Source organism: Phacochoerus africanus, chromosome 6 (genome assembly GCF_016906955.1).
Source record: "Phacochoerus africanus isolate WHEZ1 chromosome 6, ROS_Pafr_v1, whole genome shotgun sequence".
NCBI lineage: Eukaryota > Metazoa > Chordata > Mammalia > Artiodactyla > Suidae > Phacochoerus > Phacochoerus africanus.
This window is the reverse complement of record NC_062549.1, coordinates 74,645,571-74,717,659: the sequence shown is the minus strand read 5'-3', so window position 1 is coordinate 74,717,659 and position 72,089 is coordinate 74,645,571. Positions and strand designations below refer to the sequence as shown.

Sequence of the window (72,089 nt, the reverse complement as noted above, 5' to 3'; positions counted from 1 at the left end):
CAAGGACCACTTCGGGCCCAGGAGGTCAGTCCATATTCCCAGGAAGAGGGAGCCACAAGTCACCCTGAGCCTGGTCATCAGAAGCTAAGCCTTTGCATTCCAGTATTTACCCTGGGCTAAATTCCTTCATCATGAATATGATTCTTTTAAATCTCAACTAATAGGCTACTAATTCAATTCTTCCTCTTTTTGCAAGCGCCAGGTGCAAATCTCATTCAATAACACACAGCATTGGGAGTTCCCGTCGTGGCTCAGTGGAAGCGAATCTGACTAGTACCCATGAGGTCTCAGGTTCGATCCCTGGCCTTGCTCAGTGGGTTAAGGATCCGGTGTTGCTGTGAGATGTGGTATAGTTCGAAGACAAAGCTCGGTCCTGCACTGCTGTGGCTGTGGTGTAGGCCAGCAGCTACAGCTCCAACTCGACCTCCAACCAGGGAACTTCCATATGTCATGGGTGTGGCCCTAAAAAGACCAAAAAAAAAAAAAGTTGTGTGAATGTGGTCTCTCCTCCGTTCCTCAAAAACATCTTATCACACTCATTTCATGCTTCTTCCATCTTCACTAAGCACATATCCTGCACTGTGGTCATAACTTTTGCAGTTTGAGGAGTGACAGCAAAACTAGCACACATTTCTTTCTCCTTCTTCACAGTTTCATGGGTAGAAGAGTCATTCTTGTCATTGATCTTTGCAATCTCAATACAGGATATTTTTTCTTTCCTACTGAAGTCAAGGGCTTTCACTTTTTCACTTCAAGGAAGCACCCTAGGGCTTCTTGTTGCTGCCTTCGAACTGCAGTGCCCGTACTCTTGCCCTTTGGGGCCATTATTAAGCAAAATCAGGGTCGCTTGGACACAAGCACTGAGATACCGAGACAGTCAATCTGATAACCAAACAGACAGTCTCTAGGTCTCTAGGTGACTTGCAGGAGGGGTACACGGGACAAAGAGATGATGCACGTCCCCAAGGGCCCGAGATTTCATCAGGCTGCTCGGAACGGCGTGCAATTTCAAACTTAAGGATTGTTTACATCTGGAGTTTTCCATTTCATATCTTTGGATCATGGCTGACCGTGTGTCAACTAAAACTACGGAAAATGAAACTGTGAATAAGGGGGACACCTGTTAAGATAAAGATACACCAGCGCAGAACCAGGACAACTGCCAGCGGAATCACAAGGAGATGAGGCAGAGGGAGGAAAGTGGGGTAACACAATCGCCCCGTAACAGAGACTAGGGGAACAGAGCCAGCAGGACTGAAACAACACTCAAGGGAACCAAGTTCATCTGCATAGAAAGAGAGTCCCAGGACGGACCCTACTGAGCAACCAAGAGAGAACAACGCAGGCTTTCAAAATACAAAAGACGTGAACAATTAGCCACACATAATTCCAAGCAGAAGCAAATAAAGCAAGGCCAGTGGGGAGAAAATTACTGGCAATGAGATGTCTGGAGTCCTAGATGTCGGTATGGAGAAGAAATAAGTGGGAGCCAAATGTCACATCACACACCGCCAAAAATTCTGAATGAGTTCAAATGTAAAACGCACACCGGAAACTATATGTGTCAGAAAAAAATAGGAAAACACATTTGTTTTTGTGTTATTACATAGATGAATGTTTTATTGTTTTTCGTCTTTTTTTTCTTTTCAGGGCCGCACCCCGAGCAAATGGAAGTTCCCAGGACTGAGTCAGAGCTGTAGCCACCAGCCTACACTCCAGCCATAGCAATGCCAGATCTGAGCCGAATATGCAACCTACACCACGACTCACAGCAACACTGGATCCTAAACTCACTGAGTGGGGCCAGGGATCAAACCCGCATCCTCATGGATACTAGTCAGGTTTGTTACCACTGAGCCACAACGGGAACTCCAGATAAATGTTTTTAAAAAGAAAACAATCAAATTCCAAAACTGACAACATAAAAGTATCATACTCCAAATCAACTGCATGTTTTTTTTTCATTTTTTATTTTTTTATTACTCAATGAGTTTATTACATTTATAGTTGTACAATGATAACCACAATTATTTTTTAAAGTTTTATGGAAGTATAGTTGATTTACAAGGTTGTTATAATTTCTGCTGTACAACAGAGTACTTCAGTTATACATGTACACACATCCATTCGCTTTCAGATTCTTTCCCACCTAGATGATCACAGAATACTGGGGAGAGTTCTCTGTGCAATACAGCAGGTCCCCATTGGCCAGTCATTCCATATACTTCAGTGTGCATATGCCATGAATCAACTATACTTTTAAAATATTTTTTAATTTAAAAAAAATTAAGGAGTTCCCTTCATGGCTCGACAGTTGACAAACTTGACTAGGATTCATTAGGATGTGGGTTCGATCCCTGGCCTCACTCAGTGGGTTAAGGATCCCACGCTGCTGAGAGTTGTGGTGTAGGTTGCAAACGCCGCTCTGATCCCAAGTTGCTGTGGCTGTGGTGTAGGCCAGCAGCTGTAGCTCCAATTCGACCCCTAGCCTGGTAACCTCCATGTGCTATGGGTGCGACCCTAAAAAGACAAAAAAGACAAAAAAAAATTAAGTTTCATACTCTGACTATATAAAGAACTAATAAAAATAAGGTCAGTGCTAAAATTTCACTAGAAGCAGGAATGATATATGCATCAAACAAATTTCAGCTACCACAACACAGCTGTGAAACCAACCATAACAAATACAAAAATAAGAGTCCATGTTAAAGACAAAAACCCTGCTGGAAAGGAAAGATATTCGCACTACACTACTTAATACCAAACAATATTCACAAAGTCATGGCAACGGCAGTGTCTGCACACACAACCACGGGGAGGGGGGAGGGCAGCTGTGAGCAATGTTCCAAAGCTAAACGCATGCAGTAGTTAACTTCTAAAATTTACAACTAAAGAAACAGCAACGTAAGCAGTTTGTTAAAATAATGTGGACCCAATTACCCGAAGGAACAGACAAAAAGTGTGCAAAGTCACAGCTCTGGACAGAGTCATGGAGTAGAAATGGTAGAAGCAAACACCTGCTGTTTTCTATAAGCCTCCTAATACTATAGCCAGTTTCGTGATAATGTTTGCCTTGAAAGTCAAAGCTTTTCTAGCACAATTAAGTAGTTATTTGAGAAGAATTTGGGCATAATGCAACTGTCCCATTTCCTTATGGGTGATTTTTGTCTGCAAGAAGCACCAGGAATACTACAACACCCCCCTACACTGGGTAAGAAAAACCAAAACACCACACCCGCACCATCAATTCTCTACAGGCTCTCTCCATGTACCAAGTGTATGGTCCATGCCCGTCCATACCCCCAATTCTGTATACACATTATTCACAAAGGCATGCAGTATCAATAGGTCCAACTGTTTCTTCTTTGTCACATCAACATTGACAATTGTACTGGGGTTTTTTTTAGTTTTGCTCTTAAAGTATTTTAAAAATATTATTTATAAATTATTATCTGGAGTTCCCTGGTGGCCTAGGGTTAAGGATTCAGCATTGTCACTGCGTGGTGTGGGTTTGATCCCTGGTCCAGAAACTTCTGCATGACATGGGCTCGGCCAAAAAATAGTAATAAAAAAATAAATAATTATCTGTCAAATCCATTTATGCCACTGATAAAGCATTTGAGTACCATGCCCCCAATCCCCCTTCTCTAAATTTATTTTTCTTTTGGCCATGCCTGCAGTTTCTGGGCCAGGAATCAAACCCATTCCACAGAAGTACCCACAGCCATAGCAGTGATGACACCAGATTTTTAACCCACTGAGCCACTAGGGAACTCCCCAAATCCAATTTTTGCTCTGTGGTATTTATTTGCTGTTTGCAATAGACCTTATTTTTTTTGTCTTTTTTTGTTGTTGTTGTTGTTATTGTTGTTGTTGTTGCTGCTATTTCTTGGGCCGCTCCCGCGGCATATGGAGGTTCCCAGGCTAGGGGTCGAATCGGAGCTGTAGCCACCGGCCTACGCCAGAGCCACAGCAATGCGGGATCCGAGCCGCGTCTGCAACCTACACCACAGCTCACGGCAACGCCGGATCGTTAACCCACTGAGCAAGGCCAGGGACCGAACCCGCAACCTCATGGTTCCTAGTCGGATTCGTTAACCACTGCGCCACGACGGGAACTCCTGCAATAGACCTTATTTTTTTATATTCACAGAAAATTTGAGCAAAAAGCAAAGAGTTTCCAAACCCACTGTTTTCCTATTACTGACATCTTGCATAAGTAGGGTACACGTTACATGGGATAAGCCAGTATCCATACGTTATTATTAACCTAAGTCCATAGTTCACTTTTTGTGTTGTACATTCTATGGGTTTTGACAGATGTATAATGACATGTCTCCACCATTACAGAGCCATGCAGAATAATTTCATTGCCCTAAAATCCCCTGTGCTCTGCCTGTTCATTTCTGCCTCCCCTGAGCCCTTAACAACCACTAATCTTTTCACTGTCTCCATAGTTTTGCCGTTTACAGAATTATAGTTGGAATCCTACAGTGTGTAGCTTTTTTCAGGCCATCTTCTTTCACTTAGCATTTAAGACTTTGCTGTGTATTTCTATGACTTGATAGCTCATTTCATTTCATTGCTGGATAATATTCCGTGGCATGAGTGTACCACGGGTTGTTTATCCATTCACCTGCTGAAGGACACCGTGATTGCTTCCAAGTTTGGGCAACTATAAATAAAGATGCTCTCAACATTTGTAGACAGGTTTTTGCGTAGACATCAGTTTTCAACTCATTTGAGTGCAATTAAGTTTTCAACTCAAGGAGCGAGGTGGCAGGATCACCTGGTAAGAGTATGTTTAATTTTGTAAGAAACATCCCCACTGTCTCACAGTGTGGCTGCACCATTTCGCATTACCATTAGCAGTAAATGAGAGTTCCTGGTGCTCCAGGCTCTCCAAAGCAGTGGGTGCTGTCAATGTTTTGGATTCTAAGCATTCTCTTAGGTACTTAGTTGTAGCTGATCGTTTTAATTCCAGTTCCCTGATAACATATGACGTTGAGCATCTTTTCTTATGCTTCTTTGCCACCTACATGTCTTCTTTGGTGAGGGGGTCTGTTAAGATCTTTTGTCCATTTTTTAATTGGATTGTTTCTTTTTGTATTGTTGAATTTTAAGAATTCTTTGTGTATTTCCATAAAATCTGGCTTATCTTTCATTGTCTAAAAAGTATCTTTCACAGAGCAGTTTTTAGTCTCAATAAAGCCCAATGACCATTTTTTTTCTTCAGTGGGTCATGTTTTTTATCACACAGTTTTGCATAACACAGCGATTTTTAGGAATTCATCTGATTGCCTTTGACCACATTTATCCTTTTCAACCCATTCATTTATTTGACCAGATAATTCATTTTGGTAAAATCCCCAAAATGATTGGTACAGAGGTACTGAGAAGCGTAACTTACAGTGACAAATTGGAAACTTAGTGTCAAACAGTTGAGATTGGATAAGAAATACAACAGCATATTAAAAATAGAAATAGAAATATGGTGTTAAAAATGGTGAGCATGTCAACATTCTTTACATATGAAAATAAGTTCATAGAAATGGTAAGTGAAGAGAGTGGCATATGAGATACCCTTCATACATTCATTTCAACTAAAAATTTCATCTGACAAATAGAGAAATTCAGCAACATGTATTAGTTAGAATAAGTAGCACTCATTGCTGTAAAACAACAAATCTCATAGTAAAAGTTTATTTTTCATTCACACAAAGCTGTGCCTCAGCAAAGGCACCAGGCTCCTTGCACCTGCAGCTCTACCCTTCCTCCGGCCTTGGAGTCCTTGGGCAATTCCTTCCTCTGCATTTGGCCTGGAGATGAAGGAAGAGTGTGGGGATCACACAGGAGGTTTGGAGGGGCTGGTCTGAAGAGGTGAACTCACCTGTGCCCAAGCGGCCAGACCTACCTACAAGGCAGCCTGGGAGAGGCGGTCCAGCTGGGTGCCCAGGACACAGGGGAGGGCTTTTATGCCCACACAGACCTGACTGCACTTTACAAAATTTAAACTTCAGTTTTCTTGTGCTCCTTTCTCCTTTCAATTTTGCTCGGATCCGTAATAGTAAGAATATAGAAGCATCCCTTATTATCTTTATCTATTTAGTCCCTGAGTCCAGATTATAAGTGTTTAGATAACACTTATCCAAGTCTGCTAGGTTCCTGTATTCAGATAGGAAGAGTTTTGATAGCAAGGATTTATGCATTCCTTCTCTAAAAAAGAAAATGGACATTTGCAGCCTCTCTATCTCATCTCTATCCTTCATTTCAGATAATACCTCCTAAATCAATGCAGGACATTGCCTGTCCTACCTAATATTTTTACAGTAAGAGTATGTGTCTTCCCTAAGAAACAAAGTGTAACAATTCTTTCTGATTCCTCGTTGCTAATCTAAACCTTCTCTTTTTAAGATACAGCAAAATTTCAAAGGTTTTTTTTTTTTTTTCTAAGTAGCACAAATAACTCTAGGTCTTCTAACCTCCATATTAAGAACAAGTGTTGGTTCTGTATTGGTGGCATTTGTCAGGGTCAAGGCTTATAGAAGCATTTTGTATTAACACAGATACTTTTAAATGATATAAAGATCTGCAAGCATGCTACATTTGGGGAATAAAACATCTTTATCATAATCATTTCTAACTTTTTTTTTATTTCCAAGATCGCATTTAACGTTATTCTCCAGTTACTATTTAATTTTGACAAAAGACTCATAACGTGTTTAGTAACTTTTATGGAGTAAGTCTATTATTATGATCTTTAAAAAGTTATTTAATGTACTTGCTTGCTGATGTTTTCCAAAAGATTTTTTACTATTAACTTGTCAAGTTATATAAAATGTTCCCTCAGGCTCTTAATAAATATTTACATTTAATCTATGTTTAACTTAAATGGCATTTCCATTTACTGTATTTAATCCCAATGATTATGAGTGTCTTCCTTTATTTTTCCTAAGATTTTATTATATTCCTTGAATATATATTTTATGTTAAAAGAGAAATCACTATCCATTATACAAAGTTTTTGTTGCTATGTTATTCCATTTATTTCTTTATTTTCTAACTTTGTATTATTAACATATGTTTAAAATTGATGTTTTGAAAATTACACTAAAATCTTACAACTTTGGTGAACTTTCACCGTTTTGGTTGGTGTCCTTGGCTGTAAATTGACTTTCTAAAAAGTTATCTACAGACCTTAGTTGAGGCTCTCCTTCAGAAATTTTCTCACACGGTAATTTTAAAATTTCAATAAGATAGAGTTCCCTCGGTATCCACTCTTCGTCTTCACATAAAGTAAATTAATTAATTAAAATGGAAACTATTTACAAAATTAACCGAATTAAAGAAACTGCGACAGATTGGAAAACATGTCATCTGAGGTCACTGGATTTGGAGCTTGATTTGTACAGACATGAAAAGAACAAATTAACAATCATTACCCTGAGTGCATATATTAATGTAAATAATAAATTTTATAAATGCATTCTTTGTATTTATAACATTAAAATTTTACTATAATGGCAAAGAATATTTCTATAAAATGAATCCTAAGGGGTGAATGAGTTACTAGATCAGTAACTATTTTGAGTGTTAGAATGTCACCACCTGCTGGAGAATTAGAAGAGGAAAAATTTTCGTTTTGGAAATCCTCAGGAGCAACAGTTATTTATTGAAGTTAGACATTCCAGAATTCACATTTTTTTAAGGTATTGAGGTCCTAACCCTGTACTTTACACACATGAGAAAAAAGACATATAAGGACTAAACAGTTCAATGATTTGCCCCAAATCACATTGCTAATTATATATAAGATGATTACACAAGACCAATTCTATAAATAACTAAACTCCGTCTGTTCTGAGGCCCATGGTCTGTGTTCTGTAACTTGTCTTCCAATGAGACACCAGGTTCGTTGTCAGTGCCCACTACAATAATGGTTAGAACACTCATGAAGGGAAAGCAAAGTTGGTTTTCTTATCAAAATCATTTATTATAATCTCCCTTTTTTTTTTCTGACTCCTAGAACAATTAAGAGCTAAATCTCTATGAAGTTCTTATGGTGTCTCCTACAGGTGACTGTTGACCGAATTATTTAGTAAGAGCAATCTTAATTCTCATATCTCTGTTTTATATTCTCACCTATAATTAAAGAAAGAAAGGAGACAGCACTTTCCAACTCTCGGATCGACAATTTAAAAGAGTATGGAAAACTGGGTGGGAAGACAGGCTCCCTCTTAAACTGTGAGAGAGCAAACGGGTGCCAAAGTTTGCTGGTAATTTCACGGTGCAGCCCTTCCCTTCCCCCGTGCCTTCGCTTTCCAGGTCAACCGCAGTTCAAACATATTAAATGGAAAATTCCAGAACTAGACAATTCATAGACTTTAAACTACAAGCCATGTTGGAATCTGCTCCGTCCCACCCTGGAGCCCCAACAACCGAAATGATCTACACCTGACACTCAACCTCCACCATTACCAGAGTTCAATGATCCAGGACCCCAAAGCAGAGGATCCTCTTCTGATGTATAGGCAGAGGGTCAGTAGTAGCCCAACACTAGGTCACAATGCCTATGTCATCACCTCACTTCATCTCATCATGCAGGCATTTCATCATCCCCCATCAGCACAGAAGGGTGAGTACAGAAAGATGTTTTAAGAGCAAGAAAGTGAGACCATATTCACGAAGTTTGTACTGCAGCGTGTTATAATGGTTTATTTTAGTGTTACTTAGTGTTAATCCCCTACTGTGCCTAATTTATGAACTAAACTTTATCATCAGTATGTATGGGAAGGAAAAAACCTAGTGTACACTATCTGTGGCTTCAGGCTTCCTCTAGGAAAGTATCCCTGTGGATAAGGGCGGATGACTGTATCCATCGAAAATGTGAATCACACAGCCTTTGATGCTGGAATTCCACATCTAGGAATTTATTCTACTTCTATTTCTACACAAATCATCATTGCAGCATTATTGGTGATAGAAAAAAAATGAAATAACGTTGGAAACAACCTAAACATAATTAATAAGTGATAAGTTACAGATACAGCCACGTCATGTGGACCACTGTGCAGGGACAGGACCGATGCACATACAAGCCAAGGACTGAGGGCCAATGCTGGAAGCTGGGACAGAGGCAGGGGTTAGGTTCTCCCTTAGGGCCACCTGAAGGAATACCCCTGGGGACCTCAGATTTCTGGCTTCCAGAATTATGAGAACCAATTTCTGTTATCTTAAGCCACTCAGTGGGTGGTAATTTGTCACGGCAGCCCTGTGACACCGAAGTACCTGGATGCCTACCGAGCCCCCTCCCCCACCATGGGACCAGCTCTTGCCCAGACTGCTGCCCCGCTTTCTGTAACCAGGATGGCAGGGAGAGGCAGCTGGATGCCTGAGAGCTGGACCCACCCCCCAATCCCCCGGGCTGGGGCTGCAGCGTAGGAAGCACCCTCTCCTCCAGGTAAACCAAGGTTGCAGTTTTGAGACAGAAAGCCCATCAGAATCAGCACCATGCAGGCCTACACCCACCCACCATCCCCCACACCAGCAGCTCAGGAAGACATCCGTGAGCCAACACCCAGAGGACCAGTTAGGAAAAGTCTTCCTCTAACGGCCATCACGGGGTGGTGAAACGGTTCACAGTCAAGGATGAGGAAAACAGCCCTTTTCAGAGAAACCAGCATCTCGGACAGAGAAAACCTTCTGAGTTTCAAGAAAATGTCCAACACACAGACAGGGAATTCAAAGAAAGGACATATTTGAAAAATACCTTCAAGAAGATCAATGCAGGTGCATCCCTTGATCGTGGGCCAGGCTGAGGTTTTGCCAAGACAATTTTGTGTGAGAATCTGCCCAAACCAGGAGTGGTTAATGAAGTAGAGAAGCCACAGGCCACTGATGGAGGAAACAAGAAACTCAGCTTTACTCACTTGACAGACCTCTGTGGGTTAGAGGATAAGTTGCTACACTATAACCAAAATGGAGATGAAGTTATAGGTGTTTAATGCATACTTTTTTCCCAGATCTTTGAGAATGACAATTTCATTAAAAGATACACATTTTACAGGGGTCAGATATAAACCCAAGGCTTAGAAAAAGGTTTCAGTTTAGGGCACCCTGTTCCAGAAGTATAAACTAAGGACTAAAATAAAAATTGGGGCATTTGGGGTAACCCCCCCCACACACACACACATACAAATTGACAATTCAAGAAATGTGGGGGGAAATTATGTGTTAAAAATAACTTGGACAATTCTGGAAGTGTTTAAATACATTGTTTTATTCTTGTGGTAAGAAGTTTTTTGATAAATGTTTAAAAAAAAAAACAAAAACAGTCCGGTCTGGTAAATGTATAAACCTCAACTGGTATACAAATGCCTGTCTCACACCTAAGTCTCTGACCTGCTTCCATCCTTTCCCTGTGTACTTCCATCTGGATGGTCTAGCAGGTAATTAAACTCCTATGTCCAAAACCATACTAGTAGTAGTTTAATAATAATAATAATAACATGGAGACAAAATTGGGGGCCACTGGATGAGCCAAAAGCCTTGGCCCACCCACCTCCACACTGCTGCATGTCTCCTGGATCAGGCCCTTTGGAAAAAACCACTGCAAATTTCACATCAGCAGTCAGCAATTCCACCTCTCTCTCATTCTCGCTCGCTCTCTCGCTCTTTCTTTTACTAAATTCAACTTTACATATCTACATAGCAAATCATCACAGTACTGTCTTTAACCCTCTCTTAATGTATATTATATGAGAATTTCATATAATTCCTGAGAACTTCACAGTCTTAGGTTTCACAATAATTAAGAGGAAGCTGGAGCTGGAATCTCAAGTCACAGCTGACGCCTGAGGGCTGGTCCTCCCTCTGGTGGACATTTTTTACATTACACATGGGTTTGTTTGGGGATTTTGCGGAGGGTTGTTTTTCTTTAAATCCAGGACACTTCATTCACAAGCCAAGCTAACCTCATAAAGCCAAGAACAATCATGTAGTCCTCTCAAATGATCCCTGAATGTTCAAAAACACATGAATCTTATTTAGTTGATAAAACTGCAGAGAACTGCTCAGTAATAATTGCTCTTTTCTTTTTTTTTTTTTTTTTTTTTTGCTTTTTAGGGCCACACCTGAGGCATGTGGAGGTTCCCAGGCTAGGGGTCAAATCAGAACTACAGCTGCCAGCCTATGCCCACAGCCACATCGACGTGGGATCTGAGCCACATCTTCGACCTATACCACGGGTCACAGCAGACAGATCCTTAACCCACTGAGGGAGGCCAGGGATTGAACCCACATCCTCATGGATCTTAGTTGGGTTTGTAACCTGCTAAGCCACGATGGGAACTCCCAATAATTGCTTTTTTTTTTTTAATGTTTGTTCTGATTGATAGAGGATGGGGAGTTTGGATTTGGGAAACGGAGAGAGAGAAATCCCACCCTCACCCTGGGGACGGTGCAAGATGACAAAGGTGACAGAAAATTCACACTAAGTAGTGTTTGTTTGGAACAAGATCGAAGATGCTAACCATTCCCAGACTCTTCAAACCTACAGCAGAGAAGATATGTAGATCTACTGTGGAAAACAGTAAAGAAGCTGAATTCCATGTCCTGGGGGACTGGCGGGGGATGGGGGGTGCTGGGAGACCCAGACCCAGAGTCTGAAGGGACAGCTGAACACAGGAGCCCAGGGTCACCAGGCGAAGCACAGTGGTCCTTCCCTGGAGGGGAGTGTGAACTCGGAAAGCTCAGACCCCTCTGATCAACACTGCAGGAAGTGGTGAGAAGAGGCAAAGCCAGGGCTGTGGTCAGCATTTCCCAGCAGGGGAAGCACAGGCAGGGGTGATGTGCATTGCTCACTGACAGAGGTTCAGGGCCTCGGGCCGCCCCAGACCCCGTGCTGCTTCCCAAGAGCTCAGAGGTGTCAGTCTCTCAGTGCCCTGTGTGGCCTCCTGCAGGCACCCGGGACGGTTCTGCAGTAGGTAGATGGCATATGGGCTGATGAAGTGACAGCCACTCCTAGAGAGGGCCAAGGTCTCAGCCTGCATCTGGTCTTCCACGATGCCGAAAATCGATCCTGCTGGTGCTCCTGTGCTGTGTCATAAGATCATATTGAGATCCAGTCCTTTATTGAACATTCGTGGCCAGTCTCAGCAAAGCACTGAAATTCTGTGCATTTATTCAACTGCTCTATTTTTAGACGCAGGTGAATAGAGATGCAATTTTGATGGCTGTTACTCTCTATTTTATCCTTGCTCCACCTGGTGATTGTGTCCTGTTGAAATACTTCACTAACAGACACACAGCAACGCATCACACAGCTGAGGACCAGGAAGAGTGTGAACAGCCAAAACAGACACCACAAAGGCCAATTGTGAGCATGATGCAATGTCTGCCTCATTCTGAAGCCCCGTCTGAGAGCAATTCTAACTTCTCCTATTGCAATGACAGAGGGAAGATGTCGGTGGTTTCAGAGGGTTTTTTCTTAAAAAAAAAAAAAAAAAGTAGCTCTCTGGGAATCGTGTAGTGCTTATTACCTCACCACATTTTCTTAGCTACATTTCCTCATCCACTGGATGGTACGTCTATCACACCTCTATAGACACTGAGAGATCTGGAGAGAAAAATCAAGGAGCTCATGATGAGTGTCTACACAGCAAGGGAACAGGAGGCCCAGGACTGGGGACAGAGCTCTGTGCTCTGTAATTTGAAAACTTTCCATAAATAAAAGTCTAACTCCAAATGCCTTGACTAACCAATTCTATCCAAACTTAAAGAAGAAACCAACTGGTCAACATAGTAGGTGCTCTTCCATGGAATTAGAAAAAAAAAGTGAGACCAGTTCCCCAGACATTCAGTAAGACCAGAATAAACTGGACATTCTAAGAAAGAAAAGTGAATGGCCAGAATCATTCATGAACATAAATGCAAAATTCCAAACAATGTTAGTAACTAGAGGTTCCATTTTCAGCAGTGATACAAAAGGTTGTATCAAATGATCTCCTAATAACAGTTGTAAATTCTGGACACAAGCATGACCAAAGGCAGGCAGACGTCACAGGTGATCTGAAAGAAAGCAGGCTGGGTTGCTATGGATCTACTGACTCCCCTAACCATGCCCTGAACACTGGAGATGGAGCCCAAGTAGAAAGAGGAGGCTCATTGGACCCAGGATTCAGAGGTCAAGGTTCAGCGCTAGGGATCAAGAGGAAGAATCTGGGAGTTCCTGTCGTGGTTCAGTGGTTAACGAATGCAGCTAGCATCCATGGGGACACAGGTTCAATCCCTGGTCGCGCTCAGTGGGTTAAGGATCCGACATTGTTGTGAGCTGTGGTGTAAGTTGCAGATGCAGCTCAGATCCCATGTTGCTGTAGGTGTGGCGTAGGCCAGCAGCTACAGCTCCCATTCTACCCCTAGCCTGGGACTTCCATGTGCTGCAGGTAAGACCCTAAAAACAAAAAAGATTAAAAAAAAAAAAAAGAGGAGGAATCCTAGCAAAGAGGTAGACAAAGGAAGAGTCCCCAAGCTGTGCAAAACTCCTCTAAAGTCCTTGCCTACCTCCTTACTGAGCATACATAAGGTGACTGTCCAGGAAACCAAACAGAAAGCAGCAGAAGGAGCCTAAGTGAGCTTCACAGAGGTTTCAGCATCTCTCTCCCCCTTTTTTTTTCTTTTTTCTTTCTTTCCACTCCTTTTCTCTCTCTTTCTCTCTCTCTTTTTTTTTTTTTTGGCTGCATCTGCAGCACACAGAAGTTCCCAGACCAGGGGTCCAACTATCACCACAGCAGCAACCTGAGCCACAGCAGGGACAATGCCAGATCCTTAATCCACCAGAAACTCCACATCTTTCTCTTCGTAAGAGGCAGCGCTTGGAGTTCAAGTCATGCCAAATGAGAGGGACTCGATAACCACTTTGAATTTTCCATTGACCCCCCCCCCACCCCAGAGGAGCCTCTGTAAAATAAAGGGTCACATTTAAGACCAAAGGCTATGTCTTAGGAATTACTGCCTCCAAAACAAAACAACAAAACAAAACAAAAAACAACACTTTTTAATAATTAAAAAAAAAAAAAACACTTCAAAATGATGGCATTCAAAGAAATTGCTGATTTAGCTGGTGGAGGAAAGAAGTGGTCAGCTTGGGGTGGGGTGATGGCAGGAAGGACCTAATTCAGTGAGGACACTTCCCTCATCCAAGCATCTGTTTGACTAATTGGACTTAGGTCACAACAGTCAATACAAAAGCACACGCGGGGATTCCACCACTAGTTTTTTATAAGGATGCTGAAACAACTGGTTGACTCAATTAAACGAAACAAAAAAATTATAAAAACCACTTATCTCATTTGAATAGAAAAAGCAGTCCATTAACTGTGTGTAGTTTCAAACAGCAGTGAGGAATTACCTATTATTGAATGTATTTGATGCCTATCTAATCAATTATAGTCAGAATGAACATTTCTTGTTGAATAAATAAGCCTACATTAAAAAAAAAAAAACCACTTTTGGAGCTTCCATTGCAGTTTAGAGGGTTAAGGACCCAACGTTATCTCCATGAGGTTGCAGGTTCTATCCCAGGCCTCATTCATTGGGTTAAAGGACCCAGCATTTGCCACAGCTGTACCTACAAGTTGACCCCTGGCCCAGGAACTTCCATGTGCCACAGGTACAGCTATAAAAAGAAAAAAAAAAAGAAAAGGACACTTTTCAGAGAGAGAGAGATGACTGAATTCAGAGCTCCTGCAATGCATCCTTTACAATATTTGATATACAAATAACAACTACTAGATAGACAAAGAAGCAAGAAAATGTGTTCTGAAATTTTAAAAGCTAGAAAGCAGTTGTTATAAAGAGGCCCTGGAGTTCCCGTCGTGGCGCAGTGGTTAACGAATTCGACTAGGAACCACGAGGTTGCGGGTTCGATCCCTGGCCTTGCTCTGTGGGTTAAGGATCTGGCGTTGCCAGGAGCTGTGGTGTAGGTTGCAGATGTGGCTCAGATCCCGTGTTGCTGTGGCTGTGATGTTGGGCAGCAGCTACAGTTCTGACTCGACCCCAGCCTGGGAACCTCCATATGCCACGGGAGCGGCCCTAGAAAAGGCGAAAAGACAGGAAAAAAAAAAAAAAAAAAAAAAGAGGCCCTGAGAGAACCAGATGTGAAGAATTATCAGTCGAGGATGCTTAAATAAATCTGAGAACTACACTAAAGAAGCTTTAGGAAAAGTGAGATCTGATGGGTGGAGAAGTTCTAGAAGTAAAGCAACAGAAGGCAGCAGCAGGGCAGGGCCCGGACTGGCCTCCTCCCTGCACAGGTGGAATCCGCAGCTCCACACAGTGCAGCTCCCCGTGAAAGAGATGCAAAAACTAGCTGGACGACTCATACAGGGCAGGCACCTCGGGCAAATGAGAAAAAAAATCCACATCAAAACAGGTGGGAAAGTGGCAACTCTCCTCTTGGAAGCCCCACCCAGAGCAGCGACAACAATCAGGAGGGACTCCAGGCAACAGCCGGCTTCCCCCAAGAAGCCGGGGTGGACCCAACATCTAAAGCCCCAGCTTTTCAAACTTCCATCTAAGGGACCCCGGGCTCTGAAAGCCAGCAAGGCTGGGGTCCACAAAACCCACAAGACTACAGCAAACAAAGAAGGCGTTGTTCGCGGGCTTGCAAGGATTCACTGTGGCCACACACACACACACACACAGCACAAATGCAGAAGCCACAGAAGGAAATGCTCATCTCCTGGTCTTTCCCCAAGAGGTCTGTGTGCAGTCCTTAAAATCTACAGCCCGAGGGTCAGCCCTAAGGTAGCACATACCTAGGGGCCCACTGCTTCCTCCATGGAGACTGGGGGAGGCCAGCAGGAGCCATCTCCTCCCCCTCCCTCTGCCACCCTCCAAGTGACACCTTCTCCCTAGAAGGAGCTCGTCCACATGTCTGATGCCTTGGTCTTTGCAGCTCTCACCCAAGAGACACACCCCTTGATGGCCTGGCTCTGGTGGCCAGTGGGACTGCATCTGTAGGACCTATTGGGTTGTAGCTTAGAAAGAAACAGTTCTTAAGTGGCTATCACCCCAGGGCTCAGTGCCGAGGGAGCAGACAGAAATGGCCATCTCCAGCCTTTTCCTTGAAAGAGGTCTACGTGCCTACTTCCATCGTAAGACAAGGGATCGCATGTAAAATACGGCGTTTATAGGTAACTGCGTTGCATAACTGAAATTTGAGATTTGAAGTTCTATTCCAGTAAAGCTTAAACGTTCCCACACACCCACAAAAGGTAAATACATATGCAAGGTGATGGGTATGTTAATTAACCAGATGGGGAGACTCCTTCCAAGAAATAAACATCTATCAAATCGTTACACTGTACACTTTAAATCTATTATTATTTTATTTCAGTTACAAGAAAAAGAATGTTACCATGCCAGTGCAGGGGGGGTGAAGAGGAGAGGAGACCGATATTTTGGAGAAGAAATCAAAAGATTTGGTAAACAAACTGTGAGGTTACAGGGAAAAGAATTAAAAATGACTCTGCCTTGTAGCTTATGGTGAATGGTAGGAAATAGTAGGATAAATAAGTTCCATCACTCCTGAACCCCGTTTACCACTTTGAGAATAAAACAGAAAAATGGAGGGGGAGTGAGGTACCTGTGGTTATATTTCTTTGGAGAAGAATGGGAAGAGACACTGTGGCGGTCCTGACAGGCTAAAAAGAGGGGCAGGTGACTGCCGTGAATGTCAGTTGACATTTTCATTTACTTTCATAAGATCCGAGAGACATAAAAACCTCCTCTTACTTTCAATGACATGACGTGAGCGACTTCTTTCTTGTCTAATCACGTTCGATTACTGAAACAATATGCCCCTTTTTCTTCTCCATTGCTCTTCACAATATAGCAGCTACGGACATAGCACACGTTTAAGTCTCAACTGCCTTGTAAACATTTTCGTCACCACATTCTTAAATTTTGAGCAGACCATGAACAAAAGATAAAACAAGGTCTTATTTGTGAGAATTGCCAAGTTCTGAGGTGTAAATGCTTCCACCATGATGAATTTCAAGTTAACAACCTGTCACTGAATGCAGGGCTGGGAAGAGGTGTACACAGCACTGCTATTACACAGCATCCCCACTGCGAGATACAATAATATATAGACAATAATTTCATGTATGTAGCGTAGAAATTGACAATAAAACCTAGGGCACAGATAATAATAAAGTGTATTTAAATCATTTGGAAATGACTTTTGAGGGCTTCTTTTTGGCTTTTTTGTCTTTCTAGGGCTATACCCGTGGCATACGGAGGTCCCCAGGCTAGAGGTCAAATAGGAGCTGCAGCTGCCGGCCTACACCACAGTCACGGCCAGGCCAGATCCGAGCCGCATCTGCACAGTTCATGGCAACGCCACATCCTTAACCCACTGCACAAGGCTAAGGATCAAACCCACATTCTCACAGACGCTTAGTCGGGTTCATTAACCACTGAGCCACGATGGGTACTCCGATTTTTTGAGTATTTATTACATTGGTTTTTAATATGATTTCATTGTAAGTGTATGTAATTTAATTTTTTCTCTTTTTTAACTATTGAAATATAGTTGATTTACAATATTGTGTTAGTTTCAAGTGTACAGCAAAGTGATTCGGTTATACATACATGTGTATATATCTATATTCTTTTTTTCAATTCTTTTCCATTAGGTTATTATGAGATACTGAATATAGTTCCCTGTTCTATACATTAGTCCTTGTTGTTTATCTGTTTTAGGCATGGTAGTGTGTATCTGTTAATCCCATAATCCTAAATTACCCCTCCTCTTCTTCCCCTTAATTTTTTTTTTCTTTTTTGTCTTTTTGTCTTTTCTAGGGCAGCTCCCACGACATATGGAGGTTCCCAGGCTAGGGGTCCAATTGGAGCTGTAGCTGTCGGCCTACGCCACAGCCACAGCAACGCGGGATCTGAACTGCCTCTGCAACCTACACCACAGCTCATGGCAATGCCGGATCCTTAACCCACAGAGCAAGGCCAGGGATCAAATCCAAAACCTCGTGGTTCCTAGTCGGATTCGTTAACCACTGAACCACGACGATGGGAACTCCAATTTTTAATAATGACTGTGTTTAACTGACTGTAAAATTTCTGAAAACTTAACCAAAGGCTCTCCTTAGCCAGTATAAGCCACCTCCTGCACACCACTGACTTGAAGTCTGTTGAAAACATAGCTTCACTGTCCTAGCTATCACTCCCAAACTCCTAAAATATGGATTTTCCTGTCTAGGAAATTCATGGTGACCTTGGTAGAGCAATCCCTTCTCTTAATCCAGTGGACAGGTTCCAGTCCTAATCTTGATTATCTGCAGGAAACAACACTGTTGGTCTCCTCTTTGAAGCCATCTTGTCACTAGTCTGTCCCTCTCTCATCTTCCCCTCCCTCTGACTTCTCCCTACAGTCTACTTTGAATGTTCTCCTTTCTCTGCTGCGTCCTTCCACATTGGCTTTTCTGAGTATCCTCGGTCCCTGAGTCTTATCACATCTCACACAGCCCCAGGAAGCCTCACCTTCTCTGCTATCGCTCACGTACAGTCAACACCAAATCCGTATCTCCAAAACAGAATTCTCTTCTCACCTCCTAATAGCTACATTCACATTTGCAATTGCTCCATGAGGCACTTCCCCCATAGAGTCCCGCATAAACTTCCAATTCAAAATGTCCAGAAGGCTCTCTTCCCTTGTGAGTCCCCTGTGATGACGATGTTTAGTGCTATATTTAGGGTCCTTTCTCCTGTGTGTGTGTGTGTCTATTATAGATTTTTGGTTACCATGAGGTTTACCAGAAATATACGTGCTTACTTTAAATCAATGATCTCTTAAATGATCTCGTTTACTTTATTTTGTATCTATGCAATTTGATGAATGGCCACTAAGCCTCCTTTGGTAAGCATTTCATGATGCATGTAAGTCAAATCATTGTGCTGTACCCCTTAGATGTATACAATTCTCTATGTCAGTTATAGCTCAGTAAAACTGGAGGAAAACAAAAGAAAAAACAAAGCCACAAAATATTTGAAACAAACTCATGTCTTTCTTTTCAAGTCTGCCTCTCCCTTGCAACTCAATAATTTACAGGTAGCACCATTTGCCGAATCCCGTGACCGAAACCTGAAATGTCCTTCCTTATTCCTCCTTCTTTCATATGTCTCCCATGTGAGACTCCAGCACCAATTAAGTGGCTCTGGTTCTAATATCTTTACCAATTATTGCTTCTCTCTTTACTCACTGCCACAGAGCATATTTGAGTCCTAATCACGCCTCAATGTTGCAATAATGTTCGAATTTCATAACTCTGATTCAACTTATACACTGAGGCCTCTTTGTCTTTCTAAATCACTCATCATTAAATGGCTCCCAATTGCTTCAGTCCAGTGGTTCTCACCCATGGCTGGACAACAGAATTATCTGAGGTTTTTTTCAACCAATTTCATAAATATATAATTTACACATAATAAAGTACCTTCGATTTAAGTATATATTGCTCAATGTATTTTCAACAAGTGTATATTTATATATCTGTGTAACTATCACCACCAAAAAAAGATATGACATTTTCATCACCTCAAAAAGTTCCCATGTATCCTTTTTCAAATTCCTCAAGTTTATCCTTCCCCAAAGAGATAACCCTAAATTACTGCCAGCAGTTTTGCCTATTCCAGAATTTCATATAAATTGAATCAGACAGGAGTTCCCGTCATGGCTCAGTAGTTAACAAATCCAACTAGGAACCATGAGGTTTCGGGTTCAATCCTTGGCCTTGCTCAGTGGGTTAAGGATCCGGCATTGCCGTGAGCTGTGGTGTAGATTACAGATGCGGCTCGGATCCCACGTTGCTGTGGCTCTGGCGTAGGCCAGTGGCTACAGCTCCGATTAGACCCCTAGCCTGGGAACCTTCATATGCCTTGGGAGCGGCTCAAGAAAATGGCAAAAAGACAAAACAAAACAAAAATTGAATCAGACAATATTTACTCTTTCACATCTGGCTTCTTTTACTCAAGATAATATCTTTGAGCTTCATCCATGGCGTTTGAATCAGTAATTTCTTCCTTTTTACTGTAGAGTAGTATTCTATTGTACTAATTTCTCAAAACATTATCCATTCATTGTGCATGGACATTTGGATTGTTTCCAGTTTGGGGCTATTATGAATAAAGCTTCTATGAACATCATGGTACAAATATCTTTGTAAACATGTTTTCATTCCTCTTGGGTCAATATTTAGGAGAGTCAATGCTAGGTCTTATGATAAATGAATATTTAACTTTAGAAGAAACTTTATTTTCCAAAGAAGCTGCAGCATTCTACATTCCCACCCGCAATGTAGGAGAGTTCCAGGCAGAAAGCCAGGGCAAACATAGCTCATCTTGCTGGTTTCCCTTCTCTGGCATAGCACAGATCTGTGCTGTGCTGCCTTTGATTCAATGTCTGAAAATAATCATTTCAGATATCTTGTCTAGCTTTTTTCATTGCTGGGATTGGAAGGGCGAGTCCAGTACCAGGTACACTATCATGGTCAGAAGCATAGTCCACCTGGGGAGCAGCTTAAAAAATATGATTCTTGGAGTTCCCGTTGTGGCTCAGTAGTTAACAAATCTGACTAAGAACCATGAGGTTTTGGGTTCCATCCCTGGCCTCGCTCAGTGGGTTAGGATCTGGCATTGCTGTGAGCTGTGGTGTAGGTCACAGACACAGCTTGGATCCCTCGCTGCTGTGGCTGTGGCATAAGCCGGCAGCTACAGCTCCAATTACAGCCCTAGCCTGGGAACCTCCATATGCCGTGGGAGCAGCCCTAGAAAATGCAAAAAGACAAAAAAAAAAAGATGCTTGAGTGGTCACCCCATATTAATTAAATCTGAGTTCCTAAGATGGGGAGAGGGTGGAGGAAGGGGTTTTCTAGTGTGCATCAGCCTTGACAATCACTGCCCCAGGGCGTAGTCCTCAATCTCTTCACTAAAGCAAGACCCTTTAGCACCACTTCTAGGCCTGCATCTTGAGTCTGGATCTGCACCCACATTCCCCAGTCCCCAACCCTCTTTTGTCACTTCTCCTAAGGTTCAGCCATGCAGGACTTTATCAGCACGAACATGGTATTTCAAACATGCTCTCCCTGTGGTCCCTTCTGGTCCAAAGTCTACCACGAGTACTTATCCTTCAAGAGTCAGCCAAATACCATTGGCTCCGTGGGACGTAAAAGAAGAGCCAGAGATTTCTAGGGCAGAATGTGGTACGAAAAAGAATACTGGGACAACCAACAAATGCAAGGTTTAGTATCTGGTACCGACACTTACAACAGAGTAAACTGTTATTTGAAAACTGGTTTCCTCAGGTATAATACGGTTACCTGGCAGAGGGATAGAGGAGATTACACATAAAATGCACCCAGCATGGGGCTCATAGCAGAATACTCCCCTCCCCACTCCACTCATAACATTCCCTGCAAAGCGCTACTGCAAATGGCATTTTATTATCTGTTTATATTTCTCTTTCCCCCACTAGACTGTGAGTTTTATAAATATCGGAACTACTTCTTTTTACCTTTGCATCCGGGAGCATAAAAGTGCCTGGGATAAGACAGGAGTTTGAATGAAACTCAGATGAATAAAGAAAATTTTGTAGTCTCCTGACCTCAAAGAGCGGTTACGGTGTTCTTCCTCCTCAACCCCAATTCACGCTTCGGGGGCCCGTGTCACCCAGTCTTTGGTAGTGAAAGGAGAGAATGTGACCAAGACTGGAAAAGTAAGGATGCGCCTTTCATCAGATGAAACATCCAGAGGACGTTTTCACCGTGGGTTTAAAAGAACCCGCCAGTCCGTGCTGCCCTCCGGCGCGGCTCCGAGCACCCTCAGGCGTGGGGCCTGGGGAACCTGGGTTTACGGAGAGGTTACTCCGCGAGAAAATTCTGAGGCCACTTCCTTTTGGGAAAAAAGCGGGTCAGGACAGGTGGGCGGGCGCCGGAAGCGGGGGCGCGCGGGCCTTGGGGGAGGCGGGGGCGCGCAGGGACCGCCCCGCCCGCCCCGCCCCGCGGTTGCCAGGCAACGGCCCCGGAAGTCGCGGGAGGCGCGTCGGCGGCGGCGTCGGGAGCCGGTGAAAGATGGCGGAGGGCGGTGGCGGCGAGGCGGGCGAGGACGAGCCGAGGGCGCCGGGGCCGCGGCCCCCGAGCGCGCGGGACTTGCAGGTGCGGCGAGCGGCCGGGGTGGGGGCGCGGCGGCGGGGACGGCGCGGGCGGGGGCGTGTCGGGGCCGCTGTGGCCGAGGCGGAGCCTTCCCCAGACCCGCCCCGGGACAGAGTTGGGACTCGGGAGCCGCGGGTCTCTCCGGGCGGCGCGCGGGACCGCGGTGCTGGTAGAAACAGGTGTCTGAGCGCTGCTTCCTCGGGTGCCCCTGCCTCGCTTCCCCCACCCCACTTGCAGTTTAAGAAGCAGCTGTTGCTTTAGAATGGCATTTCATGGGGTCGGTTGAGTGCTTCACAGGTTGGTGCTTCGGGCAGGAGACTCTTCGGAAGAAAGCCCTCTCTCCTGTGGCCATAGGGGAATCAGCATCACTTCAAAAGTCACAGCCTCTGCGGGCCTGATCTTGCTTATCCTGGAGGCTGTTTCTGGCTTGATCACTTAAATGTAAAGAGGGTTCCTTTTTATCAGATAGCTTTTTCCTTGTAGAGGGGTAACCTAAAAAGTATTTCACCCTATGGCTGCACAGCCTGGTTGTAAAAGCTACAGTACAGAAAAGACTGCACAGAAGAAACGGGAAGATAAAACTTGCTAATATTGACTTGCTAATATTGAAGGACGTTGACATTAGCCAGATATGAGCGCACCAAACCTTACTACTCATTTTAGGGTTTTTTTTTTGTTTTCGTTTTTACTGTCTCTTTGTAAGATCATTGATAAAATTCAACAACCAAACATCTGTAAGGAACTATCGTTAAAAATAGATGGCACTAAATCCACAAGCCTTGGTAGAAAAGTTCTGTTACTTTATGGTCACATCTTCATTGTCTATCTGTAAATGAACGGATACTGAACACCTGTCCTATAACATACTGCTAAGCTCTGGGAATGCAGAGATAAATAGGACATCAAATCCACCACGGAGGCTGTGACACTGATGAAGAGTATAGAAGTATAAAAGGCATTTCACTATTATTTGCAGAAATTATATAGGAATATTTTTAGCATAACGTTTTCAGATGGAGTATGGCTGAGTGCCAAGATAAGCAGTGCATAAAATGTTGAATTTGGAGAATGGAGTGATCAGCTGTCAGGTTAGGAGACAAAGTCAAGGTAGAATAGTTCTAGTGTTCATAAGTCTGTTCAGTAATAAACAGAACCAAGGAGTAGGAAGGTCTTATCTGCCTCATCTCTTCTGTTGTACACCACTATCACTAAGAGACATAGGCTGTTGGGGAGAAAAATGAATTTCTGGTTAGAACAGCTTGGGTTTGCATCTTGGCCCTGCCACTTAGTGTGAATATCGGGAAAGTGTTTTAACCTCTCTGATCCTCTGTGTCTTTATTTTCTAAACAAGAGGTGGTGTTGATGGTGTCAGGGATGAAATAGAGAAATGTCTATAAAGTGCCTCTTCGGTCCCATATTATCCTGGCTCAGTTACTTGCATAGTAAATATTTGGTTCTTTTTCCTTAAAAGGAGAGAAATGCTATCACTTGCCCTGGTTAGTCCAATCTAATGCCATTAAAGTTAAAACTATAACTTAGTATCACATCTTGAAAACCTGTTTCTTCTTTTTATGTGGAAAGTGAGAACAGCTTGGTTAATGATTGTCTGATACTTGACACTTAGACTTAATCCACTAGATTAAGGTATGATTAATTGTTGGAGATAACATGATAGATGTCCCTAATTGTGATCAAGCCTTCCTTTCTACCATCACTTAGAAAATGGGATTTCTTTTCATCTCCTATCTACCTTCTGGTAGGTAGGTTTAGGTAGCTAACTGATATTGTTATGAATGTGATTTGGTATATAAAATATGCTAAGTATTGATAATGTTCCCTTTAGAATTTAACAAAAATGTGAAGAACTTGCAAATACACCCGAAAACAACCAAGGTGATGACGTATAAAGAAATAGACTAGTATCAAAGGTTTAAAAGAATTGGATAGTGTTCTTCTCTCCAACTGGTTTCTTGAATATTGATTATGTGGGGATTATCGTGTTATTGTTTAATCTAGCCATGTTTATTTTGCCACTCCTCCTAGGATTTGTGGGCATCTAAATCTGGAGCGATTTCTGATAGCCTAGAAAGCCTTCCAGCCCTGTGAGCATCCAACTCAAAAGTGCACCTTAGTATGGCAGCTAAGGTGTACACACTTAGGGGTGCTTTTGCTTGTTCCCGTTACAATCACCCTTTTCCTCAATGATACCGGGAAAGCCTCTTACAGCAAGTTGACTAGAAAGTAAAAGTATCTGTTGAAAACTGAGTAACTCTTAAAATAAACATGGCTGGATTAAACAATAGCAAGATAATCCCCACATAATCAATATCCAAAAAACCAGTTGGGGAGAAGAACACTATCCAATTCTTTTAAACTTTTGATACTAGTCTGTTTCTTTACACGCCCTCACTCTGGTTGTTTTCAGGTGTCTTTAAACTTCGGTGCTAGCGTGTTTCTTTTTATTTTTTTTTTTCGTTGTTGTTGTTGTTGCTATTTCTTGGGCCACTCCCGCGGCATATGGAGGTTCCCAGGCTAGGGGTCCAATTGGAGCTGTAGCCACCGGCCTACGTCAGAGCCACAGCAATGTGGGATCCGAGCCGCGTCTGCAACCTACACCACAGCTCACGGCAACGCCGGATCGTTAACCCACTGAGCAAGGGCAGGGACCGAACCCGAAACCTCATGGTTCCTAGTCGGATTCGTTAACCACTGCGCCACGACGGGAACTCCGCTAGCGTGTTTCTTTACACGTTATCACTTTGGTTGTTTTCAGGTGTCTTTGCAAGTGCTCTCTCTCAAATCAACAAGTAGATCTTGGGCCCCTTTGACCTCCAAAATTGGGAACATGCAGAGGGGAAGTTGGGGACAGGGTTGTTAGTGACACTACTCACCCCGGGAACCTCAGGCTCATTAGTATTTTTGAGCATTTTCAGATCCCCTTGCCTCCTCTGGTGCCCCTCAGCCCTCCATACATGGCCTTCACAGTTGCTTAAAGTATTTAAGTATATGCTTCTGCCCCAGATTTCCTCCAGAATAATATGAAAGGAAAAGATTTCTGTTTGTATATTTTTATTTCTGGGTAGGTTGGAGTTGGGGAGCATTGGGGCAACCTCATACTTCTTAGGATTAGGGGCGGGCTGGGGGTGGGGGCAGAGAGGAGTCTGGGAGTGAGAAAGGAGTAGACTGTCTGACCCTGAGTTACACTTGCCGCAGCAGCCTCCTCCTGCAGGAGACGAGTCTGCTTCTCAGTTTTAAGTGCAGCAGAGCCACCTGGAAGGCTTGTCTAAGCAGGACTGCTGGGCCCCACCCCAGAGCTTCTCAGTCCCTTGGTCTTGGGGGCGGGGGGTCCTGCGCATCTGCAGCTTTCAGAGGCGCCCAGGTGATGCTGATGTAGCTCTTCTAGATTTAAAATCCCCATCCCACTTTCCGGCCCATGTCTCTCCAAGCGGGGGAGCTCCAGTACTTTGCATCTTTGGCTCCATGCTTGATGTTCTCACCTGCAATTACTTTGCCTTCAGGTTCTTGTCACATTCTTCACATTTCAGATCTGGCGAAAAGATTCTCGATGCTTGCATACTTGGTTCTCTCTGTGTTTTTGAAATATATCTTCGTAATCGAGTTGTTTAGCTCATGGAACTCTGTCCTGATAATTCACAATGCATGTATTTTTATCTCTTTATTTGAGATTTTGTTGTTTTCTGCTGGTTTTGACCAATATATCAGTTTATTTTGATCAGTTTAATCATTTCCTCTTCTGATGTGGTGTCATTTGCTATATCCAATAATATAAATTCCCTTTCTTTAAAACTATTTGCTTATGAACTTATGCCCTGTCGTGCTCCAGGGACATTGTGGATCCTACATTAATGCCCTCGAAATCATTCATTTTTCTCTGAGCTAATGATGTCCATTAATAACCAGGACCTTTCATCTACATGGGCTCCCTGCTCTAATATAATTTTCTCCATGTTCCTATTTTGTTAATATATATTCCACATTCCATGGAGTCAAAAGGCATTGTTTGTATTATTCATTTGTTTAACAGAAAAAAAATATATTATTTGACTGACAGGGTTTATTCAGATCTTAAAGGAAAAGATGAACAAGGTACAAAACTGTCCAGCAGCTGTAATCTCAGTTTTTAAATCTATAACTTTATCTGTGTCTCTCTTTATAATTCATGTTGTATTGTAGTCTACGTAATTCAACAAGAACTTGTTGGGTGGCTGTCAAGTACTATATTAGAAACTGGGAAACAGGTGGGACAAAACAGAAAAGTACACAAGTGATAACACAATGTTTACTATGAATGTCAACAATAGGATGACATATGCTATGAGGATTTAGAAAAGAAATGTCATTTTAGTTCAAAAAATTAGAAAGGGCTCCGTGAAGGATGGCCAAAATGGGCCTTTCACATACAGATAACATTTCCACTGATGGGGATGTGAAAATCCCAAAGTAATTCCTGGAGCAATCTAGTCAGCTCATGAGGAAATCCATAAAGGAATGCCGTTTTGAAAAACATCTGAAAACTTTGGACCCAGGTAGTCAATCAGAGTGTCTGGTTGTCTTTGTCATTCTCTGCATCTTTCATTTGTCCTGCGGCGGGTTTGTTTTTTTCCATTTTGGAGAGGATAAGGTAGGAAAAGACCATAGAAGATGTATAGGTGATGCTGCAGGAAGAAAAGGGATCTTATGGGAAAATGACACACTGTGGTATGTAGTCATTGTTGAGCATTTCAAAATAATCCCTTCTGGTAGTGGAGCACTTGCCCTATGCTTCACATACATTCCGTAATCCTTAAAACAGCCCTGAAGGTAAGTATTTAATAGATATTAAAAGATGAAGTATTTAATAGATATTAAAAGATGAAGGCCCAGAGAAGTTAAATAATTTGCCTAAGGTCACACAGTAAGAGCCTAAGTTAGGATTTTAATTCAGTTCTTTTAGGCAACACAGCACTTTTATAACTAGGATTTCCAGCAAAGTTGCCACATTAGATAAATGAAAGTTGACCTATATGTGGGCTGGGGCAAGGGTTAAAAAATAGGGAAGCAAAATAAAGCCTTTCATTTTTGTTTTCTTGTCTGATATTTTAAAAGTTGACTAGTAGAATTTTTAGGTAATTGACTTTGCCTCCATTCCCTAGTTTTCTTTTCCTGCTGAGGAAAGACTCTCTGGAGGTAATTTTCATAGTTCTTGTGTTTCTAGAAGGAGCTCTTTCTCTGGGTTTTGAGGGGTGAGTTTGTCTTTTTTTTTTTCTTTTTTTAGATTTTCCAGTTAGAACATGATGGAAGATAGTATGGGGGAAAAAAAGAATGTGCATTTATGTATGACTGGGTCACTTTGCTGTACAACAGAAATTGAAGGAACATTGCAAATCAACTATAATTTAAAATTTTTTTAAAAATTGTCTAAATTCCAACAGTCAAATAAATTATTGTTCCAATAAAGAAAAAGAAGATTTTCAAAGATTACTATCATACCAGTTATAATTGAATAGCCACAAGGGGCATTAAGGAAAGTTTTTGAATTGTCCAAGGATGTTAAAAGTGGGAAGAAAGTACAGTCATGAAATATTTGGATAACGTTTTAAAATTTCAGTTTCAAAAACGATGCTTTATTGATTTCATTTTGAAGTTATCCAGCCATATGTCCATAAAGCCTAATTGGGTAATATTGCTTTCTAAAAGTTATATAAAATATATGGACAAGTATATATAATTCATTTTCTTTTATTTTTTAGAAGCTCATTTTCCTAAGCTTGATGAAATTTATATGTCTGGTAAACTTTTAAATAGAATAATTTTGAAATGGTTTTTATGTACCCGGATTTTGAAAATTTGAATAGCTAAATGAAATATTTGTGATCTGAGAACAAGCAGACATTATTGTGAAACATCTAAGTATTTTTAAAAGAATGATAGGTCCAACTTTGAAAATGACCTGTTACCAAATACAGTTTTTAAAACTGTTGAATAGTTCATTGACAATAATTAAACAATTATTATAACTGTAATTTTCTACTATATGTGGCATTTTGGTTAGTTTTATAAATTTGTTTTTATTTATGTATTTTTTTAGGGCGGCATTCACGGCATATGGAGGTCCCCGGGCCAGGAGTTGAATAGGAGCTACAGCTGCTGGCCTACACCACAGCCAAAGCAACACTGGATCTGAGACACTTCTGTGACCTGCATCACAGCTCACAGCTTGGTTAGTTTTATAAAAGAAGAGATATAATGCTAGTATTTTGAAAGGGAGTCATCTTCTCAAAAGCAGCCTTCATTTTTCACTAGAAATTTTTACTACTCATTACAAGTTAATTTTCTACTCATAACCTCTCATTGTGTAGAAGGGTTTACTTCTACTGTATACTTTATAACAAAGGTGTCATTTTATAGTTGGCCTTGGCAGAATTATATGAAGACGAAGTGAAATGCAAAGCTTCCAAACCCGATAGACCTAAAGCTACAGGCTTTAAAAGCCCGCGAACACCACCTCAAAGGTAAGTTTTGTCTTGTTTTTAAAAATCGTATCCCTTTTTAGTTCTCTAATCCCAAATTATTTGCAAAGGCCTTGGGAATGTTTTTTAACTATAACTTATTAAATATTTTTATGTCCCAAACTGTAACAGAAAGCTGGAAGAAACTTATGGACAAATTATCTTAAACACTTAGTACTTTGGTAGATGTCATACAGTATTATAAACTGAATTGTATTTTTCTTGGACCGAGTGGTTCTCTTGTGAGTCATAGGACTCACCGAAGAGCTGATCAGAGCTATAGCCCTCTCCCCCAAAGCAAGGTTCATGTACGATTTTGTCAGTCCTTTGTAAGGGTTTGTATGTTTCTTAAAGCCCATCCATGGAACCCCTCTGTGTCTATTTCCTCCATTTAAGACTCTTTAATTTCAGGATTCTGTCTTTTCTTCTGCTGGATGATGACACATCAGGTAGTGATCTTCTAGATAGTGTCAATTGTTAAAATCCCTGAGCTACCAAAGGAACCAACGATGAAGATTAAGAGATAAGAACCAGGTATATTTTATCGTCATGAGCTTTCTTGTTTACAGGAATATCTTCATTAATGTCTTTTTAGGACCAGGAATCTCATTACAGGGGAGAAACCTGAATTCTCCCATTATATCTCATTCACAGAAAGTCTGTTATTTTACCAAAAGTTGAAAAATTCACGGGAAATTGTTTGTTCTTTTTTATTTATCACTACTCTACATCCTTTCTGGAGGGGAGATAAAAATGACATATCTTTCTGCACCCAAATGGAAAGAAAGAACAATGTTTATAATTTTTACCCCAACTTTTCAGATTACAAGTTTTCAAATCCATAGGTTATCAAAAGATTAGGACAGCAAATAGAGGCTGTATTGCTCCACTGGTATTCACCTCTTGTTAACATGTCATGGCAGGCCACGCGTGCACACTCTCGCTTTTCCTCAACTGTTTGGAAGTAAACCACAGCCTCCACAGCCCCTTATCGCTAGATTCTCCCGCCTGCGTCCTCTGAGCGGAAGCGCACTCCTTTATTACCTTGATAACACATCACACCTTAGAAAATGAGCACTGGTTGCACAAACCGTTCAATGCATGGCCCATAGTCAGATAGCTCTTGGAACTTTGGGACCAAGCAGGATCCAAGCAGAGGCCATGCTTTCCATTCCTGATGCCTGTTGTGAATCTGAATCCAGGGCATTCTTCCCACCTTTTTGTTGTTTCTTTTTAGCTCATCCATTAATCTAAAACTTAGTACGTTGACTCTGAGCACTTGGGCCAGATGTCTTGTTAAAGATGTCCCACATTCAAGGTCATTATTTCCTCATGACTAGATTCTTATTAAACCTATTTGTCAGGAATACCAGTAAGTGATATTTTCTGTTTATTGCATTACATTAGGAGCCCCATGATTTCAGGCTTTCCCATCGTTGGTGCTGTGGTCACTCGGTTCAGGTGCCAAGCACCCTCCCTGCCCTGGAAGTTACAGTTTTTCCTTCTAAGCCACAGATTGGTAGCTTGGCACCATGTGAATATCCTTTCTTTTCATTTATTATTTTTTGATGTGTGTATGTGTGTATACACATGTATACTCACACATATATCATGTGTATTATGTATTTTACTGCTTCCTTAATTTATCCAGTCTCTGAAATATTGAAAGTACTTAAAATATTAATGTACCAAAGTTTCATTCATTAACTATTTAACCACTGTTCCCCTATTTGAACAGATTTTGCATGACTTAATTTGCTGGTCTACTAAATCAGAATATTTGACTTGTTAAAATAAGATTAGTGTATTAATATTTTCCCTGCTATTCAAGTATAATCTTTATGATGTTTCAGTGAGTGCTTTTTTCTTATATTTTATGCCATCTGAAATTGTGTTGCCATGAACACTTAAAATTTGATAATGCAATTTTTAAGGGCTTTGTGCCGCAGATTTGATTTCTAGGATTATTCACATTTCCAAAAGTAACTGCCTTAAATATATTGGTTAAGGCTTATGCTGTGTTTAATCTGCTTAAAATACAACGTGAAGCAAATTTTTGGCCATCTTTTCTTTTTGATAAGGGTGATATTTTCGAATACTAAGTGTGCCATTCTTTGGACTTCACATTCAGCATTGACACCTGCCCAGTTTCATTATATGTCTGCTGCTTTGTCTGGTCCAGAAAACAGTCTTCTTTCATAATCTGCCTTCTTGGACCATATTCGATATCAAAACATTCATCTGTTCATTGTCATCTTAAGCCAGCATATTTTCACTCTGTACATAATGTGAAATTTAAGTGTTCTAGACATAATGTGCTCTATGTTTTTAATTTGCAAGAGGGGGGCAAGATTTACAGAAAAATTCCCAGAAGTTAGCCTGACATCTGCTTTTCCATATTCATCCACAAAAGGCTGTCACAAATAGAACTTTTAAAAACGTGAGTCTCCTTGTTCAAAAACCTGAGAACTTATAAAATGGCCCTTCCAAGTAATCAGATACAAGGTCTTGAGAATTCAGTGAGATAAGCGTATGAGGTGGTATCCATCTGGGCCTTAAAAGATGATTAGGACATGGGAAGCACAGAAGACAAGGGACAAAAGAGGCATGGAAGAAAAAGTAATAAAGGTGACAAGAGGGGTTGGGAAAGGAGCAGCAGAACTGAAGAGACTCTTGGCAGATGAGGTCAGTAGGTGGCAGTGTCAGGGCCTGAGATAGGTACATGTGGCCTGCGTGCCCACCCAGAGTCCCATGCTGGGAAGGGCCTCGAGTTCGGTGTACTGCTTTGCTGTATGGTCTTGAAATTCTGAAATTCTGACTCTGTTTTGAACAAGGATACTGATACTTTCATTTTGACTCTGGGCCCCACAAATTACACATCCAGTCCTGGTTGCTGCCACGTCGTAGATGGCCTCGAAAGCCAAGGAGAATTGACTGGTGTGGAAGGCACAGGAAAGCCAGGATATGTTTTTGCATGTAAATTTTTATGATAAAAAACAATAATAGGAGTTCCCGTCATGGCGCAGTGGTTAACAAATCCGACTAGGAACCATGAGGTTGTGGGTTCGGTCCCTGCCCTTGCTCAGTGGGTTAAGGATCCGGCGTTGCCGTGAGCTGTGGTGTAGGTTGCAGACGCGGCTCGGATCCCGCGTTGCTGTGGCTCTGACGTAGGCTGGTGGCTACAGCTCCGATTGGACCCCTAGCCTGGGAACCTCCATATGCTGCAGGAGCAGCCCAAAAAGCAAAAAGACAAAAAAATAAAATAAAATAAAAGACTCTATGCTATTAAAAAAAAAAAACAATAATATAGTGATAAAAGCTTTGATTCTGGAGATAGACACCCCTTAGTTCTAATTTTTTTCTTTCTGTTGTAATAAGGTTTTGCCAGCAGACAAGTTTTTTAAATTGCCTAAGCTTCACTTTTCTTTTTTGTAAAATGGGGATAATGCCATTGTTAGGAGGAATAAATGAACACTGGGTAAATGTTATTATATTTTTAGGAAAATAGGATTGGCAATGCAATATAAAATCAGTAATAATGGAGAGAGCAGGATAAGGAGACAAACCAAAAAGAAAACCACTACAATAATCCAAAGAACATGGTCATAAAAATGTTAGGTTAGAGAGGTGTCAGTGGAATGCAGGAGAAAGGGTGAAATCAATGTGGGATCCTTTCAAAGAATTTACTGTGGAAACGTGATGGCATGGAATATAGAGGGTAAGTGAATGGGCAAGAGGAAGACTGAAAGGTTCTTAATCTGGCATCCAGGGAAAATGTGATCACCAATGGGAAGAGAAGAACTTGATTCAAGTAGGTGCTTTTCATTTCAGCACTGGGTCAGGAGTGAGGGTCTAAAATATACTTGACAGTCATCCATATTGAGGAGGGTGTTACCTGCAGGAGTGGACGAATGCTGATCATCAGATGAGTTTAAACAGAGAAGGAGAGTGAAGTATGCAGGCATACTTAATTATGAAAGGAGAAACAGATGGATCGTGGGTAACAGTAAAACTTATAGAAGAAAACAGAGTATCTTCATGATCTTGAGGTAGGCAGAGATTTCTTACACAGGTAATAAAAATCAGTGACTATGAAGAAGCTAATAAACCTTTTCTATGTCAGATTTTCCTTGGACGGTCTTTCTGTAAAAAGGAGCATATGTAGTTGTACTTTGCCAGATTAGGGACACAAGACAGTGAGGCAAGGGGCTGCAACAGAAGTAGCTGCAGCTAGAAGCTCCCCTCCCCTCCCCACCGCTCCATTTAAGGCATCTGCTGTCAAGCTCCTTGTAACTGACCCTTGTCTTAAGAGCTGGCCATGGCAGTGTTCAGCCTTGCTTTGCTGCATTAGGCCCTCTGAGTATCAGCTTGGCTGGCATCTCTTGGCTCCTGTCCTGGGCAAACTCAGGCTGCAGTGTACTTGCCCAGAGCCCTGGCAGCTTGGATGCTCCCCAACCCGCCCTCAGCAGTCAGAAGCGGCCTTGTTAGTGTGGTTCTGCTGGTGTCCGTTGTTCTCCACATGGATCTTTCTTCCAGTGAATTGAGAACTTGGTTCCCCTTTCCTTTCCTGTTTAATTTTGCATATATTAATTTGGGGCAAGTCTTGAAGGTGGCTTCTATTCCTAGTCTCCAGGGCTGATGTAATTTTCCTCCTTTGCTTTGTTTTTGTGAGTCAGTTCATTGCAAATTGAGAACTAGATTGGAGGGTAGGGGGAGTTAAGGATATGGGAAGTCTCCATGATGATGTTTTATTGGCTATGTTTTCTGATATTCTTTATTGGAAAAAAATCTCAAAAGATAAAATAGGGTACTATTTTAGGTGAAGGAAATTTTTTTATGTTCCCTAGGTCCATTATGATATAGAAAAGAGAGGAGAAATTGTTCATTACATAGTTAATACACTGAAAAAATTGTGGTCTAAATTATTTACCTCTAACATAGGGTAGGAGTTAATTTTTCACTCAAAACTCTCTGAGGAGTAAACTTCCTGTGTAGCCCTGTGGTCTAGATTTAGATGTTACCACTGTCTAAATCTAGAAGTCTCCTCACTAACCAGGTCATCCTGGAGTTGGATTCCTCGGGGAAAGGACTTAGCTGCTGGTTGTCAGCACCTCCCCCGCCCTTCCCCATTGAGCTGTCAAGGAGATGAGGGTGAGGGAGGGAGAAACGCCATTTCTCAGGCAGGTCGCTACCAGAATCTCTGCAAACTCTGCAAGAAAGTAAATGAACTGTTTACCACTTAATTCCTTAACCTCATTTTCAAAATTAGATATTTCCACAGAGGTCATAGAAATGGCTCTTTTTCAATAAAAGTCACTTCCTAAGACTGTACAGCTTTTTGTTTTATAGTGGTGTATGTTTGCATTCTGTTTTTATTCATGAGCTGCGATGTTTAAAGGTTCTATTCAAGTGAACATGGATACAGCGGATTACATATAGTTCGCCCTTCAACTGGGAAAATTGTGAATGAACTCTTCAAAGAGGCAAGAGAACATGGGGCCGTCCCTCTGAATGAAGCCACAAGAGCTTCAGGTGATGACAAATCTAAGGTAAGCACTGAATCTTAAAACGAAATATGCTGCTTATACATTTGTTCTCCTGTAGATTTTTGTTATTTGCAAATGTTGTTTTTCTAACTGTACATTTCTGTTTCAGATATTTGCATTATTTTTATAAGCCTATAATCTTTCTATTAACGGTTGAAAGTTGAGGCAGTTTCTTACATTTCTATGAAACTTCTCTGTTTACCTTTTTATTTTGAAGTAACTATAGATTCACAGGAATTTGCAAAAAGAATGCTGAGAGGTCCTGTGTACTTTCACCCCCTTTGCCCCCATAGTTCTTAACATCTAACATGATTAGGGCTGAGGAGCAGAGGCAGCAGTTTGACACTGGAACAGGGCATGTATGTAGCTCCGTGTCCTTTTAATTACCGACTCAGTCTGGGTGCTGTTCTGTCATCACAAAGGTCTCCCTCTTGCTGTCCCCCTTTGTAGTCATACCTGCACCTGGCCCCCCAAGGCTCTAACCCCTGGCCACACTGATGTCTCCATCTCTGTAATTTTGTGATACTGAGAGTGTTTCTCAAATGGAATCATTTAGTTTGTGACCTTTGGGGAGTAGCTTTTTGCACTCTGCCTGGTGCCCTTGAGAACCATCAGAGCTACGGAGTATGTGAGAAGATGGTTGTTTTTCAATTGCCAGGTAGCACTCATGGGGTAGATGTACCGCCATCTGTTAACTGTTTACTCACTGAGGAACATCTTGGGCATTTTCCAGTTTTTGGCTATTAGAAATATAGCTACTGTGAGCACTCATGTTTGTGTGTAGAAATTAGTTTTTATTCCTTTGGGATAAAAGCACAGGAGTGCAGTCGCTGGGTGGTATGGTATGTATGTATGTGTTTAGTTTTTTAAGAAACTGCCAAACTGTTTTCCACCATGCATGAGAGATCCAGTTTCTCTGCATCCTTGACAGCACTGGTACTATCACTGTTTTTAATTTTAGCCATTTTGACAGGTGGGTAGTGATAACTCGCTGTGGTTTTGATTTGTATTTTTCCTTAATGGCTAATCATGGTAATTTGTGTTTTCCTAATGGCTAGTGATATTGAGTATTTTTTTTAAAGTGTTTATTTGCTATTATCTTTCTTATCCTCTCTAGTAAACTGACCCCGGCCCATTTTCTAATTGGATTTTTTTTTGTTGTTGCTGTTGATTTTTAAGGGTTCTTTATACACACACACACACACACACACATATATTTTTTTTTTAGGGCCACACCCGCAGCATATGGAGGTTCCCAGGCCAGGGGTCGAATTGAAGCCATAGCCACTGGCCTATACCACAGCCACGGCAACACCAAATCCGAGCTACATCTGTGCCCTACGCTGCAGCTTACAGCAGCACCTGATTCTTTAATCCACTGAGTGAGGCCAGGGATTGAACCCACATCCCCATGGATACTAGTCAGGTTCTTAACCCGATGAGCCACAATGGGAACTCTGAGAGTTCTTTGTATATTTTAATAGGTGTGAGCTGTCAGATAGACAGTTTGCAAACATTTTGTTTCTTGTATGGATTATGCTGTTGGTGTCTTGTCTAAGAACTCTTCACCTAACTGTGTATTTTCCTTCATGTTGTCTAGAAAATGTTTCTACTTTTACATTTTACATTTAAACTTACGATTCATTTTGCATTAATTTTCCATGAGATTTACATGAGAGTCGCTGTTCTCCTTATTGATGGCCATTTGCTTCATCCCATGTGTTGAAAAGGCTCTCCTTTCTCCATCAACTTGTCTCTGCCTTCTTAACTTCCTATAAAGCTTTTATGCAGCTTTTATGACTACATTAACTGGCATAGTACTGGTATATATTGAAGACGATTCCAGGTGTCTTTTTGTGTACAGTTGTCATATATTCTTATAATTATTGTTTCCCAAACTGAGTTACTTCATCAAAGCAGTGTAGTAATTAAAAGCTCATTTATGGTATCGGTGGTGATTAAAATGAGTGGCATTTTTAACTCATATGCTGTCTTACCTGAAAAATAGAAGCACTTGTGATTAGTGTAACAAAACAAAAAATTCAGTCTAGTGGATTTGTAACAGTTGAATCAAAGCAGCTTATAAAATAAGCATAGGTCTCTTCTTCAGGGTAATTTATACTCATAAAAATTCTTCTTTTCTCTATGAAACTCCTATTTATTTTGTGAAATATGATTCAAGAATTATAATTTTTACTATGACTTATAAAATAATAAAGGTGGGGTCTTGGGGGTTTTTTGGGGGTTTTTTTTGTTGTTGTTGTTGTTGTTTTGTCTTTTGTATTTTTAAGGGCTGCACTAGCGGCATAGGGAGGTTCCCAGGCTAGGGGTCTAATTGGAGCTGTAGCCGCCGGCCTAGGCCAGAGCCACAGCAACGCAGGATCCGAGCCACGTCTGCAATCTGCACCACAGCTCACAGCAATGCCGGATCCTTAACCCACTGAGCAAGGCCAGGGATAGAACCTGCAACCTCATGGTTCCTAGTCGGATGCATTTCTGCTGTGCCATGACAGGAACTCCAGTAATGGTGGGTTTTTAAGGTCTGTTTTACTTGAAAATATTATTTCATTGTATAAATGCATTTCTTGTTTAAGGTTGGCCTGGGCTATTTCAGCTGCTGAGTCACTAATGTTTTTATGGGAAGAAACATGATTTCCTACTAGAGTATACTCCTCTGTAACATAAGATCTTTATTTTAATAGAAAAATGTCCTGGAAATTATAAACTAGTCTGGATAATTACAGTTGATCTAGCTTTAAAATATATATCACAGGAGTTCCCATCGTGGCTCAGTGGAAACGAACCCAACTAATATCCATGAAGATGCATGTTCGCTCCCTGGCCTCGCTCAGTGGGTTAAGGATCTGGCGTTGCCGTGAGCTGTGGTGTAGGTCACAGAAGCTGCTTGGAGCTGGCATGGCTGTGGCTGTGGCTGTGGCTATGGTGTAAGCCTGCACTGTAGCTCCGATTTGACTGCTAGCCCGGGAACCTCCATATGCCACAGGTAAAGACCAAAATAAAATAAAAGAGAATAAAATAAAAAATCACACATTATCATAACATTTTGTTTAATAAGCCTTAGTGAATTTCTAGCTCATTTGCTGTGTGATTTAGTCTTTTACAGGTGGAGGATATAGATTGGGTAATTCCTTTTGTAAGCGATCTGAATACATCTATGGAGAAAGTCAATTGCAAGATGTAGGTATAGTAATGAAAATGAAAAATTGTACATTTTTGCCTCTAGTTACTACTGTTTGTTATGAAATTAAAATTAGATAATATAAATATAATATCTTTTTGTTCTGTTATTTTTTTGAAGCATGGATTAAAAAAACTGTGTTAAGTTTTCATTCTCAAATTTTGTATTTTGTATCTCAGTCATGCCTTGCGCTTAGAGATACATAACTATTTGTTGAAAGAAGGTATGATTCACTGTCCAATAAAGCTTACATATACGTTATAGTGATTATTAAAAATGGCATGCCATCATGATATAGAATTAGCTGAGTTATAAACATAGAAATGCCTAAAGTCATTTAGGGGCTGAAATTTGGGGGTTGTCCTTTCATTTTAGACACATATGGTTTTGCCCGGGAGGGTCCCTGGAGGTTGTGTCCTGCTCCCTGGCATGAATAGTGAGACTCATCTGCAGAGAAGAACAAGGGTACCGATGACGGAGAGGGGATGGGGTGGCCGCTGGGCACTCCTGTGACTCTGGTCTTCTCAGTGAACCACGAATAACTGCATTTCAAGGCCAGGGCCCAGCGGTGGGACCTTTGCTATTTTAGCCACTGTCAGTTTGTTAAGCTAAATACAGATCTGCTACACAAACACTCATGGTTTCATTTATGTCTTTATTTTAACCAAATAAAGAACAGGACAAATAATTCCATGTTTTAAATAAAGTAAATCATAAATATCATGTTTGGAAACTTAAAATTGTTTAATGATTCTTGTTTTTTTCCTATGCTCAAAAGGTTCAGATTTTGCTGAAACTCTGGAGCAATGGTTTCAGTTTAGATGATGGAGAATTGAGACCTTACAGTGACCCAACAAATGCCCAGTTTCTGGAGTCTGTTAAGAGAGGGTAAGATGTATTACTTGTATTCTACTTGTTACTGAGGGTGGGACTTGTTAAATTTTTAAACAGACCACTGTTCAATGATGCTCCACTGGTTTTTAAGAGCGAGGTACTAGAATATATTATGTTAGCATTTGCTTGGGGGAGGGGTGTTTTTCAGTATATAAAGGACATGCTGCTGTCTATAGGTTACTAATTCTTAGCTCGGCAGGGAGAGCAGTAGACATTGGTCTCTTTCAAAATTCAATGAAACTGTAGTTCCAATTGGAGAACAGACATAAAGTAATAAATTAGTGAGTTGGTTTGCAGGGAGCTGCCCATCCACTAAGCCACTGTCCTGCTTACCATTGACAAGGCGACTTGTTGCATGTATACCTGAAACTCAGCAACTTATATTAGAAACCTTTGCAAGTGGCACTACTGCTGGCAGAAGATTTCAGAAGGTTAGTTTAAAGTTACAATTTGTGGAGTACCTGTCATGGCTCAGTGGTCAACAAATCCGACTAGGAACCATGAGGTTTCAGGTTCAATCCCTGGCCTCGCTCAGTGGGTTAAAGATCTAGCATTGCCATGAGCTGTGATGTAGGTTGCAGACGCAGCTCAGATCCCGAGTTGCTGTGGCTCGGGTGTAGACCAGCGGCTACAGCTCTGATTAGACCCCTAGCCTGGGAACCTCCATATGCCGCGGAATCAGCCCTAGAAAAGGCAAAAAGAAAAAAATTAAAAAATAAAGTTATAATTTGTGAAAGTAAACCAGATTTACGGTGCTCTGACCCATTGAAAGAACATCGTAACTCACCAGCCCTTCCTGCTAAAGGACAAGAAATCAGTGATTTTGCTATGATGATGAAAGCTTTCCTGCATGATGCCCTCACTAGCTGACAGTGTGATCATCCCTAAGTTTAAATATAGCTAAACACCTTAGGCTGTTCATGAACTGGGATCTTTAGGTAGCAGTGAAGGGCTGGAGCAGGAAGTTATAGAATTGAGCGGGGGCTTTTCAAAGTGATAAAATCTGTCCAAGAAGAGCAGCTATAGTGGAGTGGAGATGAAACGTGTTGGAATTGAGCTGGTCAAGAAACTTTAAGGGAAGGACATTTTAGAACACTAATGGATTTTGAATTTGAATTCTACAAAGATAATGTCAGAACACCACAGAAAGGCAAGAAATGGTATAAGTGGTCTGGAAACCCTCAAGAAAGGTGGGAAGCTGTCCTGAGATAGTGGTAAATATGGAACTAAGAGCTGGAGTCCGTGCTGTGGACCTGGAAACCTACAGTCACTGGGGAGCCTGGCTTGGGGAGGCGCTTGTCTGCTGAGTGAAGAGCAACACTCCTGTTGAAATTGACTCTTACCTCAGTACGGTGGGAGAAGAGAACACGATGGTGAATGTGCTGTAATATGGGTCAAAACTAGTTTATTACTAAATGCAAACACTCGGGAAACTTTGTGGGCTAATGTTCACTGACTCAGGGCTACTTAAGAGAGTTTCTCTCATTTGAGCCAACACCATAGCCTCAGGTACAAATTATGATCAAGGACAGTTTTAGAAAAGACTCCTTGAAAAAAAGTGATCGCGGTCAGAGAGTGGTCGTCAACTGTGTAATCACTGCCCTCTTTTCATAGCAAATATAACACCACCTTCACTATCCTCAGTGAAGACTTTACAGATAATACAATCTATCTATGCATTTTATTTCCCCAAACAATTTATCTTGAATATGGTGAAGAAGTGAGGAAGGTTATTTATTATAAAATTAGACATACTTCAGTTTATAAACGCCCGGGTGTGACACCCCAGGTAGCATAACAGAGAAGTCCAATAGTTAGCATCTGTGTGCAGTCAGGCCCTTCTCATGTAAATGTGACAAACATGAAACAGCATAACGGGGTGTGTGAAGATAGCAGCTTAATTACTTTAAGTGACACGCGGTCAGGGACTTGGTAGGGTTCCAAACAAAACAAAGTTCAGTGTTGGGTTTATATGGCAGATGAGTTCCTGGAAAAAACAATTTTTGCGTATATGTGGGGTGGAGCCTGAGCCTTAGGTTTTAGGCTCAGATGTTATAAACAGCATTGTCATCCATGTGACTCTGGCGGGGGCCCTCTGTTTCTGTGGAACCTGAGACAAATCTTCACTGGGCAAGAGGGACCCCCGACCCCTGCCACGGTCCTGACGCCAAAGGAGGGGAGCACTCACACGTAGCACGACAGTCAGAGTCACCCCAGCAAACTTCTAGACTCCCCAGGGGACTTAGCAATAAGTATCTACATCAACCATCATGTCCTCCCAGGGTTTCTAGTGCCGACTTAGCTGTAAATTGCTGCCCAGCAGTTCGGCTTTCTTACGCTCAGAAGCACTGCAGCTTCACCGTGACAACAAAATTCCCAGGGTGGAGAGTCACTAAGGAGAAATCTATTGCAGCACTAAGAAAGAAATACAACTGTAAATATAATAAATTCATTGAGTAGTAAAAAAAGAAAAAGAAAAAAATACCTCTGGGAACTAATCAATCATCACAGGAATTTTTAAATTGTAAATGAAGCAAAAATGGCTCTTTTCAAGCTCATAACTTAACTATAGCAGTTTCAGCTGTATAGACTTATTTTCTAAAAAGTTAACTAAAACCTTTTTCCCTTTTTAAAAAAGTTTCTTATTTTTTTATACAGTTTTAAAGGTTACACCCAATAGTGTGTACCTCCCACTCTGCCACCCCCATGTTGCTCCCCACTGGTAATGACTGGATCTCTGAATCTGCTTTTTTTTTTTGGTCTTTTTGTCTTTTTAGGGCTGCACCCCTGGCCTATGGAGGTTCCCAGGCTAGGGGTCTAATAAGATCTGTAACTGCCAGCCTGCACCACAGCCACAGCAATGCCGGATCCAGGTCACATCTGTGATCTACACCACAGCCCATGGCAACGCCAGATCCTTAACCCACTAAATGAGGTCAGGGATCAAGCCCGCAACCTCATGATTCCTATTCAGATTCATTTCTGCTGCGCCACGGTGGGAACTCCCTGAGTCTGCTTCTTATTTTGTTATATTCATTAGTTTTCTGTGTTTTTTAGATTCTACATGTCAGATCATACGGTATTTGTCTTTGACTTATTTCGGTTAGCATAATGACCTCCAAGTCCATCCACGTTGCTGCAGATGGCAAAATTTTGGTTTTTTTTATGGCCAAGTAGCATTCAGTTGTGTGTATGTCTGTCTGTCTATATATATATACACACACCACATCTTTATTTTTTCATGTGGATATAAAATATATGGAACTCAGTTTGATGTCTAATATTATGAGGTTTCCTATGTTTTAAAATATCACCTCTTCTTTATCCACTCTTCTGTGGATGGACACAGGTTGCTGCCATACCTTGGCAGTTGTAAATAATGCTGCTATGAACATTGGGGTGCATGTATCTTTACAAATTAGTGTTTTTGCTTTTTTCAGGTATATGCCCGGGTATGGAATTGTTGGGTCCGATAGTAGTTCTAGTTTTAGTTTTTGGAGGAACCGCCACACTGTTCTGCACAGTGGCTGCTCCAGTTCACATTCCCCCCAACTGTGTACGGAGCTTCCCTTTTCTCCACATCCTCGCCAACATTTGTTATTTTGTTCTCTTGATGACAGCCATTCTGGCAGGCGTGAGGTGATCTCCTTGTGGTTTTCCCTTTTTTAAGAGAGATTCCCCTGGAGCTTCAGCGGCTGGTCCGTGGAGGCCATGTGAACTTGGATATGGAGGACCATCAGGATCAGGAGTATGTCAAGCCCAGGCTGAGGTTCAAGGCTTTCAGTGGAGAGGGACAGAAACTTGGAAGGTAAGATCCTAGCTGAGAAAAACACTTGTCTTGTTCAATATGCATTTGCTTTGAAAAGAAAAGCAAAATCACCTAAAAGTAAAAACTAAAATACGAACTGTATAGACCTTGCTGATGGAATTAGATGTGCAAATCTGGTGATAGTGTTGGCAGGTAATACTTAGACAGCAGGTACCACATTCCTGGCCCTCTAGGCACGTTCGCCTGCATTGACCCTCTAATCATCACAACAGCTCCTTGGCATAGGTCCTGTTATTACTCCTTATGTATTGCAGTCGTTTGCCATGGGTGAGCTAGGAAGTCATCAGTCTGCGGGGGTCACACCAGGCACTTAGGCTATGGAGCCTGTGCTCTTTACCACCGAGCCATCATCCCGCCTGTTTCTGATTACGATTTCGTGGGCTCAGAGAGGGGAAATGTTGATGAACTGAAAACCCTAGCTACTTTAGGTCACAGCTATAAGCATCCCTTTGCCATAGGTAGCTGTTGAGCTCCCAAAGCAAAAGCAGTGTGCTTAATTTGGTTATTTGCCATATATTTTAAGCAGCCAAACTCTTCCTTCAAGTTATAGAAACAGATATAGAACTCTGATTGTAGGAAGAGGGAATTTTCTCTGAGGCATTTTCCAAAGAACCCCGGGACTTTGCCAAGCATGATTCAGACAAAGCCAGCATGCATGGTGGAATGTCTTGAGTGGGCTCCCTTGTAACAGCCACAGCTCGGCTCTTCCTGAGCCTTGTAAAGTGTGCAGGTGGAGCGTGACCGTCCCTTTGTCCACACGTTACTGCAGGTGGCGTGCTGAACTGTGGCTGAACTTCCAGCATCCCTTTTGTACACGCTTTGTCCTTTCCATGCGAGTCCTTCCCCTCCAGGTTTTTTCCAGGTGCCTTGTGCACACAGGTTCTCTTTCCTCACTCATTTCCCAGCAAAGGAACGAATTCAGTATCTGTTCTTTCACCTGTCTTATATCTCAAGTCTCCCTTTCTATATCTTCGTCTCTGATGAGAGGCTGACTTCTGAGATCTGTGGAGTGCACAGGAACAGGAATTGACCTGGCTTTTAGGACAGATCTGCTTGGAACTTTTCACTCTCATCTCCTTACTGCCAACACAGTCAGGCTTCTCCTGAATCATTCTATTTCTTCCCTCCTTTTGATTTTATAACTCTGACCCCAGATTTTTTTTTTCTTTCTTTTTTTTTTTTTTTTTTTTTGGCTGCATCATGCAGCCACTTGATGTGGAATCTCAGTTCCCAGACTGGAGATTAAAAGTGCCAAATCTAGGAGTTCCCATCGTGGCGCAGTGGAAACGAATCTGAGTAGTATCCATGAGGCTGCAGGTTCGATCTCTGGCCTTGCTCAGTGGGTTAATGATCCAGCGTTGCATGAGCTGTGCTGTGGGTCGCAGACTCGGATGCCGCATTGCTGTGGCTCTGGGTAGGCCAGCAGCAACAGCTCTGAATAGAGCCCTAGCCTGGGAACCTCCACATGCCATGCATGTAGCCCTAAAAAGACAAAAGACAAAAAATAAATAAAGTGCCAAATCTAACCACTAGGCCACCAGAAACTCCTACTCAGATACTTCTTTTAATATTTTTCAGCACTTCTCTTTTATGACTTAATATTTACTGATGTGGTAGTTTTTAATTAAAACCCAAGTAAAATGCCCAATTATCTCTTTGTTTCATATATATTCTTTATATTTACATTCGTGACCAAGAATTAATGTTAGAGTGCGTATCTTTGTTAGTAGAAGTACAGTTGACTCTTGAACAACTCAGACTGTGGAACCAGGGCCACCGACTCTGAACAGTCAAATCCTCTCTTATAACTGATAGTTGGCTCTGTATCCACAATTCCCCACAAATTCGGCCAGCCGAAGATCATGCAGTACTCTATACTAGATCGTGTAATAGCAGTTGCTATTGAAGAAAAGCCACGCATAAGTGGACCTGCCCAGCTCAAACCCATGTTGGTCCAGAGTCACCTGTATAGCAAACCTAGAATTGAAACCGAAGAAGGTTGCCTAAAGGGAAGGCAGCTGAGAAGACCCAGTGATTATAACTGGCAACCACACTCACAAAAAGGATTTTTTTATCTGATCGCAATATAAATTCCAGCCTTTTCCTCATAAGGCAGATAACTAGAGAAAATGACCAAAGAAAAGAAAATGAGGGAGGAGAATGGCAAAGATATGTGGTGATGATGCTGTGTTAGTCATTAGTCATAAAGGTCAGGGTTTTTGATTACAGAAAACAGAATCTACTTGCTGTATTAAATAGTAAGAATTTTCTTACAGAGCCTTGGACAATTTATAGGATTTCTGGAAGAGTTAACACACCAAGCTTCCCTTGGTCAGGAGAAGCAAATACAATGGAGAACTTTCTAGAGAAGGCCTCCTGTGTCCCCATCAGTTGCTCAGTGCCCATGAAGCCAGGGCCCAGAACCTGACCCTCCCACCAGGATGGCACTAGGAGAACCACGCGCCTCTAGCACCTTGGGCACCAAGAGCCACATCATCACTTCACAGTCTCAAACCTGCTGGAGGAAGGGTAGATGTACACGATCCTGGCCACAAGGGAGTCTGGGAAGTGTAATCCTTAGCATTTTCAGCTTCTGTTATTTAGGAAATTTCCACTAGGAGATCAGCATGCTGGTATGAGCCTCGTTAAACCCATGAGTCCCAGCGTGGAATTGTTGAGTACGTGTATTCTGAGAGAGTGAGGATAGCATGGACATGTCAGAAGGCTTCACATTAAGAAATATTTTAAAATACAGGGCATTCCCTTTGTGACTCAGTGAGTTAAGAACCCAGCATAGGATCCATGAGGATGCTGGTTTAATCCCTGGCCTCGCTCAGTGGCTTAAGGATCAGATGGGTTTCATACTTATTTTCTGAGGAGACAGATGATTTAAAAAAAAACAAAAAGAACAGAAGTTCCCGTTGTGGTTCAGTGGGTTAAGAATCCGACTAGTATCCATAAGGATGTGGGTTCGATCCCTGGCCTCGCTCAGTGGGTTAAGGATCCTGCATTGCCGTGAGCTGTGGTGTAGGTTGTAGACACAGCTTGGATCCCATGTAGCTGCGGCTGTGGTGTAGGCCTGCAGCTGCAGCTCAGATTCTACCCCTAGCCTAGGAACTTCCATATGCCGCAGGTGCAGCCCTAAAAAGATTTAAAAAAAAAAAAAGATAATTAGAAATGATTCAGTAGTTAGCAATCTAATTGCAAACATAACTTTACATAGATGGAAACTAAATTTATTGTGGTATAAAATTATTATGGGGTAATCCTAATGCAATACAAATTTAACCCAGTACCCTCACATAAAGTTGTAGGAGCAGGCGAGTCACAGCTGTAGAGCTGCAGGTTCACGGTGGTCGAATAGGACAGTTTCTGAGTAAAAATGAGCTTGGCAAACCAGGTAGAGCTAGAACGTCTCAGAGTCACTTTACCGGCAGGACTAACAAATGGACATTCACAGTAGGCTTTTGAGCTGGTGTGTGATGATAAAAATCGTGTTTGGAATTTCCTGCCTAAGAGCAGTCACTGCCGCCTGTCACACTGTGCATCCAAAAGGTTCCAGTTGCCATTTTCCCCCTTCCAGCCACTACACCTGACATGTGACTTTGTCTTGGTCCCCAGACCCTTGATCAGCCTCTCTTCTCCAGAGTCTAAAGGCCCTTCCTGCCTGCCTTTGCTTCATTTCCCGACATGGCAGTTCCGCAGCCCTGCTTACACTGTGCAGCCCGGGCTGGGTCTGCCTGTGCGGTTCGGTGCTGTCTGCCCAGCAGGGGGCTGGCCTCTCCTGCTCTCCAAGGACTGCTCCCAAGGCTCCCCACCTCCCTTTAGTCCCCTCCCCCGACCCTCCCCCCACCAGCAGCTTCCCTGAGAAAATAGAGCCTAACAAGAATTAGCTTTATTACTATGTTGCTCTTAGTCTCTGAGTTTATTAAACGGTCCTCACCACTGCCCTTTAAGGTCTGGGGAATCAACCCACCTCCAAGCTACATCCTTTCCTCCATTTGGCCTAGAAAGCCTGTTGTAGCAATTAACTTTCCTCTTCTAAAATTTTTCTTTTTACTGTAACTTTTGAAATGTACATACAGTATATTTAAAATGTCACTACGGCTTGATAAATTGAATGATGAGATATTTGAAGTAACAAGCAGCTGTGACTTTGAAAGTTAAAGTTAATGTCACTTTTTAAAGTGACACTAACTTCAAAAAGTAACACTAGGAGTTTCCCGTTGTCGTGTCGCAGTGGAAACGAATCCGACTAGAAACCATGAGGTTGCAGGTTCTATCCCTGGCCTTGCTCAGTAGGTTAAGGATCCGGTGTTGCTGTTGCTGTAGTGTAGGCTGGTGGCAACAGCTGCGATTGGACCCCAGGTGAGAAAGCTCAGGTTCATTGCGGGTTCTTTCCACGACATAAAGCTGCCTCATATTGCTGTTTGTGTACTCTAATCCTTTCTGTTTAAAATAGATTCTGACCAGGTAAGCTTCTGCTGAAAACATCAAACTAAAGAAATAGCTTCCTTAGCTATTTCCTGGCACTTATTTTAGAACGAATTTCAGTAGTGTAGGCCGGTGGCAACAGCTGCGATTGGACCCCTAGCCTGGGAATTTCCATATGCCGCGGGTGCGGTCCTGAAAAAAAGACAAAAGACAAAAAAAAAAGTAACACTAACCAGCTTGTTCACTGCCTCTCTTTGCGGCTGTCTCTGTAACTGAGGTTTCCTTCCCTGTAAAATGAGGTGATTGGCCCAAGTTATCTTGAAAGTTCATTCCAGTCCTCAGTGTTATATTCCCTGCAGTTTCATATGACATACACACATCTTACAAAGAAGCACATGAAAGCTTTTCTTTCCTGGAGTCCCCGCCCTGTAATTAGTTTGATGTTTTCAGCAGAAGCTTACCTGGTCAGAATCTATTTTAAACAGAAAGGATTAGAGTACACAAACAGCAATATGAGGCAGCTTTATGTCGTGGAAAGAACCCGCAATGAACCTGAGCTTTCTCACCTGGCGGTGGCCGATGACAGTAACTTTCCCTTCCCTGATTGTTAGGATGAGAGCCCCAGTGCTATCGGCTAACTGGGAGGCAGAGCCAGCTCTGTGAGAGCACTAGTCCATGTGTGCCTGATGCATTTCCCCTTTACAGCAGCACTGCCGTCCAAGCTCACAGAGGAGGAAACTTGGGCACAAAGAAGTGAAGTGACTGGGGGGAGGGGCAGAATCAACCCTGGAGCTGCGCCCTGGAGCCCTGCCGTCACCTGCTGGGCAACAGTGCCTCCCTCCCTCAGATTCTAAATGAAATAACAGCAGCGGCAGAGGTGGTGCTGGTGGTGATGTGATAACACTGTGTAGACCTGGTTACCAGGGTGCAAAGGGAGGGCCAAGAGGCCCCCTGCCTTCATCGTCTCCCATCCCCTCGGCTTTCACCCTCTCACTGTGCAAGGCCAGGGCTGTTGGCACAGTTACCAGCTTGGCAGAGCAGCTGTTCCAGCCCTCAGTTCCAGTCTTGGAAGAAAAGTCCTTAATCCTGAGCAGTGATTGCAGATCCTCATTTTTTCCTTTTTCATATCTTTATCATCTACATTCTGAAATTTGTTCTAAAATAAGTGCCAGGAAATAGCTAAGGAAGCCAGAAGTATTAGCAGCAAGTGCCTGTTAATTTTCCCACTTTGCTGTATATTCTGAGAAGCTTTTAGGATGGGTGTGAGTCATGATGAGATAGGTTTACACTAGACTAAAACTCACATGCTCATAGGACTTTTATACTAATCTATGCTTATTTTTTTCAAAGGAACATCAGTTACAGGGTGCCCTCTAAGTCTCAGTATTTGAGAGAGTGCCAACATGAAGACTATCAAAGAATCCCTTCAGATGACTGAGGGGATTAAGATTTGATGGGTATAAAGAACTTGGCTAAATGTCTCTTAATTGGTTTTCATTTCTTAATCAAAAAACCCCCTATTTTTGATGTTCACTTTCTGCTTACAACCTCGGAGCATTCTGCTCACATTAGAAGGCACCAAGGTCACTAGTAATCACGGCCCAGCGGCCAGATACCCTGTCATACAAGGCTCCTTCTAAACTCATCACAGTAGATTAAATTTCACTTCTCACTAACACTTAGGAATTACTTCTCCTTTGAAAAGTAACTACTGAAATCAGATATTTTTAAATAACATCAACTAAGTTTAAATTCATAGCTAAGTGCTGATGATGTGTCCAAAAATAGCTGGTACCTCTGGAAACACTGTTGTCAGCACTACATTAAGGCTCATTGGTTGGATAGACTTATAGAACATAATTTTACTTCCCCCCACTTTCTAAATAATAGAACTGGGATTCGATGAGATTAATTTACTTACTCAAGTTCACCCAGTTACCAGAGCTGGGGTTGGAAACCACATCCGTCCGTGCTTGGGCTCGTCCCTGGGCGTCATCCCCAAGCTGCTCAGGTTTCTGACAGAAGACTCTTGCGAACGGTCTCAGGAAAGTGCAGAGGGATGAAGGAGGAAGGAGCACAGGGTTAGGCTTTCAAAAGAGGTTGGAAAAACTGAATCAGAATCACAGGATCCAAACACCGGTAACTGATGAGGGTGGAGGCTCCCCAGGCCGTATGCAGTCAGCGGGGCCGTACGGATTCTGGTCCCCATTCTCATCTTTCATCCTTCTTTCTTCCTTAGCCTCACACCCGAAATAGTCAGCACGCCGTCCTCCCCAGAAGAAGAGGAGAAGTCTCTGCTCAGCGCAGTTGTTCTCATTGATGATTCAGTGCCAACGACAAAAATTCAGATCAGATTAGCCGACGGGAGCCGCTTGATACAAAGATTCAATAGTACACACAGGTAAGCTTGCTGTCACTTGCTCTGTAAACCTGGATGCAGCTTGAGTAGGAAAGCGTATGAGACTCTTTAGATTTACTTTTGAAGTAAGTTTTTGACAAGACAAAAACTCCTAAAGGATAATAGCTGTGTGTAAGTGTAACACTCAGTGTTTAAACATCCTCTGTAAACTGTCCAAGTACCGATGCAGATCCAGATACCACTCAAAAATAAAGAAAATTGTTAAAATCTACAATTTTGCACTGTTGCTAAAACAATGTAAAGTTGAGTCAGATTTGATTTACTATAGTGAAACCTTATTTGGACTTCTTTAAAAATTTATGATAATTCTGGAGTTCCAGCTGTGGCCCATCGGAAACGAACCCAACTATTATCCATGAGGTTTTGGGTTCAACCTCTGGCCTCACTCAGTGGGTTAAGGATCTGGCGTTGCCATGAGCTGTGGTGTAGGTCGCAGACATGGCTCGGATCCCAAGTTGCTGTGACTGTGGTGTAGGCCAGCAGCTATAGCTCCATTTCGACCCCTACCCTGGGAACTTCCATGTACCATGGGTGTGGCCCTAAAAAGCCAAAAAAAAAAAAAAATATATATATATATATATATATACACATATATATATATATATATATATACATATATATATATATGATAATTCTGATTGGGGTTAACTTTCTTGATAACATAAATTTGTAGGGTAAATAAAGTTTAATTTTGCTGTCAATGAGTACTTCAGATAAATGGTTTTAAATGTCGTTTTAACATTTATTTGTACATTTGTTGTGCTAATAAGATATTTTTATTTGTTCCTTGTATCCCACTAAGAGATGCATTTATGATCTTAGTTGAGTTACTGTGTGTATGTTAAAGTGATTTTTAAAAATTATTATTCTAATTTACATTTCTCATAGTTACGGAATCACATTGATACAGACCAATCTAAGCTACCTTTTTCTAGGTCATGTGCTGCTGAGATATTTTATACTCTGAAAAAAGTAGGCCCAGTACTTTCAGTGTAATAACCTTGTTGACATTTATCTTATACATAATTAACCTCAAAATTGTGTCCTTTAACAGTGAAAGTAAATGTTAGATACAATCCAAAGTTAATCCTCAGATTTTTTTTTTCATTTTTTTAAGTTTTACTGAAGTATAGTTGATTTGCAATGTTGTGATCATTTCTCCTCTACAACACAGTGATTCGGTTATACATGTACACACAGCCATTCTTTCTCAGGTATGGATTATTATGGATTATTTCCCAGATAGGTGATCACAGAATATTGGGTAGAGTTCCCTCTGCTGTGCAGCAGCGCCCTGTGCTCACATTTTATCTCAAAACTAAGACAAATGTATCCATTGAAATTAAGGTTATAAGACATTTAAATAAGGATTATAATTGTGCGATTTTTTTTAAATTATCTAATTTTAGCTAAAAGCTTAAATGACAATAAAAGTTTTGTATCACAAATTGTTTTTGTTTTATTTCTTCAGGATCCTGGATGTTCGGGACTTTATTGTACAGTCCCGTCCCGAATTTGCAACTCTTGACTTTATTCTCGTGACTTCATTTCCAAACAAAGAGCTAACAGATGAAAGCCTGACACTACAAGAAGCAGATATTCTTAACACTGTGATACTCCAGCAACTAAAATGATACTGCTCCTGCCCATGCAGTAGCACGTAGGAACAATAATGTGCCATATTAGTGAGGAAAATACCTAGAGCGTAAAAAATTATTTTTATTATTTATACAGATGCATTTTGGTTTTATTCTTATTCTGTCGTCTAGCTTTAGCATAGATGAATTTGGACTAGGAATAGATTTTGAGGTAAATATGTTTGAGGTTTTAGTTGCAAGGGCTGTTTTCTGTTGATAGATTGTAAATATTCAGGCAGGCCAATTTGTTACATGCTCAGTTAATGTAATAGCATTTGTTTGCAGAGAAAATTAACAAAACCCCATTTTGATAAATGCATTTGGTGAATTTGCACTAAAGTTCTTGATGCTGCATTGATTAACAGCCATTAAGAAATCCTCTGATCTGATAGTTGAAAATTTTTCTGTAGTGCAATGCTGAAAAGTATCTCTATTCTGATCTTGAAATACTTTGATCAAATAGTTATTCCTCCTATTAAGATTTACACATCCTTTTTACTTGCTGATTTAGCTACTTTACTCTTGCCAAAAAATACAGTTTAGACTTAAAATATTTTCCAGAACTATGACCATCATAAATGAGAAACAAAGACATCAAGGCCAGCAGTTCTTGAGAAGATGTGTAAGACTCTGTTTTGAAATAGAGCAGTTACAGTCTCTCAGAGCCTGCCTTGATCACATTCATTTGTTCATTCAACACATTTGTCTAGGGTCCAGGACCCACTGTTTCTACTAAACACTGTTCTAAGTGGTCAACCCAGAATGTATTCTGCTCTGAGGCAAAACAAGTGTAGACATTCAGGAGTGTAAATCCTGTCGGCCAGACTGGATCTGAAGAATTACCAGCATGAATGTCTGCCTATGTGCTGAAGCCACGTGTTTCCTGATGGTGGAGGCTACAGCAGGAATGAAAGAAAGGCTTTTTCATCTTCCCAGATACCATTTCATCTTTAGTCACCACTCTGGGTTAGTTGTTTATGCTGCTGTAACAAGTTACTACAAATTCAGTGGCTTAAAATGGCCCAGGTTTCTTATACTTCCATAGGTCAGACGTCTCAGATGGGCCTCAGCAGCTGAAGTCAGGTGCCAGCAGGGCTGCGTTCCTTGGGGGAGGCTCTAGAGGAGAAATGTCTCCTTGCCTTACAGTTCTAGAGGCCACTGCATTCCTTGGCCTGTGGCTTCCTTTTTCTGTCTTCACAGCCAGCAACGTTATGTCTCTTTCCCTCTTCTCTGTTCATCACATTTCTTTGACAACAGCCAGGAAAGGCTCTCTGCTTTTAAGGACTCATGTAATTAGATTGGCTGTACTAGATAGTCTGGGATTATCTCCCCATCATGTGGTCCATAGTAGCCCCAAATCCCTGAAGTCCCCTTTGCCATGTAAGGTGACATGTCACAGGTTTCTTCTGGAGGCACCAGGGGTGGTCTGTTCTTTGCCTCTTTCACCTCAGAGACACTGCTGGCACCCCTTCACTTACGGCTGTATCCCTCGGATCCACTTTTGTCCCGGCATCTTTTACTACAGGCTGTTATTCTCTGGCTTTCTTCTTACAGGGACCCTAGTGGTTACAGTTGGTTAGCCTGGTCGTTCAGGGTGATCTCATCTCAAAGTGCTTAACCTCATCACATCCGCAAAGTCTCTTCTACCACATAGGGTAACAAATTCGTAGGTTTGGGGATTAGAATGTGAACACTTGAGGGAGCGCTATATCCACCACAGTCCACTCCCGCCCGGAGATTCACGTTCCACATAAACGTCACCCCTTCCCCAAGTGCTCGGAATCCTTGGTCCATTACAACATCAACCTAAATTGCAAAACCTTAACCTGCATCTCACCAGCTCAGAGGTCCCAAAACTCACTTAAATCATCGCAGTCAAGTAGGAGTGAGGGAGTTCCCGTCGTGGAACCATGAGGTTGTGGGTTCGATCCCTGGCCTTGCTTCAGTGGGTTAAATATCCAGCGTTGCCGTGAGCTGTGGTGTAGGTCACAGACGCGGCTCGGATCCCGCATTGCTGTGGCTCTGGTGTAGGCCAGTGGCTACAGCTCTGATTCCACCCCTAGCCTGAGAATCTCCATATGCCACAGGAGCGGCTCTAGAAAAGGCAGAAAGACAAAGAAAAAAAAAAAAAGTAGGAGTGAGGATCGGAGTATGATTCCTGGGACAAGGTTTCTCCAGCTGGGCCCCTGTGAACCCAGGAAACCAGTTATCTGCTCCCAAATGTAATGATAAGACAGGCAGAGAATAATAGTTGCAGACATTCCCGTTCAAAAAAACAGAAGATGGAATGAAAAAGAAGGAGCCACCAGTGTCAAGCAGTTGGGAAGTTGCACCAGGCACTGCATTAGGTTCAAAGCCAGGGAGTATCTGTGCCCACAGCAGCAGCATCTAGGCTTGAGACTGTCACTCAGTCACCTCTTTTTTTCCCATGCAGGGGGCACTCAGTGTTTGCAGCTGAGTAGTTTTTTCAGCTTATTTCTTGCCTGTGGAATTGTGGGCAGCCCAGCCACCTTTTTTCATTCATAGAACCACTGTCCGTTTTGGTGTAAGGGCAGCGTGTGCTGGTGTAACTTTCTCAAGAAACATGTAGATCTTCTGTGTATGTTACAAGAGATTCACTCCATTAAACTAGAGGCTACTACACAGAACTTTCCTAGCTAATCCCGTTCACACTTTTGGCTTTTTCTGAGATGGCTGAAGGGGCCTTTGAGTAACACCCTTAATCTCTTCAAAGAGCCTTTTATGTGACCTTTTTTATCTTTCTCTGGTACTAGCAAGAGGTCATCCAGTGCACTGTTCCATCTTCCCTAGAGCAGGCTTTCTGGGCAGTGAATCTCTTCGTTTTAATGTCTTTGTCTTTCAAGTAAGCTGAGAAGTTCCAAGTCATTAGGCCCTGTTTCTTTTTTTAACAGCCCTTCCCTCAACTTACCTATTTCCTCTCACATCCTCCTATAATCTGTAAGAAGAAAGCAGGCTGCACCTGTTACACTTTGTTCCGAAATCTCTTCTGCTGAATATCTGAAGTTTCTCCTCTGGGCTGAGTGCTTTCTGTCACTGCAGTCACAGCGCAGCGGAGCTTTTGCCACCATATCGCGGGGACTCTCTTTGCCTTCACTTTCCAGCACGTGTTGCTCCTTCCTGACTCCCCTCACCAGCAGCGCCCTTAACGTCCTCATTTCAGTAACCTGCCCGTCTTCCCAGCAGCGCCAGTGTCCTCTGTGCTCCCCTCACCTCCTCAGCACCCTCGCTGCTGTCACCGTCCATGTACCTGCTCACAGTGCTCAAGACAATCTCAGCTCTCTCTGCCGCCCTCCGGGGTTCTCCCACCTGCTGCCCAGGGCCCAGTGCCAAAGCCGCCTCCGCGGTTGTCGGCGTGCGTCACAGCGGCACCCGGTTCCCGGTGGCCAGAGACGCCTGCCTGCCTGCTCACTGCCAGTTGACCTGAATGTGCCAATAGGAGCTTCGGACTCCACCTGTCTCAGGGGCTCGGGTGGCTTCAGGGAGCTGCACTTACCTGGGGCGGGGGGGCGGGGGCGGCTGCGGCCGGAAGCGCCCCCCTGGAAGTGGTGCCCTCGCTGCCGCCACGCGGAGAGTTTCCCTCTCGGTGTTGGCGTCGGGATAGAGAGAGAAGCGGTTCCCAAGTCTCCTCCTCACGGGAGGAGGCCCTGTGCCCGCCAGTAACTGAAACCGACCCGGAGAACACTCAACACACACACGACATCACCGAAAGCCAGTCTTTGTGCAGAAAGGTGACCAAGGGAAAACTATTCTCAAGGAGCAAAGTCGTTTTCCTAAGGAAATAATCTATTGAAACAAATGCACATTTTTAAGCAAAAGGGCATTTCCCTGTTTTTGATTAAGAAAATGGAGGGAAAAAAATAACCAAACCCTGTGGAAGACTATTTGACGTTTTATTCTTGCAGTTTCTTTTTAATCAGTTAAACGAGTGCCTACAGATGCACATACAGAAACAACTGCCACTTCTGTACATACTAGTCTTCCAGAATAGGTTCCCGTGGGAGGAGAATTAAACATCCAGAGGAAAGAACAGCACTTGTCGTGTGTTCTGCAGAGGGTTTTGCTTCATATAGAATTCTCCTGAATTTTTTTTACTGTTGTAGTCATTGTAACTTTTAAAATTTATGATCATCTCTAGAAAGATTGTTAACAATGAACAGACAACCATGTGTGATGTCAGTTGTTTTGCATGACATGTAAAAAGTTTTAAGTGTCTGCTTACCAATAAAGAATGTTTTCCCTGAAAGTCATTGAAAATCCTTTTCAAGATGGCCTCAATTTGCGATTTTATTTGAGTGGCTTCCTGGAGTATTTTAAGCGTGAGTAGCTCTGGCTCATTTTTTTGATGGGCAGGAGGAACTGAGTTGTAGCAATGTTATCTTGGTTTCCCATGACTGATTTTGTTTTTATTCCACCAAAATAAAGGTGCAAATGTTTACCTTTTTATCACAATGGATCTCTGAAAACCTTGTCACAATGTATGTTGTTGAGAAAGTGCCTCATGTTTTCCCCTTCGGAGTTTTTGTCCCTGATCAGTGATGCCAATAAAGGTATGTGTCCAGTGTGTCATAAAACACTTGTATAAAGGCTCTGTTCAATTTTAAAGTGTCTTTTAACTCCAAGTAAATATTTTATAAAAGGAGCCCCAGTGCCTGTGTATGAGGGGTGTGTATGTGCGTGTACAGCACATATAAATCACTCATGTGGCCCAGAGTTAACAGCTAGCTCTAGAACATGGTTAATTAGGTCCTACATTGGAGTTTCTCTATTTGGTAACTTTCCCACTTTGCTTTTCATCTTTGTCTCTGTGGGAAAGGCTTGATTCTTGTCATGTTAATAGATTTTGTCATTTTTATCCTAGGATCAAGAACTTGGAAAATTTAGTTTTCAGTTTTCTATCAGAGTCAATGCCAGTTGGGAAGTAGCAACCATAAATACCACAGAGTCAGATAATCAGTAGGCTTGGAAGTGAAAGCATGAACACAGCTGAATACAAGTTGAGGTCCTGCTCCCAATAGCCTGGATTTTTTGTTGTTGTTGTTGTTCTTATTGTTAGTACCCTGGAATTTTATTTTATTCATTTATTTATGTGTTTATTGTTAGCAGCCTGGAATTTTTAACTGGGTCTGGACTTGTAAGCTCAGAAGTAACACATTGTAGAAAGAAATGTTCATCCTTCCTACAAGTTGGTGTCAGATTTAACATTCTCTGAGGAGAGGTGGTCATTTTATTAGTGTCATCAAACTCTATGCCAATAAAAGTTTCATATATGCATAGTATAAATTCATGGTAACACCAAGGCTGAGAGGTGAGGGTTTTTTCTCCTCCTTGAAAACCTATTATAAATATTTATATGGTGGCCTCTTGATTAAGGATCTGGCATTGTCACTGCTACAGATCAGGTCACTGCTGTGGTGAGGGTTACATTCCTGGCCGGGAACACCCACATGCCCTGGGCACGGCTGAAATAAATAAATGTTGACAATTCAAGTAAATGATATGGTTTGAAATACTGTGTACATAGCTGTTCTGCTGCTACTCAAATTAATCTTTTTATTCTTTAATATTAAAAATGTGTGATTCATTTGCAATAGGAGTAGTTTTTTGGTTTGTTTTTTTTTTCCTTTTTTAGCTGTCACGCAGTATATGGAGTTCCTGGGCCAGGGATCAGATCCAAGCCACAGCTGTGAGCTACACTGCAACTGCTGCCACACCAGATCCTTTAACCCACTGTGCCGGCCAGGGATCGAATCTGTGCCCATTGCGCCACAGCGGGAACTGCAGGAGGAGTTTTAAATAAGATACCTGCTTGGGTTTAACATTTATCAAGGGCTCACTCAGAGCAGAGTCCTTTGCTTGGCGGGCAGCGTGTTACTCACGGTCGGGTGTCACTCTGACCTCAGCTTGAATATGATTTCTTCAGAAAGGCTCTTCCCCCTGCCCTTCGGCTTCCACCCAAACCGTCCCCTTGTTCCTTGGTCCCACTGCCCTGCCTCAGCAATGCCAGTAGCATCTTGACAGGTTGTTTGGTTTTACCCCTATCTCCTGACATTCAGGCACCCTATCTTTTTCCCATCAGGTGACATTACTAAGACAGTTTAGTGGTGAGTTTGATGTCCTTGATCCAGGAGAAAACAATCCAGGCTTTGGGGGTACAGTGCCTCTCAGGCAGTGATGGGGCTGGGGAGCAAGCGTGGGTCGATAGGGGCTTAGAAGAGGCACAGCCCGGAGACAGGGGTGACCGGCTGCAAGGTGGGGCATTTCCTTCAAGCCTGGTGGGTCCCCTTTTCTAGGGCAAGGGGAGCCACTGAAGTGGAATTGGATCCAAGGATTGCAATTGGTGTGCCTCACAATTCCTTGACAGGTGTCCACAAACGCAGGCTGGTTTGGGTTTATTGGTGACGTGGGCCAAGCCCCTGGGGCAGCCTCTGTCTTACCAACTCCCCTCCCTGAATTTCTCGCCACAGATTCTCAGAATGTGGGTTTGTGAAAACAGGGGTTTTTTCTTATCTACTGCTGTGTCCTTAGAGCCTAGAACAACTGAAATGTGCGAGTCACTCGGTATATGGTCAATAAGTCATAGGTCAGGGAATTAAGAATGGGCCCCCGAACCTTGGAAAAATTCATGTTTTAAAAAGGAGAGATTCTGAAGTTTCTGTCGTGGCGCAGTGGTTAACAAATCTGACTAGGAACCATGAGGCTGCGGGTTCGATCCCTGGCCTTGCTCAGTGGATTAAGAATCCGGCATTGCCATGAGCTGTGGTGTAGGTTGCAGACGCTGCTGGGATCTGGTGTTGCTGTGGCTCTGGCGTAGACCGGCAGCTACAGCTCCAATTAGACCCCCATCCTGGGAACCTCCATGTGCCATGGGAAGTGGCCCTAGAAAAGGCAAAAAGGGGAAAAAAAAAGATTCTGAAGCCTGCCAACAGCGTTGATACTGTTGATAGAAAACATGTGTGCATTTTGTTTGGGTTTAAAGGAAGGAGAAGGAGGAAGCTGATCTGGAAGTGGCAGCCTTGACTCATTCCACCAATGGGAGCAGCTACACCTGTGAGCGAGGGGCCTGGCAGTTGCCGGGGCAGGACCGGGATGAAGAGGCTGAAGAACACGCTCCGAAGGAACCTGAGCAGGTGAGGTCCCTGGGAATGTCTGAGCCCTTGGAGGGGCTATGATCCTAGACATTTAGAGATAAGGAAGAACCTGCTCTAGAAAGACGTGGCGGAAACCTCTCCACAGGCTAAGTTCAGTTTGCTCACACCAAAGTCCCACTGCTCATGCCTCATGTAATCTGTTTGCTTATCATAGGGTTCTTATAGATTGTACTTTCATATCCATCTTAAAATAGCTATTTAATTTATTCACATCACATAATTTACTCTAAATGTTTGGCCATTGATATTTTAATTTTCTGTGTATGTGTATGTGTCTTTTTAGGGCCGCACCCATGGCATATGGAGGTTCTCAGGCTAGAGGTCTAATCGGAGCTACAGCTGCCAGCCTGCACCACAGCCACAGCAATACGGGATCTGAGCCTCATCTGTGACCTACACCACAGCTCATGGCAATGCCAGATCCTTAACCCACTGAGCAAGGCCAGGGATCGAACCGGCAACCTCACGGTTCCTAGTCAGATTCGTTAACCACTGTGCCACGACAGGAACTCCATTCATATTTTAGTTTTGAGTGTAATACTCCATCATCATTTTTCGCTTTAATGCTGAGACCTGGAAATGTGAACATTGAGTTCATGAAATTGAATCACAATAAATCGGGAGTGTGCTAATGTATATGGCAGCACTCTTGTTAACTGAAAAGCTGCAGAAAATCAGAGAACACTAGAGGCCTTAACCACATACCACTCCTGCCTTTGAAATCAAACCAGTTTGAGGAGCTGTTGACTTTGGCTCTGCTCTCAATTTGGCTGAACTTATTTAATAAAAAACCAAAAAACTCACTAGTCATATATTGTTCTTGTTTTCCAAATTAACCACATTACCCAATCTTCCACGCAAGCAAAGAAGGCAGAAATGACCTGGAGTTAACAGATTTCCAGATAACCTTAATAAACAGGCCAAGATCTCTGCAAACATATATGAGTTTCAGTGTTCTTCTTGAAATGATTTCTCAGAAAGAATGATAAAATTCTCTTGTCGGTATTCCTAAGTAGCACCCTTTTATGTAGGTTCACTTACTCAAGCAGTGCTTATTTAATCTTCATGTTTCCTTTAACAGAAGTATAAAATCCTCAGTATATTTCACATGACACATGGTACAAAAGCTTATAATTCTAAGTGAAGCGGGTTCCGTCTGTGCAGTCGTAGAAATAAGACATGACTTTTAACATGGAAGTGTGTCCTCAGGAATCTTAAGCCTGGGGGTTTAGCTGTAATGAAAAGAGCAAGAAGGCTAGATTTAACGCTAAGTCACACCCAAGCTCAGTGAGCCTACGAAGCAAATACATCTGCTCTCATCTCCCCAGGTGAAGGGACCACGGGACGAGTCTCAATCTATATTTTTTTCTTTCTCCAAATTATTTTTTAAAATAGGAGGATCTACCTTAATCTATTGGTGAAAATAAAATTATAAGAGATGTCTGCATTTCTAGAGGTTGTTATGTTTTATGACCAGCTTCTTGTTTCATGGCTACAACCAGGTCCCCTTAACTCCACTTTTAAATTCTCCAGTTAAAGAGCTGGTGCTCCCATCAAGGCTGGGGTTTTACCTACACAGTTGCAGGTAAGTGGATGCAAAAGCCTCCGTGGCTATTTCCTCCTTCCTGTCGTAAACAGCAGTCATTCTTCCTTTTACTCAAAATACCTAAAAACCTTTGTCCTGCGAGGAGGTGGGGGTTGAGGGCAGTGGTGGTACTGGCCTGGGATCTGTTCTTTTTTCTCCTGCCTTCCTCTTCTCCACCCTAAAATGTGTAGGGAGAAGAGCCAAGTGTGGACAGGATCAGGGCGAGGCCTTCACTAGAAGCCAATTGATAAACAGAACCTGTGTCCCCATTGTCTTCACGGGGACAAGGCTCAGTGACCTGGGAAGGATCACACGAAGCCAATGTCCTCCTCCTCTGCCGTGCTTTGGTTCCCCTTGTGCTGCCACACTGGGGACAGTCAGCCTCATTTCCACTGACCATGTGCAGTGGACACAGAGCGATCAGGATGCTCGAGATTACTGATAAAAGGTTAGGTGGTTTTCGGAGTTCCCATCGTGGCGCAGTGGCTAACGAATCTGACTAGGAACCATGAGGTTGTGGGGTTCGATCCCTGCTCTTGCTCAGTGGGTTAACGATCCAGCGTTGCCGTGAGCTACGGTGTAGGCTGCAGACACGGCTCAGATCCCGCGTTGCTGTGGCTCTGGCGTAGGCCGGTGGCTACAGCTCCGATTCGACCCCTAGCCTGGGAACCTCCATATGCCTGGGGAGCAGCCCAAGAAGTGGCAAAAAGACCAAAAGAAAAAAAGAAAAAAAGAAAAAAAAAATGTACAAGGAGTTCCCGTTGTGGCTCAGCAGAAACAAATCCGACTAGGAACCAAGAGGTTGCAAGTTCAATCCCTGGCCTTGCTCATAAGGATCCGGCGTTGCCGTGAGCTGTGGTATAGGTTGCAGACGTGGCTCGGATCTGGCATTGCTGTGGCTGTGGCTGTGGCCGGCAGCTGCAGCTCTGATTAGACCCCTAGCCTGGGAACCTCCATATGCTGCAAGTGTTGCCCTAAAAAGGATTAAAAAAAAAAAAAATTAGGTGGTTTTCTAAAGCATAGTCAGCAAATATGGTGAGTATTCAGCATTTTAAGTAATTTTCAGCATATGAAATCAAATTCTAAAGGATATTCAGTTAACATGGTAGTTCTTGGTTTCACCACCAGAAACATCCTCAGGTGAAGTGTTAATTTATAATGATCTGGTAATCTGGGTTCCATTCGGCTTTCTTGTGTGGCGTGTTCTAATGCAGTTCAATGTTGTGTTATAGTTTTCCTCAATGTTTGCCATCTTCCTAGCAATTTTATTACATCAAGAATGACATGGAGTTCCCTGGTGGCTCAGCCGGCTAAGGATCCTTCATTGTCACTGCTGTGGCTCAGATCACTGCTGTGGTACAGGTTTGATCCCTGACTGTGGTCATGACCAAAAAGAATTTTTTTTTTAAAGAATGATGAGGCCTTCCTGTTGTGGTGCAGCAGAAACGAATCTGACTAGGAACCATGAGGTTGCGGGTTTGATCCTTGCCATTGCTCAGTGGGTTAAGGATCCAGCGTTGCTGTGAGCTGTGGTGTAGGCCACAGACATGGCTCAGATCCCGAGTTGCTGTGGCTGTGGCATAAGCCGACGGCTACAGCTCCGATTAGACCCCTAGCCTGGGAACCTCCATATGCCACGGGTGCGGCTCTGAAAAGACAACAATGACAACAAAAAAAGCCAAAAAATAATAACAATAAAAGAATGATGTAATATAAAAGGCAGATTATTTGAAAGCGTTGGGTACTATTTCTTGAAAAACATTGTATGTTTATTTTAAGCCGGAGATAGAAATCAAATTCTTTTTTATGTCATTATAGTGCAAGAATCTAGTATTCTTTTTTTTTGTCTTTTTTTGTTGTTATTGTTGTTGTTGTTGTTGCTGCTATTTCTTGGGCCGCTCCCGCGGCATATGGAGGTTCCCAGGCTAGGGGTTGAATCGGAGCTGTAGCCACCGGCCTACGCCAGAGCCACAGCAACGCAGGATCCGAGCCGCGTCTGCAACCTACACCACAGCTCACGGCAATGCCGGATCGTCAACCCACTGAGCAAGGGCAGGGACCGAACCCTCAACCTCATGGTTCCTATTCGGATTCGTTAACCACTGCACCATGACAGGAACTCCAGAATCTAGTATTCTTACATCTACGAGCCAGGATATCTTGAAAGCCAATGAGATTCATAAACCTAGAACTCTGAAAAGTTCATAATTCAGCCTTTAAAAAATCTAATATATGAAAATATGGAGGGAGGGGTAGTGAGAAGACCACTCTGTGTAATACAAGATTTGCTGCAGCAGAAATCAGTGCCTGGCAGCACTGAACAATATCAAAAATGCTATTGCTGACTGCACTTTAACTTCTTTCACAAAATGACTCCACTCTTGAAGTGAACAGCCCAGGATTGAAGAGGAGGAAGAACTGCCTTTCTTACCACCAGGACGCATGCATAGAGGAGGAGCCACGTGGGGTCAAATGGTGAGTGAAGAAAAAGATTTTTCGTATGTCATCATCTGGCAATAGACATCGAAGGCCACAAGCCCTGTTAATCTTTACAAAGATCAAGGTGTTGCTGATAGTAAAACAAAGTCTTCGAGTTACCCCTGACCAGGTAACATTAGGACATCTGTGTGTGGGAATTTGGTGACTTTTTATGGCCTCCACCAGAGGGGGTGTGGGCCCTGGGAACCTAAGTCATCATCATCGTGGCCTTCGCTGGCTTGTTTGCTTATTCGTTGAAGTATAGACCACTTACAGTATTATATTACTTTCAGATGTACAACATAGGGAGTTGATATTTTTGTAAACTTGTTTTGCTTTTTACAGCAGCACCTGTGGCATATGCAAGTTCCCAGGCAAATCAGAGCTGTAGCCTCTGGCCTACACCACAGCCACAGCAACACCAGATCATTAACCCACTGAGTGAGGCCAGGGATCGAACCCACATCCTCATGGATGGACACCGTGTCCTGTTCTCAACCCAATAAGCCACAATGGGAACGCCTCAATATCTTAATAAAATAGAGGGTAAAAGTTGTTAAAAGAAGAACTAGGAATTACCCAGACATCAATATCATGGAGCACTGCTTTTTTCTGACCTCCCACAGTATAGATAAGAAATACTTGGCAAAATGTAATTCGCATTTTTAGAAATGTAGCAATGTTGAAGAATAAACATACAGCTAATATCAGTGTCCTAGGCTTGGGGTCTTTTGCTTGATGTTGTCCTTTAAACAGCACCCGGATGCTCTCTTTTCCACCAGCCACTCTCCCCGGAAAGCGTTCAAAATGCCCCACGAAGGCTCTCAACCCTCTCCATAAGGTAGTTTCTGTTTTCATGCACTGCTGTAACGTGACTTCGTAACCCTCGTCCCTTCGGGTGTGTGTGTGTGTGTGTGTGTGTGTGTGTGTGTGTTTAACCACTGGAGCCCCTCCTGTTTTCTGTGGCTAAATGCTGATCGCTTGGATTTCCATTCTTGATTCTTTTCCGGCTTCAGTCACCAGGTCTCACCATAGTGAGTTCTAGTTTGTCTTGACCTTTTCCTCTTCCCAAACTGTGCAGGCACTGAGTGGCCGTGTGGCAAGTGGGACTGGAGGGGCTGGGGTGGGTGGGGACGTCCTGAATTCCTCCTCCTGCCTCTACCACCAGCTCTACCAGCCCATTTTCTCACCCCCCAGAACTAGATTAGAACACAGTCCTGCAGTTCTAAATTCTGATTCTCTTCCACAAAATTAAGCCCTGACCAATAGAAGTGCCTACAGATGTTATGATGGAGGTAAAGCTGGGAAAATGATACAACTCAGCGGAAATCCATAAATAAACCCAGAGAAAATGTAGCGTGTGTTTTTTAGTCTCTTCCTTTGGAGGTTGCTTTTCTGGGACTGTCTACAGGGAAGAAAATTTGAGAATTCTTAATAAAAACATTTTAGTCTCGTAATATCTGGAATAGCTGGTAAAGGATAGCACTAACCAATAGGTTAAAGACAGTGAAAATTTTGCAGGCCAGTACAGTTTTCCTTGGCTTACTATTTAATAGCCTTTAAAAAAATTATGTTAGACTCTGACTGCACAGACTTATTCAGTAAGAATGATGGTGCCTTTATAGAACACTATTTTTTGCCTTTTCAGGGCCGCTTCCCGAGGCATATGGAGGTTCCCAGGCTAGGGATCTAATCGGAGCCGACGCCAGAGCCACAGCAAAGCTGGATCCTTAACCCACTGAGCAAGGCCAGGAATTGAACCCACAACCTCATGGTTCCTAGTCAGATTCGTTAACCACTGCAACACAACGGGAACTCCTAGAACACTATTTAGTTTTTTGAAACATGTCTAGTAGAATAATGATGTGAAAAAAGTCAAGTTAGAAAACATTCGCCATGGGATTACAGTTTCGTTATGGGGTGGGGGGAGACGACTTACAAAAAAAAAAAAATTCTAGCCCAAATTTTGGTCTCAATATTATTCCTGACTAAAAATAGCCAGAGCCCCTTAGAAAAAGGCTGACTCCAGGTTAGGAAAAGGGATGTACGGGTGCTCAGGTTATCCGGGGCCTCAAAGTAAAGAAGCTTTCAAAGGCCGCTGGGGTCACATCACAAGGACACAAAAGCCAGGATGATGTGCTTCCCAGCGGCCTAATGTGGCCCCATTTGAGCATCGAGATCACAGTTAAGTGAGACGAGTGAGGTCTGTGAAACTCCCAAAGTTCTTCATGATTATCAGATGGTCACTAAAACCTCCTTGTCACCATTTGAGGTAGACATTAAGCCAGTTCCTGACTTTGAAAACTTTTTGCATTAATTCTGCCTTTCCAGGAAGACTTTTATTTCTAGAAACCAGTAGTCCTAGTTGATAAGTGAAAGCTGAACTTTACAGAACACCAGCTAATACAGGCAGATGGAGCTAAACAAACATGCAAAATCATCACTTTTCAGTCCCCGATGAAGTCACTGACTCAGACAAGGATCCTCAGTTGGTATTAAAATTATTAGATGATAGATTGTCAGGGCTGAGTTTTGTGTGTGGTTTGCCTGAGTACAATCAACAAACATTACACTCATCACCAGGGGGAGATCTAAACTGTAGGAACCAGAGGAATGAGGCTAAATTCCTCGACTGGGGCCTTGTAGAGCCTAAGTCAGCAGAGGGCCCCCTGCCCCTAGTGAAGTTCGCCCTCCAGACGTTCCGAGGTCTGTGTCACCTGCATGTAGCGTGGTAGAATAAACATTGCCCTGGAGTCAGAGCTCAGTTCCATCCCCCAGGGGCCCTGGAAAAGCGACCCAGAGCTCCCACAACAAAGTTATAGAGAAACTAAAGAATATCTCCCAAGGGTGAGAAAATCGAAGTTGTATAAAGATACATACTTGGTAACTAATCCCCTTCCCAAAGAGGGAGGGGAGAGAGAAACACAGGCCAACAAAGGGCTTCTGCTGGGAACAGCTGTGGTTTCCCTTCCTTCTAATTTCCGGAGGAGATCAGCTCCCACCTCCATCCTGCCTCCCAGGACATCAGCAGCCCTTTCCAAGAGCCCTCCATCCCATCACTGCCCTCAGCAGCCTTGCCCCAAGCTCCTGGCTTCCATCTAAGTAGGTGGCTCTCAGAGGGGTCAGCCCGCCGCCCCCCAGTACAGTTCCTGTCCTGTGGTTTCCTCCCCCATGCAAAACAAAACTCCCCACGAGAGGCCTCTTCCACAGCCGACACTGATAAAGGGAGATTGCAGGGGAAAGAGAATGAACTATTACAGCCCCGCAAACATCTTCACACACTCAACCTCCTAGTTTCAAAACTCCCTCCCGCATCCATCCCGAGGGATCTTTCTTTGGCCACTGTATTCCATGCCAAACCTCCAGACTAAGGCCATCAGGCCAGCCCCTCTCCAAAGCCTCTCTAGTAAGTGGAGACAATCCCCTTTTTCTGTCTCTCTTCAAAACTTAAGCCTCAGCGGCACCAGTGGAAAAGGCTGGGGGATTCATCCAATCAAGTTCGCCTTCCTTAGAATAGCATATGCGCCCCACCCATTACGTAACAGTTTGGGTTCCATGAAAGCGGGGCTAAAAATCTCAGTTTTTGGTTTTTTTTTTTTAAAGCCATTTACCTAGTTTGTAGACCTAAGAATAGAGAACCACCTCAGCGTAAACACAAAAATGGAGCACACAAGGGATCAGCGCATTGTGGCTTCTGTGTTTCCAAATAGCTGTGGTGCTTTTAAAAAAAGGCCTTAATAAATACTGTTCAAGGTCTCTCTCTATCAGTAAATGGCCTTGATCTTGGCTATTGGGTTCAGAGTTGAGCGGAGTCTGTATATAACCTTCGGGTTCATGTTGACTCTGGAAGCTTCTACGTTCTTCAGGGCCGTGCTGCCATCGATCTCTGAGCTTTCCAGCATACACACCAACATGCGCTTCACCCCCGCTGAGGTCTCTTTGTCCTTAGTAGATAGAGTTATGAGTTGACCTCTTTGTGTCAACCTGTATATTTATAAGCTTTGAAAAGTGTGCCATGTCAGGAGGAACCAAAACAAAGAGAAGAAAAAAACCCATGATCCTAAATCAATGAACGCACATCCATAGAACCAGCTTTGGATCCTCCTGCTTTTTTGGAGAGGTTTATTTTTTTAAATACTTTCTAGTGTGTGGTCAGTATAAGATGTACCCAATACGAACCGGGGGCTGGCAAGTAGTGAAAGTTCTTGCTGTTTTTCTTTGCCCTTCAGTTAAGCGACCAACAACACCTGCATCTCCCATGACCTCAGATGCTTAAACCACCTTTCCAGTTAAGTGTTCATGGATGGACATGGTCATGGGCGCAGTGTGTTATTACGTATTTGAAGTTGTGTACTTCTCCAGTGACTGTGTCTCGTGTGGGCGTCCTTAGGCGCTGTGTGGGCTGTAGAGGGAGCACAGCTTGGAGAAGAGGAAGGGACTCCACCTTGAATCCTAGTCATTACTTCCCACTTTCCACCAGTGAGATCTTAGATTATGTCCCTCCTGTAAAATGTTACACAACTTAATACATTATTATGTGTCTACCATCTATTGGTTCAACACGCTTTTGCTTTGCTCACAACTCTCTGAAATAGCAATTACTCCTTTTACTTGCTCTAAAATTTGTTGGCATTTTAAGGGGTCTGTCCTCTTTAAATAATTTGGCATTTGATGAAAAACAAAGCCACCCGGTTGGTAATTGTCACGATCCTCTCTCCAAAGGCCTCTCGACACTTGAGCCTAATCATCACAAGCTGACTCAGAAACCTGCTCATTTCTCCCCAAACAGGAAATCAGTGTTGATCAGTTCTTGGGAGATTCAACTTTCCAATGCTTTCAAGATTGTTTTGAAGGCTGTGACCAGGATGGAAAGAGATAAAACAAATATAGATGTAACATGCTAGTCATTTACACCCTTAGTGAAGGGTTATTTGAGCTTTCTTTGGATGGATTGTCTCATGTTTAGCTTAGGTTAAGCCATCTATGCTTGTCTCCCCATTTTCCTAGCACTGTTACTGGTTGAATTTTTGTTTGTTTTAAGTTTTTCTTATCAAAATATAGTTGATTTACAGTGTGACAATTTCTGCTGTACAGCAAAGCGACCCAGTCATACATATATACACATTCCCTTTCTCATATTATCTTCCATCATGGATGGGATATAATAAGAGATTGGATATAATTCCCTGTGCTGTATAGCAGGGTCTCATTGCTTATCCATTCTAAATGTCATAGTTTGCATCTACTCACCCCAAACTCCCTGTTGATCCCACTCCCTCCTCTTCCCCCTTGTCTGGTTGACTTTTGAACTCTAGATAAAATTCTCCAGAATTCAGTGAGGTTTGTGCATATCCAAGCTCACAGATGGGTTTAACCTGTTGTATGCCAAAGGCAGGATTCCTGTGAGAGCAAAGCTTCTGCTAAGTCAGCATTTTATAGGGAGCATCGCTCCTAGTCAGACAGGAGCCCACCCAGACCAAGGGGATGGAAAATTAACCCTACTTCTCAAAGACTGGAATATCACCTTTAGTTTGCCGTACTTTGATTCTCCAAAAACATCAGCCTCAAACATTTTTACCTAAAGTGTCATTTCAAAAAAGTCAAGATTGACTCTAACAGAGGCAACATTTGATTGAAGATACAGAGTTTTTCTTTGTTTTGGAAATAAGCGTACTTGCACGTAACATCACATGTAATGACAGAGCACAGTGCTAATGCTCAATTTGAGGGATCCATTTCCCTCATTATGTGACTTTAGAAAATAACATCTTAGAGTTCCCATCGTGGCACAGTGGTTAACGAATCCGACTAGGAACCATGAGGTTGCGGGTTCGATCCCTGCCCTTGCTCAGTGGGTTAAGGATCCGGCGTTGCTGTGAGCTGTGGGGTAGGTTACTGAAGAGGCTCAGATCCAGCGTTGCTGTGGCGCAGGCCTAGGCCGGCGGCTACAGCTCCGATTCGACCCCTCGCCTGGAAAACTCCATATGCCGCGGGAGTGGCCCAAGAAATGGCAAAAAGACAAAAAGAAAAAAATAAAGAAAATACCCACTAAGGGTAGGATAAGTTATTTCAGTAGAAGTTGTGGATAGTGGGATAGGGAGAAGAAATAAGTCTTCCAAAATCAATTATTTTTTATATTCACATCCAAAAGTCACACTGAACCCTAAAAATAATGTCTCCGGGTCTGGTGGTTGTGCTTTATCTACTTTAGTAAATCACTAACACTTGTTCGTATCTTCAATCTAGTCTCTCTAACATCTGAGGGCCAGCTAATAGCAGCTAATCAGCTGCTACGAACTACATGTTGCCTGCATGTGTAAGGCTTTGCAGATGAAATCAGCTACAAAACAACAACCTGAGCCAAACCACCCAGACTATAGGTTATGCCACCGCTTTGTCAGCTTTGGAATCAAGCCACTGACCAAGGTGACCACCACGTGAGCAGACCCAGGAGATGTGGTGAAAGGTAACTCTGGGCAGAGACAGCCTGCACCTGAGCTGTTGGGTGCTGGGACCAGAGAGCCCCCATGCAATGACCTCCAGCTTCTAGCAGGCTTTTCCTGTCCTCCGTGTGCCAAGAGAATGATTTCCCATGTGCACCATGATGGGAAAATAATGGATAATGCTATCATCAAATGCATAAGTATTCGAGTGAAAGGTTATCTAACATCTGGACCAACTTTTCAACCATTAGGTTTGTTTTCTAGCAACAGCAATTTTCCACAGCATTGAGTCTACCAGTTGATGTGTGTGTGTGTGTGTGAGTGTGTGATATAAACATAAAATTTACCATCCTAGCCATTTTTAAGTTCAGGGGTATTAAGTACATTCATCTTGTGGTGCAGCTAATCTCCAGAACTCTTTTCAGGTGGCCAATCTGAAAACTGGCCCCTTAAGCAACAATTTCTCACCTCCCCACCCCCAAGTCCCTGCAGTCACTGTTCTGTTTTCTGCCGCTACGAATGTGACCACTCTGAGTACTGCCCATAAGTGGGAACATGCAGTATCTGTCCCTTTGTGACTGGCTTATTCACTTAGCATAATGTCCTCAAGATTCACATGTGTGGTAGCAGGTGTCAGAGTTTCCTTGTTTTTCAAAACAGAGTATCTACCATATTGTGCTTAACCAATTGAGAGTTTGAGGATGTTTTATCTTTGACACAAACTTAGTTGACCTTCTGGAGCAAGATCGGAGCATCTAGAAGTCACTCATTATGATCGATTTCCATGTACTATGCCTCTTAAGTAAATGCACCTGCTTCTAATATAGCCACAATATTTGATCTTTTTTTGCCTGAAGGTTATGTAATAAAAATGGGGCCAAAAGTATTAGAACTTTAGGAATTCCCGTCATGGCGCAGTGGTTAACGAATCCGACTAGGAACCATGAGGTTGTGGGGTTCGATCCCTGGCCTTGCTCAGTGGGTTAAGAATCTGGCATTGCCGTGAGCTGTGGTGTAGGTTGCAGATGCAGCTCAGATCCCGCGATGCTGTGGCTTTGGCGTAGGCTGGTGGCTACAGCTCCAATTAGACCCCTAGCCTGGGAACCTCCATATGCTGTGGGAGCAGCCCTAGAAAATGCAAAAAGACCAAAAAAAAAAGTATTAGAACTTTAGTCTGGGCCCATGCATTTGAGTGTGATGTTGAATAGGATACCTTCGATGACTGGATTCATTACAGGATTGCGTTTGTGAGGGCTCCTGCTTGCCATGGACTCATTAGCCATATCACCAACCCTCGGGAGGACCTAAGGAGCAGGACGGAAGGGCTGCCTGATCTGTAAGAAGAGGAACTCAGGTGGCACCTGGCCCTCCCCCTTCTACCTCCCTCAGCTCTGGGCCTCAGCCTCCTCTCCATGTAGGCCGGCCTTCTCCACGGGCGGAAAGCAGAGTGGCTTCAGCCCCTGACTGGCCTCAGCAGCCCTCCAGGAGCACCGATGCCCCAGAGCCCACTTCAGATGTGACCACGAGGACGCGGCTCTTCCAAGACACCACGATCAAGGTCAGCTAAAGGGACCCAGAACTGCAGGTCCGGGAGTCCCCACAACACCTGCCGTCCTGCCATCACGGGCTGTCTTTGCTGAGGGGCAGTGACTGTCGTATTTCTTTTTTGCAGATAGGGGTTTACTGCCCTCATCCAAGCCCCGCTTCCCCATGTCCTCAGCCTGAACGTGGCTCAGCAGAACCCTCTGTTTGCAGGCTCATCCTCTTCAGATGCCCCCGGTGCTGCAGCTCTACCTTGTCCCCCCCCGCCCCCCGCCCCATGCCTCTGTCCCACCCCTGCTCCCCAAGTGCTCCGGCGGAAGAGAGCAGGTTTTTTTTTTTTGGTTTTTTTTTTTTTTTTTTTTTGGTGGCATCTGCAGCACATGGAAGTTCCCTGGCCAGAGATCAAACCCGCAGTGCAGCAGTAACCCAAGCCACAGCAGTGACAACACCAGATCCTTAACCTGCTGAGCCACCTGGGAACTCCATTCCCTTAACTACTTTCCCTGAACCCAGCAGGTGTTCCTCAGACCAATTCTTTCCCCAGGGGAATCCCTATGCCATGGAATCAGTGGCTAGTCCTACCGATGGAGCTTTTGGTTTCCCCACATCCTCAGTGTGTGCTGCTGGTCCTTAGTGACCTGGCCTCCTGGGACTCCAGACTCTCCCAAAGCAAGAGCCTATCCTCAGCATGGGCCCCAACTCTGAGAGGAGAAGATGCCCATCCACAACCAACCATGCCTTCCCCTCACGTCAGCAGCAGAAGGTCTTTGGGGCTTTGCATTGGGGCCTGAGGGCTCCGACCATTCCTTGACCATGTGTTATTTAACTTCATTTAGTCTCAGTTTCCTCATTTGTAAAAAGAAATGATTAAAGTACAGGCCTCAGAGTTCCCACTGTGGCACAGTAGGTTAAGGATCCGGCATTGCTGCAGCTGTGGCATAGGTGGAAGCTGCAGCTCAATTCTGATCTCTGACCAAGGATCTTCCACACACCATGGGTGCAGCCAAAAAAAGCAAAAATGTGTGTGTGTGTGTGTGTGTAACCACCTCTCAGGGTGGTTGTGAGGGTTAAATCAGACAATCTGTGGAAGCCCTTAGCACCACATTGAATACATAACAATCATGCAGTAAGTTTATTAGTAGTAGTAGTAGTCTCAGTTAAAAATATTAGATGGGAGTTCCCGCTGTGGCTCAGTGGGTTAAGAACCCAACTAGTATCCATGAGGATGTGGGTTTGGTCCCTGGCCTCCTGCAGTGGGTTAAGGATCTAGTATTGCTATGAGCTGCAGTGTAGGTCACAAATGGGGCTGGTATCTGGCATTACTGTGGCGTAGGCTGGCAGCCTGGCTCCAATTAGACCCCTAGCCTAAGAACTTCCATATCCTGCAGGTGTGGCTCTTAAAAGACAAAATATAAATGTATATATATATATATTCTATGGAATGAGGTACTTGAGATTTAGTCTGATTTAATCAATTTTGAAACTCTCAACAGAATTCCTGTCACTGCCATCCCCGGAGGTCATTAGCTGCAGAAACTGCGAGGTGACTTACACGTCTTTTTCTCCTGAGCACATGGGCCAGGGGATAGAGGTCATAAAATCTCTAAAATTCTCCCTGTGCTACTACTTGAAGAAGACATGTTTCAGGAGATGGGCCTCCGTGCCCTATGTGATGTGTGATCCTCGCAGGGCTGCGGGTTGGCCTCTGACTGCGCGTGTGCCTGCACCCTCCAGCCTGGCAGTCAACCCGTGAGTTCCCTCCAGATTTTCTTTGCTGGCAGTGGCATGTTTTCAGGTCTGGTGGGGAGGCAGAGCCATGCCCTGAGGTCAATACTGACTTGCAAGCCTATGTTTACTTTGACTTAGGTTTTATTGGAACCCTGTAACCTTGGGCTGAGAGGACAGTTCTCAAATGTATTTTTTCTGAAGGGCAAAGTCAAGAGGTTCCCGTCCCCTGTTTTCTGCAGGAATCGAGATAAGGGACCTTTGGGAAAATGGTCGAAGCTGCTGCTCTTCGGGTTCTGAGACTTCTGACTTGCAGACTTTTCACGGGGAGATATGGGTTCACACTGGCCAGCTCTGCCTCTCATGGGGGGCCCTTCCCGAGAGAGGGAGAAGCTAGGCTCTGCTACTCGGGATGCTGAACCTTATTCCTTTCTCTCAGCACCCTCTCTCTGCAGCT

The 72,089-nt window shown here is 43.0% G+C and overlaps 1 protein-coding gene across 2 annotated transcripts; it reads left to right on the top strand.

The window, feature by feature from the left end:
• Nucleotides 1-22,142: 22,142 nt before the first annotated feature.
• On the top strand, nt 22,143-52,622 carry UBXN2B (UBX domain protein 2B). 2 transcript variants are annotated; one of them, XM_047783885.1, is made up of 8 exons: nt 22,143-22,226; nt 28,632-28,735; nt 34,131-34,281; nt 37,393-37,476; nt 38,256-38,365; nt 42,042-42,179; nt 48,874-49,035; nt 50,525-52,622. In XM_047783885.1, the coding sequence occupies exons 1-8, from the start codon at nt 22,143-22,145 to the stop codon at nt 50,685-50,687; spliced, it is 996 nt and encodes a 331-aa protein (XP_047639841.1). In that variant the 3' UTR covers nt 50,688-52,622. The 2 variants fall into 2 exon arrangements, with proteins under 2 accessions (XP_047639841.1, XP_047639842.1); XM_047783886.1 differs by lacking the exon at nt 42,042-42,179.
• The last annotated feature ends 19,467 nt before the right edge of the window (nt 52,623-72,089 follow it).

What these genes read in the sequence shown, in the direction of transcription:
- UBXN2B (XM_047783885.1), top strand. Translation starts at nt 22,143, where the DNA reads ATGGCGGAGGGCGGTGGCGGCGAGGCGGGCGAGGACGAGCCGAGGGCG. An exon ending in CGAGCGCGCGGGACTTGCAG is followed by an intron (nt 22,227 to 28,631) that starts GTGCGGCGAGCG and finishes GTCATTTTATAG; the next exon opens with TTGGCCTTGGCAGAATTATA. An exon ending in CTGGAGTCTGTTAAGAGAGG is followed by an intron (nt 38,366 to 42,041) that starts GTAAGATGTATT and finishes CCCTTTTTTAAG; the next exon opens with AGAGATTCCCCTGGAGCTTC.